A 71,706-nucleotide genomic window follows, 5' to 3' on the forward strand; every position below is an offset into this window, starting at 1 on the left:
ACTTTTGTACTCAGCCCTGCATATATTTCTAAATGTGCAGGTTGAGCGGTGACGAGCACGGTGGGTGTTGAGCATGAAAGTAAAGAAGATAGTAAAGAAAACTTTCTGAATATATTATGTCTTCATACATAATAATATTCTACTCTCGAATGTTTCCGCTGAATATTGTTTCTTTCAACAAATATTGTTTGAATAATATTTGTTTTGAGTTGCTGATTGTTGAGATACTCTGATTTTATTCGAGTGTGCACTCTGTGTATCGTACACTCAGATATATATTAATCTTTTAAGCTAATTGAGCCGTTCTTATGAACTGTTATCCTTAAATGCTATTCTTAATGTTTGTCCCTTGGTCACGATCGCCTCGTTTGCAACACCCCTGGGGTGGGCGGGCGTGACAGAATGGTATCAGAGCAATTTTTCTTTCCGCTCTGGATCGAGAGTCTCTTATTCAATCTAGTCTAGACTCGTTTCGCTAGACTAAAAGTGTATTCATTGAAGGCTCAACATTCCGTCTCGTCGCGCTCAACAAGAGAGAAGGTAAAATGTTTTGAAATGAGAAAGTTTTCGAGAAAGCAAGGTGATAAAGTTTCTGAGAAAGAAAGATAGAAAAGTTTTTGAGAAAGAAAGATGAGAATATTTTGAGAAAGAAAGATGATGAAGTATGTTGCGAACATAGAGTGCTTATGTTGTAGGCTAGATTGAATACGCGCGAACCGTAGTTTTAAGTTGAGATAATTTATCGCTTTTCCGAGCGATGAAAACGAACGAGAATCTGAAAGTTTGGGGTGAACCCCTAATGTCAAGTAACGATGAGGCAAGGAGATCGAGAGTGCGAATGGAGGCCGATGGACCATGAACTTTTTTCTTGGAATTGCGCGAAACTTTGAAGCAAGCTAAGTGCGAACTATTCGAAGGACGTAAGCAAATTTCGGGACGAAATTTCTGTTAAGGTGGGTAGAATGTAACGACCCGTTAAATCGTTACCTACACGAAAGAATAAACCACGTATCAAATACACTTTCGACAACAAATCGAGACGAAAAGTTGGATAAGAATCGCGTCACATCAGGCACGTTTTCCAATTGGATAAGAACCGCGTCACATCAGGCACGTTTTCCAAGTGGATAAGAATTGCGTCACATCAGGCACGTTTTTCAACGTTGCATTAATTACTCGTCGCATCAAAATGAAAAGACGTGAAATTTTGTCTTTTATGAAAAAAATTTCTATATATACAACCTCCCTTCATTTCATTTCTTTGATTTCGAAATCGAGAGAAATCCGAGAGAGAGAAGAGAGGGGATGGAAGAACGAATTTCCGACCACCTACCTGTCGGGAACGGCGTCGGCGGCTGGGGGAGATCCTCGGCGACGGTGGCTGGGGCGGACCGCGACGGCGAGCCGCCGCGCATACAGCAGCGGTGGCGGCAGCGTGGTGGCGGCGTGAGCGTAGCCGAGAGAAAGAGAGGAGTACGGCGTGAAGGCTTTAAAACGAACGAGGTGGGCTTTCTAGTTACCGTACAGTTTTTACGAGAAGTTTTTACGTGGGCTTTCGAACTAAAGTGTTTCCAAGAACATTCATATATCGGTTTGAGCATCATGTTATATGTGATCAAAGTGAAAGTGTTGTTGCGCATGTTATGTTGTGATATATGTGTTGATTTATCGAGTGATTTGTGATTTGCTCGACTTGTTGATGTGATATGAGATGATGCTCGATCTTGACGGAGAAAAAATGATTTATGTTTCAAAAACGTTTTGAGGAAAATAAAGTTGAAAAGATTATGTCAAGCCATATTTTGTTTTGGAACTATGCCTATCTGACTGCAACGATGAATGGAATGGATTGATGGGAGACCGTGGGAGGTAACCACTTCCCCGGTACTTGAATGTTAAGATATGATGAATGATGAAAGGAATGATGAATGATGAATGGACTGATGAATGAACAAGAGATAGTGAAATCGGGTTTGTCAGATACGGCATATGTTCTAAGAAAATAGATCGAGGAAAAGAAAAATGTTTAGTGTTCTCGGACTTTTCCTAAAATCCCGAGTTCACTCAAAGAGTGGCTTGACAAAATCTGTTTTTATAAATATATTTTCGGCACGTGTCCACTGAGTACACTAAGTACTCAGCCCTGCATATGTTTTCTCTATGTGCAGGTTAAGCGGTGACGAGCGCGGTGGGTGTTGAGTATGAAAGTGAAGAAGATTGTAAATAAAACTTTCTGAATATATTATGTCTTCATACATAATAGTATTCTACTCTCGAATGCTTCCGCCAAGTGTTGTTGAGATAATTTTATCTCGAGTTGCTGATTGTTGAAAAGACACTCTGATTTTATTCGAGCTTTTCCCATTTGTTTGGAGCTAAAGTCGAGTTTGCACTATGTGTATCATACACTCTTATATATATTATTCTTTTAAGCTAATTGAGCCTTTCTTATGAACTGTTATCCTTAAATGCTACTGTTAATGTTTGTCCCTTGGTCACGATCGCCTCGTTTGTAACACCCCTAGTATGGGCGGGCGTGACATATATATATATATATATATATATATATATATATATAATACTAAAATAATGAAGTAAAGGAAGATAAAAGAAAGAAGAGGAAATAGAAACCAAGAAGAAAAGGGAAAGAAGAAAGGGGAAAAATCACATTTTTGGTACTCCTTTCGTCACATTTTCCTTTTTAGTTTGTCTCACAAAAGATGTCATATTTCATTTTTTGGAAAAAGTTCTATCTCACATTAATATAAATATACTACTTATTTTCTCTCTCCACCTAACACACAAAACAACACTCCTAAAATCTCGTGTCATTCTCCAACTATGTCATCTATTATGGGACAGAGAGAGTACTATTTAATTGAAATTTCCATATATACCATATATGACTCAAAAATCACATGTTTGGTACCTAAAGTTATTTTTTGTCACGAGATATAAAAAAGGATATAAAACAAAGATATGTATCATTTTTGTGCGAAAGTGAAAGATCATGTACTATTTATGTAATTCACTCTTTTTTTAATATATAAAACAAAACATTCAATTACTATTACTTTAATCTATTATTATTGTTACTCTCTCCTTATCTCTCATACTCTATTTTATTTTTCAACACAATTTCTTGATCTCTGTGCCCAAAAGTTTTGTCCCAATAAGTACAATATTCTTTACATTTTTAATCTTTATGCCCAAAAATTCCGTCCCAGAAAGTACAATTTTCTTTACATTTTTTCACACTCATATTGAAAAAATAGACTTGGCCGAAGTATTATACAGTACAACATTACATTTATAATTTATCTAATTCAGAACAAAATTACTCAATATAAATTAATGAACTTCATCAGCATTACATGTATTGTAGTAGTATTATATTTTGGATTGTCTGGTAGCGGTATTACTCATGCAATTTCTATTTATAGGAGTAATAACAATTATTATTTCATTCACTTTATTCTCTTATCTACTTTATTCTTTCTTTAACTTTATTCTTTTTCCACTTAATTTACTAAATAGTATTTTCTTAAATATTTATTTAGAGCCATTTTTTCAAATATTTTACTTTATTTTTCATTTTTTCCCTTACTTAATGATTTTGGTAAAATAATTAACTTTGCCAAAAATATGCTATTTCTCATAAACTATAAAAGTGGTATGAAAAATCACAAACTTTGGCGGAGCATGTTTTTTTTCAACGGGTCCATTTTAAAATTTTCTGAGAAAATACGATCTATGTAGAAAATTATAAAATATGTGGCACACCATAAATTTTAAATCTTACGACGTCGTTTCCTTTCCTAAATACTTAAACTAATTTCAATCCTAATTAAGAGCTATGGTGAACCATGTACGACGCAAGCATTTCTGCAAGAAAACCACGATGCAACCAAATGTACAACAGTCGAATCCTGTTGAAACCGATGAAACAACAACGGTACAACCTTTTGACACATCATACACCACTTGAAGAGAAGTAGCAACATCTAGGATTAAATGTCACTTAATCTAGTCGGATCCACCTTCTAACCCGTCGGGGAAAAAACAACCGAAGGCGAAGTTTGTGATTTTTCGTACTAATTTTATAGTTCATGGGGAATAGCAACTTTTTGGCAAAGTTAATTGTTTTATTGACCAAAACCCCTTACATTTATACTCCATTCGTCCACGAATTAATGTCCACATTTGTCATTTAAGGTCATCCACGATAGATGTAAAGTGTCATTTATTTGTTTTGTTTTTTTTCCTCATTTATGGGTAAGTATAATTCGACACTCTACTAAATCATTACACTCACATTTTACTATAAAACTAATACTCACTTTATAGATATGAGACCTATACCACACACTTTACTTCACATTTCTTAAAGAGTGAACTTGAAAAATGGTACCTGATGTTTCAGCTTCACACAAAAATAATCCCTGATATTTTTATAGCATTTTTGGTACCTTGTAACGAAAATAACCCTAGGTACCAAACATGTGATTTTTGAGCCATAGAGGGTATTTTTGGAAATTTCAAACTAAACATGTGATTTCTTTTTTCTTTTTTCGTTTTTCTTCTTCTGTATCTATTTTCTCTTCTTTCATTTTTCTTTCTTTTCTTCTTTCTTTTTAGTATTTTGTCTCTATATTAGCGGTACTTTTTACCAATTTTTGCAGCAAGATTTTAGGTCATTTTTCGTATAGTACTTTTCAATTAATAATTTAATTAAAAAATCATCCTTAATTATTATACATTTGAAATCCTAACGATACAATATAAATGATTTATTTACAATTATAATTCAAAAAAAATATTTATTCTCAAAAATCATACTTCCAACAACCACAAATATCACCCAATTTGGCATTGCATAAAAAACACATTCACTAAAAGGCATCTGATCATAAACTTGTAGGTAAAGAAAGTGGGAAAAAGGCAATGTCTGTTCAAGACTTCGATATCTGGACGAGGGTTAAGGCTCTTCAAAGTGATCCAACAACCTAGTGATACGACCAAGGAACCGGACCCGAGGAGCACACCTCATTGAAGGTGCATGGGAGATCCGTTATGGGAGCCATGGTGAGACGTTTGCAAGAGGGGCTCTCCATCTTTATCCGAGGGGTGTTGCAAAGAGAGTCGTCGAAGCCAGAAGTCTCCAATCTCAAGCGTAGAACGATCTTTGATAATTGAGTTTAGTGAAAGTTTCCTAAGGTTGCTTCCATCTTTTTGGTTGAGATCTTAAGGTCCTACATCTAATTGTTCATCACATCCACTTCTTTTCCTTTCTAATCTCCCATCAATTTTATTTTGATCTAGTTTTTTTGGCCAAATTCTACCTATTTTTTGTGTTTTTGTGTTATTTTGAGGATCAATCACTTTGGGCATTATCTTGAGTTGTTCTTATTCATATTGGCTCAGCAATACATGGATCTTTATCATTGATTTACTGTAAAATCTCTATATGTAATTAAAAGTTTGAGAATGATTTCATTATGTTTATAATTTAAGATTAACTTTTATTTATAAAATCTTTATATGTGATTAAAAGTTTGAGAATGATTTCATTATGTTTATAATTTAAGATTAACTTTTATTTAAACAATGACAAATAAGCACACAAATATTAAATTTAAATTATTTGTACTAGTACACCTTAATCTTATGGGTGATACCATAAGTAAGGATATAAGTAATTAGTATAACTATTGATTATATTGAGTTTAACCTATCAAATAATGAATGTGAATAAAAGGTGATCATGAACTAACTGTGCGAGCTAGAAATATCTTATTACGTTATAACGCACAAATTGATTATAACTAGAAATATCTTATTACGTTATAACGCGCAAATTGATTATAAATTATAAAAACTGACACATACTCAAAGCATCGGCTAGCCGGTAGTTCTTATATTAATGTATACACAAAACTTATGACGAATTCTTATCAAATTAAAATTCAGTTTCTATAAATGATTTGAATGTTCAATAAAATATTTTCATGACATTCATCAATTTCAATTACTTTACTATTTTCTTTATCCGACGAAAAATGTCACATTTCTTGGTGACATGCGATTTTTAGATTGTTATTTTATGTGTTTAGAAAGGTACTTGGATGTAATAATGATGATTTACTTTTTCTAAAAATAAAAATTGACATATATTTTATGACAAGTGAAAAAGAAAGTGACTTCTATTATGCTAGATTCTCACATTTATGGGAAATTACGATTTTTGGATCTAATAATGATGCCAATGTCATAAACTATTGATATGTCATAAACAAATTATGCATTGGCAGGGCAAAAATCATCTGGTGCACGCTCAAATGCCTATCTATAGCATGAACTGCTCCATCCGTTTCATAATAGGAGTCACTTTTATTGAGGCATAAATTTTAAGAAAAGTAAAAAATAGTGGGTTTAAAAAGTTAGTAGAATATGAAACCCATATTTTTATATTAGTTTTATAATAAAATGTGAGTGAAGTGAATTAGTTGAATGTGTGACCTACTTACTATTTATGGTAAAAAGTTAAATGTGACTCTTATTGTGAGATTGACCGAAATGACAAAATGTGACTCTTATTCTAGCCAATGAATGGTAAAAAGTTAAATGTGACTCCTATTGTGAAACTGACCGAAATGACAAAATGTGACTCTTATTTTGAGACGTAGTGAGTACTATCTAGCCAATGAAATATATGCAAAGTGGCGAATATCTGTAAAATCAATTACGTGCCTGAGTGACCCAAAAAGAACATTATTTGCGCAAGACCAGATTCAGTGAAAGGGCGTTGAGTGTGCTTTTGTTACACTCCAATCATGTTAGTCGATCGTGAAGCGTTCAATGCGTATTTGGTAAAAATCATGCATTCCCGAAGTCATATAGACATGTATCATTGCACATTAACATGATAATCAATGTGAAAAACAACTAATTTTGCCGATGATGAGATCACATCTACCTCGACAACTCATCTTAAGGTGCACCGCCTCAATATTAGTATTTTTTAAAGTCGACATTCTTCTTTAAGTGAAGAAATAATTCACGTCCAACTCAAACAACATATCATAAAACATGAAGATGACGACATCAACAACAAACACAAAAAATAAATTCGAATTGTTTGTAAGAGTGTCAATAGTGGGGGAGCCGCGGATGGTGGCTCGGGTGCGCGGCCCCCACTGCAGAGAGTCACGAAGTGTGGCTGAGAGCTGAGGGCCGAGAGAGAGCCGCGGCCGCGGCCTTCACGCGGCTCAGCCTTGTGAGCCGCGGCCCACCACTGCAGAGAGCTGCGATTTGGTGGCTCGGCCACCGAATTTTATTTTATTTTTTTTCCGAAAATTCTTTTATAAATATTACACTTCCATTTTCATTTCTTCCCACTCCATTTTATACCCTTCAAAACCCTAATTTTAATCCTATCAAAAATGGAATGTGGAGATGGTGATTTCCCGGGATATGGAGACTCGGGATACGACCTCATTAAACTTGGGGATAACTTGTCCTTGTACGAGAAGTCGACGAACCCTCTCACCAAGAAGATGTGCTACGACCTCATTATTAGATTGAGGTCGAAGTTGGGGTGGGCCGAAGGGTCGGAGCCGGGCGAAGCTAGCTGAAGTGGGGGCGGTGGCGGCGGCGACGAAGGTGGTGAAGAAGATGTGCCGGATTCCGATGACGCCACCGAGTAGGAAGCGGTGGCGTCTTTTTTGTAGAGTTTTTTAAAAAATTTCGTTGTATAATTTTCCTCTATCTATAATACGACGAAAATTTATCTTTAATTTGTTTTTTTATTAAATTATGTTTATTTTCCAAATTATTAGTCTAATTAAATTTATTGTAGTTAAATTAAAAAATATCATTAAACAAAATAAACAAATTAATTTTTATTTTGGAGAGAGCCACATTTCGTGGCCCTTGTTGTTTTTGGGTTTTAACCATTGTGGAGGGCCATGGAGAGCCACATTTGGTGGCCGGGCCAACTTTGGTGGCCCTCAAGGGCCACTACTGTGGACACTCTAATATTCAATCTTCATCTTATTGGTGATACCATGATTAGGCATGGACACTGATTATATTGTAGCCTACCAAAACGTGATTATATTGTAGCCTGCCAAAATGAGTGACAATAAACTAGCTATACGAGCTAGAAAATATCAGATATAATCTTTAAAAACAGACAAGTGCTCGAACCATACAACCATACGTTGGCCGGTAGTTCTTAATATCAATATATACAAAAACTTATAACCAATTTTTATGAAATTAAAGTTCACTTTCTATATAATCTCTAAGTCATTTAATTCATATTAGCACCTCTCTTTATTTCTAGGGTATTCCTTGCTCAAGTGGTAGTAATATCTAATCCCATGAAGAAGAAGGGATGGTAAAGGCCTAAAGCATATAGAAGAAGAGTGAAATGCAAACACGACATATACAAATACATATAATATCTGAATGTAAATCGTATTGATGAAAGATATTGCTCTGGATTCGCCAATTGCGGCTGCGCATGCGCTGTTGCTTACACATCGCATAATTACTCTCGTCGGATTCTGCTCTACTTTCCATCTCAATTCTCAATTCTAGGGTTTGCGAATTTCAAATTCTCAACGGGACACAACTTGTTCCTAAATCGTAGCAAGAAACAATTCTATTTCTGGGCCTAGGGTTTCCTGGGCATTTTGTTCATGCTTTTCGATTTGAGTGGAGAGATCTGATTACAAGTGTGAGGATGCCTTCGCTGTCCGACAAACAACTGGAAGAGCGGCTTACCACAGCTGGGAAAACTCTTGCTCACCCTCCTTCCTCGCTCGATCAACTCCTCCCTCTTCTCGATGTAAGCTCTCTACGCCCTCCCATGCTGATTGCCTTGCAAATCTTTGCATTTTCTATTTCTTCTTCTGCGCTTACTAGTCACGGTAATCACTACTTTCATTCACTGCTCTGCAAATTATTTTGTTATTGATTTATTACTCTGTTGATTTTCTCGGAATTCTCTCTCTCCTTCAGTCCTTTGTTAGTATACATAGGTAGATATCAGGCCTAACTGAATGATTCAAGCGCTTCTAGTTCTACAGGTGACCTATAACAAAAGGAGAGAATTTTTCTGGGTCTTGATTTGTCTTGACACCCAAAATTATAGTATTAGGATTTATGTGGAGGCAAGCATGTTTTCTACCCTGCCATACTTTAATGGCCTTTTTTGCTCTCAAGAATGTAAATTTGGTTATCAATTTTTGCTGACCTTGCCTTTCCGGTAACTTCTCCTTGTTAATACTGTTAACATAAAAAAACACCTCTTGCCAAAACCTAAAGACGCACTCCATTTGCATTTATTCGTGTTGCATTATAATTTGAAAATGCTGCCTTGCTCTCTAATATTCTGGTATGTACTTGTTTACTCTAGTTTTTTATGCCACATTATCAACAACACATTTGCTGAAACTTCAAATGAAGATTCTTTTATCATTTCTTAGTTCTTTCTGTTGGCGGCTAAGGCTGCAGTAGCTGTAGAGAACATGTTACAGTGAGTGTTATATGGCTTTCTATTCTACTTTCCATATATTTTGGAATTTCAGTCTTTTGATTCAGTTTAATCTTCTGTAAGTGATAAGCGTTCTTTCTGATTCACGTGCATATTTCATATGGTATGCTTATTCTTACCGTTTTTATATTAATAAAGAGTACTTCCTTTAATCTTGTTTTTTTTATCTGATTTAAGGGAGTTGAGGAACTTCTATCAAAAGTGGAGCAGTCTCCTCCCAAAACAATGCAAACTGCCCTTTCTCCACTAACGAAGGCTCTTGCCATGGAGTCACTCTTAGAGCATTCTGATATTGACGTAAAAGTAGGTGTAGCTTCTTGTATCAGTGAGATAACCAGGATCACTGCTCCGGATGCTCCATATGATGATGAGAAGATGAAGGTTGATATCTTTGATATTCTATCTCTCTCACACCCACATCCACACCCACACACGCATGTACACACACTCACCCTCTCTCCATCTGTCTTGGTTTTGGTTGTTGATACTTGATTTGGCTGCAGGATGTCTTTCAATTGATTGTATCATCCTTTGAGAATTTGTCAGACGTTTCCAGCAGATCCCATGAAAAGAGGGCCACTATACTAGAAACTGTGGCCAAAGTAAGGTCCTGTGTAATCATGTTGGATTTAGAATGTGATCAGATGATTGTTGACATGTTCCAACACTTCCTGAAAGCTATTAGGTAATTTTTGTGTCATGTGCTGATCAACTGTTACTATCACCTCTATTTCACTTCATTTGCCTGGAACAAGGCAAGTGGCAGATCTTGAATTCACTTTGTTGAAAGTTTTTATGCAGCCTAATTAGTCGTATTCCCACAGTCTTTATGCCTTGAGAATTAAGATACATGGAAACAGATAGCAACCGAATTATCTGGTTATAAGTTTTAGGATGCGAAATTAAAGTAATTTCTTAAGTTATCCATATAAGTTTTCTGTTCCAGGTTTCTAGTTTCTAATGATTTATGGTTGAGATGGTAACTCATTCCTTCCCAAACTGCTTATTTGCTGCTATTTTACTGCTCCCAGTGATCATCTTGATGAACCCATTATTGCAAACATGGAAACTATTATGACTCTTGTCATAGAAGAAAGTGAAGATATCTCCCCGGATCTACTTGCTCCAATTTTGGCTACCTTGAAAAAAAATAATCAGGTCAATTTCCTGGGCATTCTTTACAAACTATTCAACTCCATGTATTACGAGGTGCTGACAGAAATACACTGACAGGATGTTACACCAAAAGCAAGGAAATTGGCTGAGAGAGTAATAAAGAACTCAGCTGACAAGCTTAGACCTTATTTAAGACCAGCAGTAACATCTTTAAATACTTCATTTGATGAATATAGTGAAGTTGTAGCTTCTGTGTGTGAAAAGAACACTGGTACTGTCGGGCATAGTAATGAGAGCATCACCGTTAAAGACCTGCCGGTAAGATACCGTTCGTTTATTGATTAAGTTTGTCTTTATGAAATTTTGAGATCTTTGTCTGCTGCTTGTAGCCACTATATTATTACTGTAGTTGGCCTTGTTCTTCTTTAGTTGTTGATTATGACACGGGCTACTCAATTAATCATTTAAGCTGCGTTAGTAATATTATTGTTTATCCATTTTGCAAAAATGGGGTGCATACTTCCAATCTCTTTTGGGTCCTCTTTTGCTTTATTTTACAATAGTAGATATGCTTCATTCATCCTATAATTTTGGTCCATTATGTGGCTGTGTTTATCCACGAAGTTTTGATGTTTGTGTGGCGGTATGTCTCTGAATTTGTTTCACCGGACTTGGTAAAAGTAGAAGACCTGTGACTTTTTTGTTAAAATTTGTTATTTGATGCCCCTGGCAAATGTTGATACTATATTATGCTCTCTGTTATAGGTAGTCGAGGAAAAGTGTACCAGTGCTTCTCCTGCTAAGGATCCAGGAACTTCAGTATGTATATTTATTAGTAGTATATTGTTTAAACATTTACTTGTTTAGTTAATATAATAACTGAGCTCCTTCTCTTGTTTAAATTTGATGCATTGGTTAGCTCCCCCTTCCCAAAAAGCACAACAATAATATGAAGACTAGTTGCTACATCAAAACTCTCAATTTATGCTTTCATAATCATGTCTGCATTGTTCTCCATGCTTGAGTAATATTCCATGGATTGTTAAACTAACTTCTTGTTGTGGTTTCTGTGCTTTTTTCCATACTTGAGCATTTTATCCATAGTTTCTGTGTTATTATCTCATACTTTCTGATTAAGTTAACCTTTCATTTGTGTACTGATGGAAACTATAGAAATGAGTTGGATTGAAAAGGTCTTTGAGGAGACAGTGGTTGTTATATCATTTGTGCAATTGAACTTTTAAAAATATTGCACAATTCATGTTACTAAATTGGGCACTGGTAATTTATCAAATAAGACAGATAGCTGTAAACCCATGCCTGCTTTACTTGCTGTACTTCAGATTGGGTTCTTTGTAAACATGGGAGTTTTTTGCTATTCAGTTCATAATATTTCATGCCTGTTGTGAGCAGGTGGCTCAGGATGATGGGGAAGGGACAAACTATCAGGATAAAGGTTCCACTGCTATCAGATCACCAAAGTCAGTTGTGAGTAATGACAATGAGAATGGGACCAATGAAATTACAACTGAGGCAGATACTTCAAATAAGGTTGATTCAGAAGGACAACATGATGCAAATTCAACATTCAGAACTGAATCTGGTGACTGCAACGCACATAAACCTGAGAAAATGGAAGCTGAAGCTGAAGTTGAACAAGTGGAAGAGGAAGCAGAAAACCATGATACTCCAGATAGAGATGTACATACTTCTCCGATTGAGGTTAAACCTGTTGAAGATCCTAAATCTTTGGACAAAGCAGAGGACGAAAGTGTTGATGCTATCACTGAAGCATCTAAACTTGTTGAGGCTCACATTGAAGAGTCTAAACCCGTCGAAGCTGTCACTGAAGCATCCCCGGCACAAAGTGGCAGCCACCCTGATGAGAGCCTATCTGAAACAGATATTAAGGAAACTAGGGAAGAAACGTTTGACGATGAAGAGACAGTATCTGTTGATACTGCTCCAAAGAAAGCATCTGAAGAAGAGTCCATGTCAGAAGTAAAGAAGCAACGACATTCAGGAAAGAAGCTAACTGATGACTCGTCTGACAAGGATCGAGCATTGACTGAAATAGTTGCATCAAAGAATGATGATGGCTATGCAAGTGATTCAGAAGATAGATCACTGGACCAGGCAGAAAAGCCAAAGGATGCTAGTAATAAAACAGATCATGGATCCACATTGAAGAAGGGAGATGTAAAAAAGAGTGGACGTGGCAAACCTACGTCTGATAAAAAGACTCCAAAATCTTCAGCAAAGGCATCCCATGGGAAAGTAAGTTGGGGTCCTCCAGAATTATTTATTAGTTCTACTTACTTTGATTGAACATTCTTTCATCTATATTGCGTTTCTTACTGTAGGACACAATTACTCAGAGGAAATCCCAATTGAAATCCACTAAACCTGGAGGAGTTCAGGAAGAAACTCCAAGAACAAGCACTAAGAGAAAAAATAATCCTGGTAAAGAGAAGGTATGACCTTATATACTTCTAGTGCTGTCCTACTTTTGATGCTACATTTGCATCCCAAAATATTGCATCTAATGTAAGTCAGACCTTTTTACTAACACTGATGCATTATTTCTTGGCCAGGCATCTGAGACTCGTGAGTTAGGGGAGAATTTGGTTGGTTCAAAGGTTGAAGTGTGGTGGCCAGAAGATCAGCTGTGAGTGATTCTCTTACATTTCATATAGTGCTTAATTGGTACTGGTAACACAATTTAGAACATCTTTTGCTTTTGGTTCATTATTGCCAGTTATTATGAGGGTGTGATCGATTCATTTGATTCTGCCAAGAAGAAGCATAGGGTCAGTGCAAAAGTTATGAGTTTCATTCTTTTTTTGTTGTTTTGATTTAAAAACCCTAATTTGTATTCATGCTTACATCCCAAGTAGGTCTTATATAATGATGGAGATGAAGAGATATTGAACCTCAAAAAGGAAGAGTGGCGTTTTCTTAATGAGGATGCGGTTTCAAATGGGGTAAGTGACTTTCTATTTTCTTGACAAGGGGAGAACTTCCTAAATTTGTCTATAGTTGTATTATCTACTTCTTGTGCTTATTCTTCATATTTTCTGTGAACAGGATGAGGATGTTGAGCATTCAAGTCATGATACTTCCTCTGACGTGTAAGTTTCTATCCTCACAAATGCTTCAACCTTGAGTATATTCAGTGATCGCGTTGGTAATCCCAAATTTATAGCTTTCTATAGTGGGTACGGTTTGAGAAACTAGGGTGTGATGAGATTTGATAGCTTGTAAAATTGTATGCTTTACTCTAGTTACCGGTTTTGCTGAGAGTATGATTTCCCTGAACCAGACGAGTAAAGAGGAAAGGTAATATGAGCTCTGGAACAAGAAGCAAACGCCAAAAGGTGGAGGGTTCAGCTAAAAGGTCTGTTCCCCTTGCTCCCAATCTCTTTATGAAGCATTTACAACGGTTATTTTAAGAATAACGAAAGGTGTTTTTTTGCTTTTCCAGCAAACAAAAAGATACTGCAACAAAAACCGGTGGCAAATCTAAGGATGATGGGAAAGCAGAGTCAGGGTCCAAAGAAAACAACCTGAAGGGCACTAAAAAATCTAAAGATCAATCTCAGAAAGCTGGGGGCAAAGGTCAAGTTGATTCTGCCAAAGCATCTGGGAGATCTAAAGAGGATGTCAGCAAAAACTCTAGTAACTTGAAACAAGACAACCTACGGACTCCAAGGTCAAAAGGTGGCAAAACCCTCAGTTCTGGTGGCGCGAGAACAAAATCTAACGCATCAAAGGTGAAAGAAAGTGATAAGATGAAGGAGAAAACACCCGATACTGCAAAATCATCAGAAACCGCCAAAGGGAAAGCTATCGATAGTGCCAAATCACGGGAAAGTGAGAGTAAGGCTGGAAAGAAGCGAAGAAAGTGAATTATATGTTGGCATGGTTAACCTATTGGGTTGTGTTTTTCACATGTCCAGTTATTTTATAGACTTTGTAGGCTATATTAGGCTTGATTATTGTTAACGGTGGTCTTAGCTTTAACATTTGTCATTGTAGTTGGTAGTGGTTATGTTGGAGGTAGTACTGTGTTTTATCCTTGGATGGATGGAGTCTTAGTCTTAGTTTAATTTTTGAAGCCAATACTCTTATGGTAATAGAGAAAAGTTCAGCAGCACTGTCCGCCTACATGAATCTTATATTTTGAGGCTATAATTTGTGATCTGTCTTTTTATCATTCCAAAACTATAAATATTTTTACATATCCAACGAAAAATCTACTTGATGTGAATCAATTTATTCCATCTTTTCCTATTTGTTTCACGCATTTTTATCATGTTTGTGGACTTATAAATGTGTGTATTCCCTTCTTAGGTCAAAATTGCAGTAGAATAAAGTGTAAAAGAAGAGTTTGATGTATAGAGACTCACACGATCGATTGATTTTTACTGTTCTTGAGACACGGAGTATTTGTTAGGTAAAAAAAGATGTTAGATTTTGGTTGGAAACCCCATGCAAGAAACAACGTGAGTTGTTTTGAATTTCTCATTTTCTTTTTTAATATTATTTGTTTTGTATTTTAAATGATAACTTATTAAAATAATTAAGGATATGATTAGGGAGTTAGTAATCATATTTAACAGCTTAATTTGGTCAAAATCAGGATTAAAAACAATAACTGTTAAAATTTGATGGAAAAGTTAACTTTGGACCGATCGTGGTCCGAGTTGAAATGTTTGAGATCCAAAATTCAAAAGATAATGTCTAGGACAAAAATCGTAAAATGAACATATATTTAAGACAAGTTTTGGCTTTTACCCTATAATAAAACACAAATGAAATAGTTTGACCAATTTGAAATAAAGATAAAAATATTTTTGAAGTAAATATCCCATGAAAATAAGGTACAATCGAGGAAAAAAAAGTAAATTAAAGGAAAAGATGGTAGAAATGGAAGATGGGGGATAGGGGGAAAAGGTAGGAAGCGTAGTGACAATATTATTACAAGAGTAAAAAGCTGGTTCAGTCTGATGAGTTGGCTGCCATTCAATCTCTCCTTATTGGCCTCTTTGCAACGAGATTCATATACCAGTACGATTATGCTGTAATGCCTTTGCTTTGTCGTATAACTCAATGCAACGTCCCCATCAGTAATTAAATTTGGAGAGATTTCATCTGAGAATATTACTGAGATTTGAAGCAACCATGCTTCCATCCTTGAACCAAAATCTGATGATGAGGAATTCATATCAGTTCATATATGGACACGAAAACAAACTTCCATCCTTGATCCACGCTATTATTAGGTGATACTGACAAAATAAGTCATTCCCAACCACAGTAATATTTTGAGACAAAGCAGGGCGTTACTCTCATTTATCAGTACCTACAGAGTTCTCCGTTAGCAAGCATCATGTACATAGATAACACCCCTTCTGCCGATGCCACAACATTTCTGTCAAACCTCTGACTTCTCCTCATTTTTTCGCTGTCAAATATGATGTGTGATTACATCTTTATATTCTTGGATGTGTCCTGTAAAAATTGAGAAACCAAACACACATACTACGAGATTGAGCTACACACACAAAGCTCACTCGAGCAATATGAAGATATACCAACTGACATGAACATAAAATGATAAAACCATGAACATAGAATGATAGAGCCAATGAGAGAAAAAAACAGAGAAATTTTATTTGAATATACTCAATAAAAAATGATTACATTCGGTTACAACACGCTTTTATAGCTGATCAAACAAGAAGGGAAAGAAACTAGAAAGTGTCAGCTCATCCATAACTAATTATTTAACTAACTAACTGGAAAATATCTTCCAACGGTCACCAACGGCTTCCGACGGTAACTTGTTCTCGGCTTCTCACTTCGAGCTTTGTTTGATGTATTTCAACACCCCCCTTCAAGATGGAGTGTATAAGCTTTAGAAACTCATCTTGCTCAAGATCTTCTCAAAAGCAGCAGCACCAAGAGCCTTTGTAAATATATCTGCCAGTTGCAAGTCATTCTTGATGTGCATTGGTTTGATGATTCCTTCCAAATACTTTTCCCTCACTGTATGACAATCTATCTCTATATGTTTAGTACGTTCATGAAAAACCGGATTCACACTAATGTACACCGCAGCTTGATTATCACAAAAGAGAGGGACTGTCTTCTCTACTTTTATTCCAAAGTCTTTTAATAGTGCAATAGCCCAAGTCACTTCACAAGTTGCTTGAGCCATTTCTCGGTACAGCTTCGGCAGAGGATCTAGATATGGTTTGTTGCTTCTTGGATTTCCATGACACCAGTGAAGATCCAAGAAAAAGACAGTATCCAGTCATAGAGCGTCGAGTATCTGGGCAAGATGCCCAATCAGCATCTGAAAAAATGCTAAGCGTTGGTGTTGCTTTGCTAGAATAGAACAGCCCATGACCTGGTGTAGCTTTCAAGTATCTCAATATCCTCTCACTTGCTTCCCAATGATCAACACATGGATTTAATACGTACTGACTTAGTTTATGCACAACAAAAGTGATGTCGGGTCTAGTAATGCATAAGTATAGCAGTCTCCCTATTTTCCTTCTATACTTAGAAGAGTCTTCCATCGCATCACCCGCTTGCTGTTGTAATTGTTTTGAAGGATCCATTGGCACAGAATATGGTTTGCAACCAAGCAAACCTGCATCTCTCACTAAATCCATTGCATATTTTCTTTGGGAGACCATGATGCCTTTTTCACTTCTTGCTATCTCCAAACCAAGAAAATATTTGGGAGTTCCTAAGTCTTTAAACTTGAAGAACTGACTCAGAAACTCTTTGAAATCCTTCATGACCTCAGGCTTGTTAGTGGCTGCCATTAAGTCATCCACATACACTACCACTGCAAAGAATAATGAACCCTCATTCTTGAAGAAGAAAGAATGGTCGGAGGCTGATTGTTGCAATCCGAATTTGGCTAGTACTTCAGTGAGCTTCAAGTACCATTGTCTTGATGCTTGCTTCAATCCATATAAGGATTTATTGAGCTTGCAGACCATTCTAGAGCCACTGTGATTGCCCTCCTCAACAAGAAGCCCCGGAGGAATATTCATATAGATCTCTTCTTTGAGATCACCATAAAGGAAAGCATTATTTATATCCAGATGATAGAGAGACCAGCCATGTATAGCAGCTAGAGCAAGGATGAATTTGATAGTAGTCAATTTTGCCACGGGTGAGAATGTGTCTAGAAAGTCAATGCCTTCTAGTTGAGTAAACCCCTTAGCCACCAAACGAGCCTTGTACCTTTCAACAGTGGCATCTGGTTTAAATTTCACTTTGAATACCCATTTACAATCTATAGGTATTTTCCCAATAGGTAGAGGAAGAATTGTCCATGTGTTGTTCTGTATGAGAGCAGATAATTATTCTTGGATGACTTGCTGCCACTCAGGGTATGGAGATGCTTGTTTGTAGGATTTAGGTTCAAACATAACAGTCATGAGAATGATATATTTGAGGTGAGGAGGAGATAGTTTAGAGAGTGAGAAGTAGGCTGAAATGGGATAGGAAGATGAGGATGAGACAGAATTGCAAAGGTAGTCAGTAAGGTGGGCTGGAGATTTAGTTTGTCTACTAGCTCGTGTGATTTGAGTTTGAGGAGGTAGAGTGACATCTGTGGGAGGGGAAGTTGAAGAATTTTGTAGCATATCAGAAGTGGAAGCTGGAGATTTTTGTGTCATATCAGTAGGAATGGGAAAAACAGAAGGTGCGAGGTGATCAAAGGGAAAGGTATCTTCATGAAACACCACATTTCTGGTAATGATTTCTTGCATTGAATCAATCTCAAGAAGTTTATAGCCCTTATACCCTTAGGGATAGCCCAAAAAAATGCATTTAGAAGCTCTTGGTGAGAATTTGTCTCTATGGCGATTGAGAGTAGATGCATAGCATAAGCATCCAAAAACCTTGAGATGAGAGTAGGATGGAGGTTTTTGGAAAAGAGCTTGAAAAGGGGATATATTGTTGGGCAACACAGAAGATGGGGTTCTGTTTATGAGGTAAGATGATGCAAGAATGCAGTCACCCCAAAAGGTATTAGGCAAATGAGATTGAAAAAGCAAACTTCTTCCCACATTTAAAAGATGTTGGTGTTTCCTTTCCACACGAGCATTTTATTGTGGAGTTTCCACACAAGAATGTTGTATGACTGTACCAAAGGAAGAATACAGATCTGGAAGATGAAACTCAGGTCCATTATCACACCTAATGGCTTTTATTTTTCTGGAAAACTGAGTATGTATAGTGTTGAAGAACTGTGTGAGGACATTCTTAACATCCGATTTATGTTGCATAAAAAAGGTCCATATAAATCTGGACTTATCATCAACAATGGTAAGAAAGTATGAGAAACCTTGTGAGGTACAAGGAGAGAAAGGTTCCCATATGTCACAGTGTATAAGAGTAAAAATGTCATCAGCAATAGAATCTGATGCATGGAAAGGCAGATGCTTTTGTTTAGCTAAATGACAAATCTCACATAGTGAGTGAGTTTTATTTGAGAAAGGAAGAAAAGATGACATAGACTTGAGCTTATTAAAGGATAAATAGCCAATTCTTCTATGCCATAGATCAACAGAAACAACAAAGTTTATAAAAGGAAGAGAAGGAGTAGAAGAACCCGAGGAAGGATTAGGCTCAACATCAAGTGTGTATAGGTTCCCCATTCTTTTACCCTTCCCAATCACAGTCCCCGGAGAAGTTTCCTGGATAGTGATGGAGTCATGAGTGAAATTAACAAAGCATGATAAAAATGAGGTAAGTGAACTGACAGAGATGAGGTTAAAAGTGAAGGTGGGAACACAGAGAACTGAATGAAGAATGATGGTGGGAGTGAGATAAACAGAACCTATGTGTGTGACAGTAGCTGTAGCACCATTTGGTAAGTTTACAGATGCATTATCAATTGGAGATGAAGATGTAAACATAGTAATGTCACAGCACACATGATGAGTGGCACCGGTATCAAGTAGCCACAATGAAGTATGAGAAGAAATTGAAGCAATGAAATGAGAGAAAAGAGTAGTACCAGTGAAAGGAATTTGTTCGGCTGAATTGATAACTGGAGAATTGTTTTGTGCGGCTAAGGAGGAGGTGGAGATGATGTTGATGGAGTTAAGATGGCAGCAAGCTGTGACTGCAACAAAGATATTAGCTGCTGACACTGATCATAAGATGGCAAAGAAGGTGATGAAGGTGTAGAGATAGCCTTATCAGTGTTTTCAGGTAAGTAATCATCCACATAGTTTACTGATTTTGTAGGCAAAAACTTTCCTCGACCTCTTCCATAACTCCGAGGAAAACCGTGCAAAGAAAAACATCTATCCACAGTATGATTATTTCTTCTACAGTGAGAACATTGCAGCCTGCCTCGGCCATAGTTCATAGAAGCTGCATTGGCATATGGTTGCTCACTTGCTATAATTGAAGTAGATGATGGTAGACAACCTTCAATACTCTTTTATCTTTCATCTTGAACAACCATGGAAAAAATCTTGGAGAGTGAGGGTAATGGAACAGTAGAGAGAATGCTGGATCTGAGAGAACGATGGATTCAGACCTATGAGGAACTGCATTGTGCAGTCATCCTCCTGATACTTGTGCCATTTCAGAGCACTGTCACAACGACAGGCAGTGCAAGTGCACCAAGCAAGAGGCTGAGAGTGTTTAAACTCATCCCAAACAATTCTGAGATTTGTGAAGTAAGAATTCACATCTGAGTTACCTTGAGTGAGAAACATAAGCTGTTGTTTCAGCTGATAGGATCTGGCAGAGTCGATTTGAGAGAATCGATCACGAAGATCTAACCAAAGCTCATGAGCATCTTCAATATACATTATACTCGAACAGATCTGAGGAGAAACCGAATTTCGCAGCCATGAAATCACCATGCTGTTGCATCTAATCCATGAAGGAGATAGGAGATCATCAATTGGTGGTCGTGGAAGCGATCCATTGACAAACACAAGCTTGTTCTTAGCGATCAAGGCTGTGACGACGGATCTACTCTAATTGATGTAGTTAGAACCGATTAACAAGTGAGGAACAAGCTGGAGACTTGGATTATCACTAGCATGAAGATAGTAAGGACTTGAGTTATCTTCAACCGGAATAATTACATCACCACTGCGATTTCCTCGAATAGGACGAGCCATCGAGTGAAAAGAGAGATAAGCGAAGCGGAATTATGGAATAACTGCTGATACCATGTAGAAATTGAGAAACCAAACACACATACTACGAGATTGAGCTACACACACAAAGCTCACTCGAGCAATATGAAGATATACCAACTGACATGAACATAAAATGATAAAACCAGGAACATAGAATGATAGAGCCAACGAAAGAAAAAAACAGAGAAATTTTATTTGAATATGCTCAATCAAAAATGATTACATTTGGTTACAGCACGCTTTTATAGCTGATCAAACAAGAAGGGAAAGAAACTAGAAAGTGCCAGCTCATCCATAACTAATTATTTAACTAACTAACTAACTGGAAAATATCTTCCAACGGTCACCAACGGTAACTTGTTCTCGGCTTCTCACTTCGAGCTTTGTTTGATGTATTTCAACATGTCCTAAAATTTACCAATACAACAACGTGCCTAGCAACATAGTACATCTTGTCATCTGGCAAACAATTAATGTCCCTCAAAGAAAAGTATACAGACTCTATGACTCATGAGGCCGACATCATTTCACGTATAACAAAGCATGGACTAGGTTACACATTACCTGGCTGGAATTTCTATGAAAAGAAGCGCGCTCCTTGAGAAGAGCTTGATCATAAGAACCGCCACCGTCTTCAAGCTCTAATCTTGTACGCTCAAACTCCCTGAAATCCTCAACAAGTGATGCATGCTCTTTCTTAGCTCGAATGAAGTCGCTTGAACTCCTATGGAACCAACAGTTAAGGCACATTAACCAAACATGAAACTATATACTCAACCATATGACTATAAAGAAAAGCGAATGAAATTATAGAGGTAAGGTATTAGAGCATCTCCAACTGTGCTCTTAGCTAAGACCACGGTTGTGGGCGCAGTCCCACTTTTATTCATAGTTTTATTTCATGCTCTTAGCTAAGACACAATACCCCTAACGCGCTCTTAGCTAAGGCATGCAAAAACTCCCAATTCATGGGTCCCACTATTCTATTATTTAATTTAAATACATCAATTACTAAACCTCAAATACAATTATCAATTCCTAAAAATAAAAAAAAAGTGCATAATTAAAATCATAATTTAAGATTGTATAATTAAAATCCTAAATTAACAAAACCCACTACTCGTGGCTGAATTTCGTCCAAAGGTGTTCGACTAGATCTTGTTATAGTTGGATGTTGGCTTTGGTGCCGCGCATTGTTATTCTTTTGTCTATCCTCTCGCGCACTGTTTTATGCTTACTTTGGCGTGAGGGTTTTATAGATGATTTGGATGAATTGAGGATAAAAAATTATCAAAAAAAATCAAACTTTTTTGAAAAAACATTCATAAAACAGCTCTATTTTTGGGAAGGGGGATTTTTTTATTTTATTTTATATTATATCTTTAACAGATTTCTTCTGATTTTTTACGATTTAAAAAAAACATTTTAACAAATTAAAATGACGTCCGATCGCGATCGCGCGGGGGCGATTGGGCATCACCAACTACACAGCCACCCGACGTCACAGCCGTTGCGAATGCTCTTAGGTTATTATATGCACCTTCCTTAGTCACCATTTCTACAAATATGAAACATCTTCAAAAATTCAACAGCAAGTCATACACACATAATGTATGGGATGAGCTAACCTAACCTGAGTAAGATCCTGAAGGATTTCCTGATGTCGTGTCAATGTATGAGAAATATAATTAAAATAGTATTAAGAAAGTTGATGAATGAAGTTTCAAAGCTACGGCATTGGATGATATGGTTTGACGGAGTTGGTTTGCATGGTTGCTTCTAACTCCTCTTCTTCTTCTTCTTCTTCTTCTCTTCAACTGCAGATCTAATCTTTGAATTTGTATTTCTTTATGTAGATGAGGAGGGATGAGTGTTTTGGCATCTCAAATGCATTTGGAGACAATTTTATTTGTTAAACCTCATACACTTTTGGCATGGATCATATGCTACTTGATTAAAAAACAAAACATAATATCTTGATCAAACATAATACCTTCATTTGAGATGATCCTTTGAACAAAAGAGAAGGCAACACCGAGGTTGCTTAATTAGTGTTCCAAGAAAGGTGGTTTCAGTAGAATTCTTAGAGGCTTCATATTTCAGGTATGAACAGCAATCTCCTCAATTCTTTGCACCGAATCCAATAATTAATGATCATCAAGATGATTGGCGGCCTCATTTGCAAGATTATCTTTTTAAATACTATTTCCAATTAGTGTGTTTTCAAATCAAATGCCACTCCTTTTCGGTCCATCTCCTTTTTGCTTCCAAATACGAATGTAAACTGTTTGCCTCTGCTGGAGCTTTTGGGATGGGAGCTGCAAGACAATGCTTCAAATATATACTATATTTCTTTTTTTTCCAATTGATTTTCGTCTTGTTTACGACAAATCACAATCAGATGGCAGCTTGTTGGCTTCCTTGATTTAAGTGATTCAAGTGTTGACGATATTGGTAGCATTGATATTGTTGGCGTGTGATGCAGGATATGATTCTTGGGCAGTTCGGTTTCACACAAATACTGTAGTTAGGAGATGAATGATGAAATTTTGACTTTGATGCTATATGTATTGATGTGGAATTTCTTCCATCTTGTATTCTACATGCTTCAAATATAAACTCCAAACTATTATCTTGACCGTTAGAAAATGTCAATAGATGATCAAATAATAGTAACAAAATATGTCAACACAGTGTCAACAGTTGATATTATTTGTATACATTTTTTTATTCATATTTAATGGTTTTGTAAAAATCTATAGATCAACCATGTTAAGTTCAAAATTAGTCTCTTGTGTTTGCACTAAAAACTTATTTAGTCTTATACGTTAAGTGCTCCTGTATAATACTCCCTCCGTCCCAGTTTAAGAGTCACTTTTTGCCATAAAAGTCCGTCCCAGTTTAAGAGTCACTTTTAGAATTTTCCATATTTGGACATACAATTTTACCCCACTCTTCATCAAAATTACATCAAAATGTCATTATCAACACTAAAATAATTCAAAACAAAAACCCCACATTTAATTAATCCCTACCCCACCCAACCCACCCAACCCTTACATTACTCTCCTTTCCCCACTCTCTCTCCACCCTCCCCCTTCCCGATTCACTCTCGCTCGAACCCTAATCGGCGCCTCAGTTTTGTCGCCGCTCTAAACCCGCCGTGACTCCATCACCGTTGCCTTATCATGGCTGATGATCGGGTTGCAACGCCGGAGGCGCAGCCAGAAACCCTAATCGTCCCTGACACTCCACCGGAAGTCCTTGACCGGTGGGAAAGCGAACGAGCGGTCGATTGGTACCACCGATCGGGAAATCGACCACCGTTTGGTGGCGTTGATGGGTCTGAAACACCTCATTCATATGAGGTTGTCCGAGAATCTGAATTTCCAGCTTCGGTTGGGGTCTTCGACGGATCTGAAACCCAACCACCGTCCCACCCCTGTGCGGAATCCGAAGCTCAACCACCGTCTTCTCCAAAGGTGTACACCGAGAATGAGAAAGCTATGTTGTTGATCTTGTTGCCTAGCATGAAAGATTTCCTCTAATCTTTGTTTCTTCGGTTGAGGTAAGCCACCCCCTATATAGGGTTTGGAGGCTGTTTGTATGGATTTGATTGAGGAATGTTGGAGGTTCTGACTTGTTGTGTCGGTTTGGAGACTCTGATTGAGTGTGATTTGCCCTATGTGATGAAATTTTCTGAGTTATGCATGCTATTATGTGTATACATTGTGTTGGTTGGATAATTATGATTAGAGCCACCCCTTTATGGGTTGGAGGCTCTGATTTGGTGCCTTTTGGCCTCTGTGATGAAAATTCTGTGAGATATGCATGCTATGATGTCTATACTCTGCCTTGGTTGGATAATTATGCTTAGAGCCACCCCTTTATGGTTTGGAGGCTCTGATTGTGTGTGATTTGGCCTCTGTGATGAAAATTTTCTGAGAGTTGCATGCTATGATGTCTATACTCTGCCTTGGTTGGATAATTATGCTTAGAGCCACCCCTTTATGGTTTGGAGGCTCTGATTGTGTGTGATTTGGCCTCTGTGATGAAAATTTTCTGAGAGTTGCATGCTATGATGTCTATACTCTGCCTTGGTTGGATAATTATGCTTAGAGCCACCCCTTTATGGTTTGGAGGCTCTGATTGTGTGTGATTTGGCCTCTGTGATGAAAATTTTATGAGAGTTGCATGCTATGATGTCTATACTCTGCCTTGGTTGGATAATTATGCTTAGAGCCACCCCTTTATGGGTTGGAGGCTCTGATTGTGTGTCATTTGGCCCTTGTGCTGGTTTTTGAACAAAAAACACACACTTAAACCAATTACAGCTTCAATTTATACATACTACAGCTTGTAATGCAGCCTATATACCCTTAACACCCAAAATAAAGGCCACATACCCAAAAAAAGAAGTTTACATCCTAAACACCAACCTAGTTTGATGCTTATACTGTAAACCCCTTCACCAATTGCCCTAGCTACTATCCCAACACACTGATTAGATGTTCTATTTCATATGATCCACCCACATCATTCTGAGAAAGTTGAAGATACTCCAAGCTGTCCCTAATCAGAATCTCTTCAACCTCAAGTGAGGTAGGCAGCCCCACTGTCCTACTCAACCTATCTTTGTTCAAGTGGGGTATTTTGTAGTTGTTGCCCCCATGGACTTCTAGGATCTTGGTTAAGCAGCTTTGCAATGTTAGGAAAACCTTGTTTAGAGTCTGGGGTGTGAGTTCCTGAAAAGAACTCCAAACATTTGCTAACAATTCATCTATATTGGTGGCTAGTTTGTCATCTTGCAGAGACTGAATGGCCCTAAAAAAGCCAAGGTCTAGCACATTTGTATCTGGGGAGTTGGCTGGTTGGCTGACTAGATGGAATTTAAAACCATCTGTACTTGCAATAGCCTCAAATTGTAAGTCAGAGGATTTCAAGTGGGGTTTGGCATTATCTTGTTGGATGTATATCTCCTTGTTTGCATTGGCTGGCCACTTTGCCTTGATTGTTGGTATAATCTGAGCATGAAATGTTAATGCAAGCTTAGTTACCTAAATGATGACCTTAATAATGTCTATACTGTAATGAGAAACACTTAAATGTACAAACCTGATTAAGAAGGCATTCTCTCATGGCTTCTTTGTTAACTGATGGGATAGGCTTTGTCTCTAGTGTCCCTCTTGGCCTATTCTTTGACTTCCTCATGGCTGGCACTTGTTGTGTGAATGGAAATATGCCTATTTTACCATCAAAGATGGGCTGCCCATCACTGCCAAACATTGGCCTACTGACAGCACACATGAACATCACTTTAGTGATGAATCTTTTTGACTTACAAGACCTGTAAGGCTCATCCTCCTCCGGCAATAGGTAATATCTGTCTGAAGTCTTTGTCATGTAGAACCATTTCTCATCAATGTGAACAATGTTGTGCATTGCATGATATGTTAGCTTTCCTTCAGATATGTTTGGCTGAATATGACTAAGACTCCATCTCATTCTTGCTATTTTGTTCACATCAGTAAGTGCATGCTTGATGGGCTCTGATTTTGTTTCCATTCACCCATCTGACAGCTGTGGACTTGCTAACATCCATCTTAATAGCAAGTTTTCTGATGGAGGATCTCTCAAGCATTGACAAGTGTCTAAACTTGTCTTCATCAAGATTTACTTTACCTTTTTTCTTAGTATAACCTGATGCTTTGCCTTTCATGACAACAGGTTGGCCTTGTTCAATTTGATGAGTGGCTATCTTCCACAAGCGGCTGACTGTCCTTGGATGCACTCTGAATTTTGTTGCAGCTGCTATGAGTGAACCATGTGGAAGTGCTCCAGCTCTGCATTGCTGTTGAAGGAACTGCACAATATGGTTTTTCTCTTGGCTGCTCAAACTTAGAGAGGCCCTCGGCCCTTGGCCAAACTCTGCCTCTTGTGGAGGCTCTGGCTCTGGAAACTGATCCTCTGGCTCTTGAAACTGATCTTGTTCGAACAGCTCCTGCTCCATCTCTTCATCCATCTCTTGCTCCATCTCCATTGCCCAATGATGAAAATTTTCTGAGGGCAACTTAGCTATAAATAGGTTTGCTTTCTTTTTTGGTAGGTGGAATAGATGAGTTTGATAGGAATGGAGTGAATGTATTTATAGGTTTAGCTTAAGCATAGACAAGTTTCCCTCCATTTATTGTACAGCATTCCCTCCAAATTTTGGAGTTTGAAATAAAGAAAGCACTATTAATCCTTGTTTGAATCAAGTATGGGCCGGATGCCCTTTTTTGTGTTTCAACCTTCATTATTTTTTGTTATTAGTAAATGATTAATCGTAATGAACATTTATTTACCTTAAGTTTATTTAATTTAATGAATTTGTCTTACAAGTCAACAATAAACATCTTTTAAATCTAAAAAGTCAAAAGGGACCCACATTCCACCATCTCACCTCATTTATTACACATTCTACCATCTCACTTCATTTATTACACCAACCAACTCTTCCTTAAAACCCGAGCCATAACTAAAACTGACTCTAAATGTGGGACGGAGGGAGTATGTTTTAGCCTATATTTAACTTATAAGTCAGGTCAAACATAGTTACCATTTATTTTGTAAGGGGTTAAATATATTAATTAGGACTAATTAGGACCAAAAGCTATTATTTAATGTGTAGGATTAAAAACATTTTTTAAAACAAATATACCTGATAATTTTGGATTTTAGTCAATTACTTTATTCTAGTTTTGAAGGGACCACCAACCACATTTAAACTTGGAATATAGTCAATTAATTTATTCTTGTATTTTAAGAGCATCAGCAATGGCGCTCGTCCCGACGGACGTCCGACCGGCGTGCCGGACGTCTGCCATTGTGCAAGGCCGCGACGGATACGGACGTCCGCTGTGGACACCGGAGTTCCGCGGCGTTCCACGGACGTCCGCTATTGCGGAGACACGACGGACGTCCGTGCGGACGTCCCGATTTTTTAATTTTTTTTAAAAGTCTATATATACGGCTCGTTGAACTTCATTTCATTCACACCACTTGTTATAATAAGTTTCTCTCTCTCTAAATTTCTTTTATATATCCGTAATGGCTGGTAGTGGTAGTGGTAGTGGTAGTGGTGGGCATTATGAACACATGATGCAGTTGATTCATGCACGTGTGAGGGAGGCAGCGGATAGAGAGGAACAAGTGGCCTTGGAGCCGGCGGTACCTGGACCCATCCATCGTCGATCTATAGTACCCCGGGACCACCTCGCTGAAGGGGTTGGCAGCGGAAGCGTGCATACTCTCGATCACATGAATTTGATCTATTTAGCAGATTATTTAGATAAATTATATTCGCGTAATTATCACACGTATCATGCTCACAACTTGAATCATAATCATGCTTTAGAACAAACAATCCCTAAAACATGCATACTACGGAGTTAGCCAATTTACCTCGTTGATTCACTAAAGAATCGAAGATGGCTTGCGTCTTCTCCACGTGAAGATCTTCAGAACTCGACCTCGGATCTTCTGACTGGTGTACCGGACTGTAGGCTGATATTTGTGTGGGCAAATCTCACCAGAGTACTAGGACTTAAATAACGAAGACAGAAACCTACTCACGGAAGGAGATAATTTCTATCATCTCTCAATAATGAGGTGGACGAAAATTATGCAATTGAAAAGTGTATTTTGTGTCTCCTTTATTCTCCTATTTATATTAAGTCACATATTGGGCCCAGTCAGGAATCTAAGGAAGAATTTGGACATGGCCTCACCCAATTAGCTTTATACTAATTAAATTGAACCCACAATTTAATACAAGCTTATATTGGAATATTACAAGCAGCCACTACAGAAGCAATATTGCACTGCCTTTCTAAATCCGAAATTACAAGTATTCCGGGTTTCCTTTTATTTGTTCAATTCATTTCCCGCGCTTAAAATAGAAACATCCATTAATTAATCAATGTCTGCTATGGACTTAATTAATTAACATATTTTAATTTCCAAGAGTGGACTTAGCAAGAAACTCTTATTTATTATTCATAGAGTAATCAAACTCCAACTAGCTAGGTTCCGAATAATAAAACCTTGTTTCGAGCTCCTCTTATGGATGTTATCAAACGAGACTCTCCTCGCGCACGATTCAATATAATACCAATCCTAGCACCGCCAGATAATGATCACCACTACCCAATATACCTGGATCGTTGGGTGACGAAAAACCCGCACCTTTGGTAAGTCAAAGTAGTAGATACTCAATATCGCTTGCTCAATGCTAACGTACATTGATTAAGAAATTAATTATCAAGACCTCGTCTTTCAGTAGATAGCATAAAGACTTGTCTTGCTGTTAGATCCATTCAGTGCTATACTACACCAACGTCATCATATTTCAATAAGGCTTAGAAATAATCGGACTGACATTGCAACCATTCACGATAGGTAGTCTAGGTCTATCTAGGTTCTGAAATTCTTATTTTTCTTTGTTCAGGACTGACCGCGTACCTTAACCGGTCTACTAAAACAAAGACTTAGACTTTGTTATGTTCACTTATACATTTAAATATGCAATAATCATCCATTAAATGTAAAACATAACAACATTACGACAAAAATAATCTGTTACATTTATTGGAAAATAATAATTAGAGTTTTACAGTATTCAATCACTCGAAAGGTGATTTCTAGTATACAAACCCTAACACTCGCTGCACACCGTTGGTTCTACAAGGATTACTTCACCCCGGAGCCACGATATGGGGAGAACATGTTCCGGTGACGTTTTAGGATGCACCGTCCACTCTTTCTGCGTATCGTTGGCGCTTTAGAACGTCAATACGGGTATTTCATGGTGCGGGAGGATGCGGCTGGTAAACCCGGCCACACGCCGATTCAGAAGTACACTGCCGCAATCAAACAGTTGGCATACGGAGGTACGGCCGACATGTTCGACGAGACGACTGCCCGCGAGTGCTTGAAGTATTTTTGTCAGGGCGTAAGGGAGATATTCAGGGATAGGTATATTCAGAAGCCTATCCCCTGAAGACTGTCAGGCTCTGCTGGATATGCACGGGAATCAGCATGGGTTTCCGGGAATGTTAGGCAGCATAGATTGTATGCACAGGGAGTGGAAGAACTGCCCCGCTGCCTGGAAAGGGATGTACACTACTGGTTTCAAGGGCAAGAATCCCACGATGATCCTTGAAGCGGTAGCTGACTACCGGCTATGGATTTGACATGCCTATTTTGGAGTAGCCGGGTCTAACAACGACATCAACGTCCTTCAGTCGTAGCCCCTTTTCAATGACTAGTGCATGGGTGTAGGTCCAGCCGTCAATTTCGTCGCCAACGGCACCCAGCACAATATGAGCTATTATTTGGTGGATAGGATATACCCTATATGGCTCGTCTTTGTGAAGACAATCAGATGCCCCACAGAAGAAAAGAAGGTCTGTTTTACGGGTTGTCAGGAGGCAGCACGCATGGATGTGGAGCGGGCATTTGGTGTGCTCCAGGATCGATGGACGGCAGTGAAGGGTCCAACACGGCTGTGGTATGTTGACAGCATTACCGACATCATGTACGCATGTATTATCATGCACAACATGATTGTCGAAGATGAAGGTCCAGCAATGCCTGATTGGACCAATGATGATGCTGATGCTGCGGTTCCAAACCACGGCGTGGCCACTAGCAATGTACGCATGGGGATACTCCACGACGAAGTCGATCGAGTCCGTGCATTTGCGGACATGCGTAAAAAACAAGCCCATGTTCGACTCCAGAATGATATTATTGAAGAAGTATGGTTGCGGAGGGGTCGTCATTGATGTAGTTTTTTATTATTGAAATGTATTTTTTTAAATTTGGTGAAATGTACTTTTCTTTTCTTTTTATTTAATGGAATTTTTTCCCCTATTTGTGTCGAAATTTTAATTCCGTAAATTGTTTAATTTCGAAAATTGTTTAATTTGTGAATTTATGAATTTTTATTATTGTGGGAAGTCCGTCGGGATGTCCTTGGGGATGTCCGCCATTGTGCAGTGGGATGTCCGTATGAGGTGGCATCCGCAGTGGGATGTCCGTATGACGTGGCAGGAGGTGTTTTTGGGATGTCCGCGGAGATGTCCGCCGGGACATCCGCACCACTGCTAATGCTCTAAGGGACCAGCGACATTTAAACTTGCTATATTATCCCATACTTTATTTTTTACCTAGACAAAAAATAGTGACACAACAACTACAAAATTTCAACTGTTGCATAATCAATCGTTAAAGACTTAACAGCTTTAAGACTTTTAACATTGAACAACAAATGCCATGTCAGTCAGTGACTTAGAGCATCCATAGTGGGACGGATGTCCCGGCGGACTTCCCAAAAACACCTCCTGCCATGTCATAAGGACATCTCACTGCACTGCCACGTTATAAGGACATCCCACTGTACAATGACGGACATCCCGACGGACATCCACAATAATAAAAATTCACAAATTCACCAAATTAAACAATTTACGGAATTAAAGTTTCGACACGAATACGAAGAAAATGCAACCACTTTATTTAAAATAAAAAAACATACATAATTATTATTAAAAAATACATAGTTAAAAAAAACAACCTCAAGCTTCGACAAATGCAGCCCCGTCTCACTCCTCGTTGTCCCCCCGCAAGTCCCGTCGTGCCCGTGGCCGGTCCCGACGTCACTCACGGGCAGGGATGGCATCCCCAAATCGCGCTGCATACTGTCGATGACATCCTTCAACATCAACTTGTATAAGGAGCTGTCGATTGGACCTCGGGGGACCCACTGGCGCTTCCCCTAGCAATCCGCATCGCGGTCTTTTGCCCAATCGGGCGACGACGGCGGGAAGACGATTGAGGGGTCGGGAACTCTGCCTCGGCGTCAGAGAGTTTGTGGGAACCGGCACTGCTGTTGTACTCCCCGGAGGCATTGATCTTCATCCACTTAGGCCAGCCAGCTTCAACACCCGAACTAAATTTGGCGGAAGTCTGCACCATAAGATAGACCTCCCAATATTTGAATTCCCCGAAACCCAATTCACTGTCGGGGAACTACTGGTGAAACAGAAGCTTCACATCATCTGCGGACATGCCGCTGGTTTCCGTACGGAGGTTGTTTTGATAGATGCCGGCAAATTAGCTGAACTGTCTCCTCAGCCGCTTCCACTGTTTCCGGCATTGCTCTCCATCGTGAGGCTTCCCACCTGGCAGTTTGAATTGGAGGTAGCTTTGGCTAATGCGCTACCACATTCTGTCGATATGATGGTTAGCCCTGACGTAGGGATCCTCGACTACACTGATCCAGGCCTTCGCCAGCGCTACGCACTCCCCTATGCTCCAGATGGTCCTCTTTCTCCCGCCGGCTTCATCCCCTCCTCCGCCCCACCCTCCTTCCCCGTACGCGAGGACGAGGTAGTGCCCTTGCCCTTCCCTCTCCCTTGCTTCCACGTCCCCCCTGCCGCCGGTGGCATCTCAGTGGGAGACTCTCTGATCGGAGATAGCCCCAACTCCTCAAAAGAGAAAATCTCAATGTCAGTGAACTGAGTCTCCAGAGTACTCTGGGGGGAATCACTAGACAATAAATCCATGTAGGGGCGATAAACATTGTCTCCAGGTGATTGGGGGACCCCCTGACTGCTTCCCCCGCAGCGGCAGGCATGCCCTGCACACCAAGGGTGGTACATATTGTAGTACCCGGGCAACATCCCCGCCATTTGGGGTTGGGGCATAATCGGCGCCATTCCAGGCATCATCCCGGACATCGATGCACTTCCGCCGGCATTTTCCCCAACTCTAACGGGAAAAGTCGGCGTTTGTGACTCGCTCGTGGCGGGGGAATCACTATCGTGGTGCTCCATTTATCTTCAAAAGAAATGAAAGTAGAGAGAAACTCGTTAAAACAAGTGGTGCGAACGAAATGAAGTTCAACGAGCCGTATATATAGAGTTTTTTTAAAAAAAAATTAAAATTAAAAATTGGGACGTCCGCCGTGACACCGCAATGGCGGACGTCACGACGGACGTCCCGGCCGACGTCGTCCGAAAGCCGCAGAACTCCGATGTCTACAAGCGATGTCCACGTCCGCAGGGTTTACGCCTAATGGCAGACGTCCGGCACGCTGGTCCGACTTCACCGGGACGCCCGCCGCTGCGGATTCTCTTAATCACAAATACTATTTGAATTAAATAACTTAGACCGCTAGAAAGAAGAAAAAAAATGCACTCCTATTGATTTGACATTGCAAAAAAGAATCAATTTTCAACTAATCCGATTTAGTCAACTGAAAACAGATGGTGAAATGGGGATTGATTGATTGATTCATGGTGCTAACCAATTACCAAAATCATCTCCGAGAATAGAAATGGGCGGCAGGAATTTGTTCTTCGCCGCAGTGATCAGCTTCTCCGCAGCTCTGATCACCTACAACATCATCATCTCCGCAAATGCCTCTCTCAAGCAAGAATTCCCCGGCCAATCTGCCACCAAATCCTCCGTTGACCCCATCATCAGAATGCCGACGGACTCCTCCAAGAAGAAGACGAGGCGCCTCTTCCACACCGCCGTCACTGCCTCCGACTCCATCTACAACACGTGGCAGAGCAGAGTCATGTACTACTGGTTCAAGCAGCAGAAATTGCGCCACCCCAATTCCGACATGGGCGGATTCACCAGAATCCTCCACACCGGCAAGCCCGATCGATTCATGGACGAGATTCCCACCTTCGTCGCCAATCCCCTCCCCGATGGAATCGACCAGGTTTAATTCTTTCTCCTACTTTTAATTCTTATATAAGCCCTTCAATTTGGGGGTTTTACTCAATTAGGTCACTTTTGATTCAAGCAAGTCCACGCCTTTCAGCTGCTCTTTTAATTTTTTATTAGTTTTTCAATTTGATTCACAAAGTTTGCTTCTTTTAATAATGGATCTCTCTTATGGCAGGGCTACATTGTCCTAAACAGGCCTTGGGCATTTGTGCAGTGGCTCCAACAAGTAAATATTGAAGAAGAGTAAGACATTGAAACACAACCACTTGCTATTTCTGGTTCTTGTAATGCATGCTTTACTTAATAAGTTTATATTGCACATGTGTTTTTTGATATAGCTACATACTTATGTCGGAGCCGGATCACATTCTGGTCAAGCCAATCCCAAACTTGTCCAGAGATGGCCTTGGGGCTGCCTTCCCTTTCTTCTACATCGAGCCTAAGAAATACGAGAAGGTCCTGCGCAAGTTCTTCCCTGAAGAAAGAGGACCGATTACTAACATCGATCCGATTGGGAATTCCCCAGTCATTGTAGGGAAGGTATCTTAAGCTGCCTCTGTTTCTTGCATTGCTACAAGGCCCTTTGGGAATTTATGATTTATCGAGTTGATTTTGTCGTAGGATGCTCTGAAAAAGATAGCTCCGACTTGGATGAATGTCTCCTTGGCTATGAAGAAAGATCCTGAAGTAGATAAAGCTTTCGGATGGGTCCTTGAGATGTAAGCTTCTTCCCGGCTGACTGAGATTAACAGACATATTTTGAACTAAGTTGTCTATTTATGAATTTAGGTATGCATATGCTGTTGCATCTGCTTTTCATGGTGTGGGCAACATTTTGTACAAGGAGTTCATGATTCAGGTGAGTTCTTCTCTATTTCCGTATAGTGGGTTATAATCAATGTAGAACTAATTTCCAGTGCCGAATTGTCGAACCCGTCATTCTTACTTTGTTTTAGGTCATTTTAGAACAGTTTTAGTTTGTTTTAGGTCATTTTATAAAATCCGAATTTGAAAAATACGGATGTCATTGTTAGATCATTTTAGGTCATGCTTATTATGATGACCTAAAAACAGATCAAAATGACATTCGTATTGTCTAAAAATGACCTTCATAGTGTGGTTATGAATATGATTGAGTTTTGCATATATCACAACTCGGGCTTACATTGTCTTGATTATGCTATTTAGTAATGAATGACCTATAAAGTTGACTATCTTGCTTAATTCACGACAGCCTCCTTGGGATACAACAATTGGAAAGTCTTACATAATTCACTACACTTACGGATGCGATTATGATTTACAGGTATATCTTCTTAATTTCCTTTGTTACATTTTGGTTTTCTATTCTATATACATTTAGTCGTCGTTCTTTTTCGCTTGGAATTTATGTATAGATACATATTGTCAGGGTAAGATGACTTACGGAAAGATTGGAGAGTGGAGATTCGACAAGAGGTCATATGACAATGTGTGGCCTCCGAGAAACCTTTCCCTGCCACCACCTGGTGTCCCGGAAAGTGTGGTATGAGCTCTAATAATACATACGCCTATGCATTTTTGTTCGAGAAATATATAGTACTGCATAAGTGAATGCAAGTTTGTTGTTGCAGGTGACATTGGTGAAGATGGTGAATGAAGCCACTGCAAATATTCCGAATTGGGGCTCCTAAGTGTTGCGTGTATTTTGTTGTATTCAATATTCATCATCATCATCATCATCAGGTAACAAACATGTAGATTCTCTGTTTTCATACATCAACCCTTTTCAACAGGGAATTATGCTCCCGCGGCTTGTAAATCGTTGATGAGGATTAATATTTTTCTGCTTTACACACAAATGAACAATGAAAGCCTTTCATATGATCAAAAGTTTTTATTATTGGCAATATCTTTATTGTATGTGTATGCTACACAACTGAATTTGGAGGTGAGCTCCATAGACATTCTCTTCATAAACTTTGGCATGATCATGATTGAATTGGGAATATCAAAACGACGTTGTTTTAATGGATTCACCCTACTACCGTTATGGTCGTAATAAAACATACATTTCTTATTACCACTAGTATCGAAATTGGTGTGGCAAAACAAAGCTTATCCTTCGACAATTCACCCCACCACCATTATGTAATCCCCTTGCAAGTTCCACTCCATCAAATAAGCCTCCATAAGGGTATCCACTATGGATAGCCGCTGCTATAGCCGCGGGTTGGGGCGGTCGCGGGGCGAACCATAGTGTAGGCGACGTCCGTCCCGGGTCTTTTTTAAATTGTTGGTATATTTTAATTCAATTAGAATAAAAATTATCGGACTATAATAATTAGAAGAAAAAAACCGCATGATTTAATAAAAAAAAATTAAAAATCACAATCCCCCCCGGACCCACAAATATTCCCCTTTAGGTATCAAACATACTCTCTCCGTCCCTGAAATTTTGTCACATTCTTCTATTTCCGTCCATACCACAAAATTTGTCATATTTCACTTTTTTACTATTTTTAATAATAGACCCAACAATCTAATAACTAATTGGGAAGGGAAGTTTTTTTTTAATTGGGAAGGGAAGTTGGATTTTATATTATTCATTTTTTTCCAAATAAATATCAAAAGGATGTTTAGATGGATTTAAATAACATACTATTAGCTTTATATTATTCATGATTGATCAAAATGTGTGAGAAATCAACATCAAAGTTTATAATTTCTGCAAACAAACTTTAAGTTCATCAAAAAATTAAGAGAATTAAAACAGTCTGTATATGGATTATATGGAGTATAGAGGATTATATTATGAGTAGAAAACATCAATATTATGTAATCAGAACTAAAACTCAATCGGAGAACTATCACAAAAATGTCATAAAATGTCGAGATTTTGCTGTCTAACAGGTACTGATAACAGCACCAACTTAAATTTAAAAAAAAAATCAAAACGCATCCTTTCAAAAAGTTTTAACAACCACCATCAAACTTCATATCACTGAACTCACATCGCTGTGAAGGCCTTCTTCCCAAGACCAGAAGAACCAGCTGGAATCACCTTAAGAACATTGAACCTCACAGTTTTGGACAATGGCCTGCACGAAATAACAAAGTTCAATAACTTTAAATTCCAGATTGAGTAATAGCATAAGAGACTGATAATGCATATGTGGGCACTGGTACTAACCTGCATTGACCAATGGTGACATGGTCGCCTTCCTTAACGCGAAAGCATGGGGAAATGTGAGCTGGTATGTTGGAGTGCCTCTTCTCATATCTAAAATTCAATGTATTAGAGCAGTCAGATACACAACCAAGAGAATAGAAGCCAGTAACATATAAAACAGAGCACGAGCATCATACCGTTGGTACTTCTTCACCCAGTGGAGGTAGTTACGTCTAACGATGATAGTCCTCATCATCTTTGCGCTGTGGCAAGTTCCAGCAAGGATACGCCCTCTGATGGATACATTACCAGTGAAAGGGCACTTCTTGTCAATGTATGTTCCTGCAAAAAGACATTGAGTTTCAGTAAAAATAAATAATTAGAAGCAACAAAACAAAGAAAAGAAGAGGATTTGATTACATTATCATAATTATGTGAATAACAGCAGGGTGCATTCAATTCAGTAACAATGAGCTAGGTTATATGCGCAGTCATTCAACAGCAAGATAATAATTTACAAAAAAATGCACAATTTGTGGTAGACTAGCACTTGAAAGCACAATTCACATATATCAAACACTAAAGAAACGGAGTATCACTTTTACCAGAGAAACCTAACATCACACATGCACACTTAGTCAAAAAAACAAATAAACACAGATTTCATCCAAGCTTCAATTCTCAAAATAAAACAGAGAATTAATGAAAATGAAATGCACAAACCAGTTGGATTGACAAGGGCAAAATATGATAAATAAAACAGCAAAAAAACGATATTCATGCAAAAACAAATAAGAATATTGCACCTTCAGAAGCCTCGCGTGGGGTTTTGAATCCGAGTCCAATGCTCTTAAAGTAGCGGTTACCTCCCTTTCCTGGGGCCTTACCCTTCCCTGACTTCTTAGAGCTACATTCAAACAAATACGAAATCAGATGAGTTATCGAAATCAGGATTCTATCCTCTACAATTCATCACACAAAACAACATATGGAAAAAATTAAAAGAGGAATTCGAATAGAGCTTCAACACAAGCAGCGTAGCGTATTCACATGAAATCTAAGATTACGCAAACATGAACTCACCATAGAAACACCTTGGGCTGCTTCAAAAAAGCCTTCTCGGTCTGCAAATCGGTAGAAAGCACAATCAAAATAAGCAGTGGCGATGAAGAAAACAAAGAGGCGAGATGTGGATAGAAGAAGGATGTACCTGTTCCGCCATGGCTGCGCGCGTGTGTGAGATTGTGTGTGGAGCAAAAACCCTAGTTGGCTGCAGCTGAGGAGTATGAAGCTGCGCAACTGGATTTGGTTATTTAAACATTTCAACATCATACCTCCATTTCTATTTGGGCCTACTTTCTGTATAAGGCTTATTAAAAGCCCAATAAAACTTCTTACTAAGGAGATCTATAGTTAATCATTTACTCCCTCCGTCCCGCACTACTCGCACGTATTTCCTTTTTGGGCGTCCCAAGTTACTTGCACTCTTTCCATTTTTAGTAAAAAATTTTACCTACAACCGTCATTTTTGACTTTCCTATACACTCATTCCTTAATCTCCGTGCCGAAAAGGAAATGAGCGAGTAGCTCGGGACGGAGGGAGTATTATATAGTGGGCCGAATTAAAAGATAAATCTGCAATTCGATTTAGTTTTTATATCTGACGAAAATTGTTATTTAAATTACAAATCAAGTCACGAAATTACTTGTTTCTCAATAATATTTAACGAACAAAAGTGTTTGTGAATCCACCGCTTTGGAATATTGAATACTCCAATAATACTCCCTCCGTCCCATAATAGACGTCATACTTGGGAGATGGCAGGAGATTTTAGGAGATGTTATTTTATGTGTTAAGTGGTGAAAGAAAATATAATTTTATAATTAATGTGAGAAGGAACATTTTTCTAAAAGAGAAAATGTGACATCTTTTGTGGGAGGGATAAACTAAAAAGAAAAGTGTGATATATACTATGGGATGGAGGGAGTATATTATTTGGATCCTTCCCACCAATACCCGAATATTTTAGTGCAAACATCCTACTACTTCATTTGAAGCAGAGAAAAATAGAAAAAGAAAATAGGTGAGTGGAGTGAAGGGATGATGAGATGAGATGAGATGAGATGAGATGTGAAGTAAGATATTTATAGATTAAAAATTATAAATAAAAGTAACTGAAATAATATTATATTTGGGAGCGGGAGCGGGAGCGGCCGGCACAGTTATCAGTGACCACCTACAAAACTACCGCACACGTCCAACCGGTTCTAGGCCCTGCTGTGAATGCATTAACGCTTTCCATTTTAAGAGCATCTCCAGTGGGCGGATGTCCCACTCGGACATCCACTAGGACATCCCAAAAACACCTCCTGCCACGTCACTAGGACTTCCCATCCCACTGCCACGTCACTAGGACATCCCCTGCACAATCCGCCCTTCCCATCGCCCTTCCCACTAGGACTTCCCGCAATAAAAAAAATCACAATAATGTAATTACGTAAAAACGGAATTATAATTTTGACAAGGAATACGGGAAAGCAAAATATGGGCAAAAATACATAGTCATAAAACATAAAAAAACATAGTTAGAAAAAAAAACAAAATACATAGTCATTCAAAAAAAGAAAAATACATAGTCCAATATCCCCGGCTCACTCCGCGCTTCCCTAGTCGCCCGTGCCGCCCCCGTCGCCCGTGCCAGCCCCGTGGCCCGTGTCGGCCCCGTCGTCCCCGCCGCTAATCTCGGCGCCATCATCTCCAATGGGTGGCATCCCCAAATCGCGCCGACATCCATCGATGACATCCTTCAAAGGCACGGTTCCGGACATCCTCCTCGGACATACCGCTGCTTGCCTGGCGGAGATTGTTTTGGTAGAGGCCCGCAAATCGACTAAGCTTAGGCCTCAACCGCTCCCACTGTTTCCGGCACTGTTCGGGAACGCGACGCTTCGCCCCAGCCGGTTTGTGTGTGTGGTAGGCTTCAGCGATGCGATACCACAGTCTGTCAATATGTTGGTTGGCACCGACATAGGGATCCTCGACTACTGAAACCCAAGCCTTCGCAAGCGCGACATTTTCCCACGGGCTCCATACCGTCCTCTTTCCCGTCTCATCCTCATCCTCCTCCTCTGCAACCGTTCGCGAGGAAGAGCCCGGGGCTTTCCCCTTGCCCTTGCCACGTCCCTTCCCCCTGCCTGGAGTCTCCCTGACTGGAGATAGCCCCAACTCCTCTAAAGAGAAAGTTTCCAAGTTGGTGAACTGAGTCTCCGGAACATAAGTGGAGGGGGTATCAGTAGACAGCATATCAATAACTGGCCGATAGACATCGTCCGCTTGTGGGCCCCTGCCACCCCCTCCCCCCGGCATCATCCCCGCCATCATCCCCGGCATCATCCCACCCATCCCCATCATATTTGGGGTCATGCCCCCCATCCCCATCCCCGGCCCCGGCATCATCATATTTGGGGTCATGCCCCCCATCCCCATCCCCATCCCCGCCATCATCCCTGGCATCATCATATTTGGGGTCATGTCCCCCATCCCCGTAGCCCTGGGCATCATACCACCCATCCCACTCATCCAATTGTACATGTAAGGGGACATCATCCCACCCATTCCACCCATCCCTGACATTGTCGGAACTGTTGTCGCATTTCCGCTAACGTTTCCCTCCAGGTCGATGGGAAACGCCGGAGTCTGCGACTCGCTCGTGGCAGGGGAGTTCCTATCGTTCTCCATTAAGTAGAAATGAAATTTGTAGTAAAAGAAGAGAGAAACTTGTTAACACAAGTGGTGCGAATGAAATGAAGTTCAACGAGCCGTATATATAGATTTTAAAAAAAAATTAATTACCGGACGTCCGACCCACTCCACAATGGCGGACGTCCGCCCGCCCGTCGCTCGCACGTCCGAGGACACCCGACGTCCTCACGGGATGTCCGTATCCGACCTTCGACGCCACAATGGCGGACGTCCCGGTCGCCCGTCGCGGACGTCCGATCGGACGTCCGCCATTGGAGATGCTCTAAGGGGATTGAAACAATAATTTGACGGGCAAATAAATTCACAGTTTTAAATCAATAAATTATTCAACCATTTTTAGGAATTTTTTATTATTCTGGTTTTCGTCTAATAGTAAGGACATTCACAACAAGGGACAGAAAATCAGCCCTGAAATCCGCTAATTTCAGACTCAATTTATTTCGTTATTTTTAATATTTTGATTATATTTTTTTTCATTTTCGATTAAGAACACAAATAACATAAATTAAAATGTGAATAATACAGTAGAACAAGAATGAAGGCTCCACCATTTTCCCACGTACAGTAGAGCCACAATGCCAAATGCTCTAATAGATAGATAGATCATTAGCAGTCAATTACGATTTTCCAAACAATTTGAAATAGCGACAATTCTAAAACTAATACCAAAACTAAAATTGAAATATAAACCACCGTGGTGAGTGGAGTAGGGTTACATTTAAGGTGCCAAAGACTATGACTATGACTATGACTATGACTATGACTATGGTAAACATAAAGGATGACAAAGATGTTATGCATATGTTGTCGTATCTTGAATTAAGAATGTGACTACATGTGTATATTGTTGGTGGAACACATGAGCTTAAAGAGGCTGAGGGTGGTGTGGGAGGGAGGCAGGCAGGCTCCATGAGGTTGATGGTGGTGTGGGAGGCAAACCTGATGGATGCGGTAAGGATGAGACTGAGGGAGATATGCAGAAGATGAGTGAGGATGTAGGGAAACTGTGGGGCGGCATTAGCCTTTATTTTTATTTTTATTTTCATTACACGAGAGGGTAGAGCCCTTAAGAAAATACTACTGTATCCAACTCGTACCAACTTTAACTGAAAATATAAGTTGATTAGAAAGGATTTCTAGGCTATTGGCATTAATCATAAATTATTAATTGAAATTTTAGTTAATCTGATTAATCAAACTTAAATGTACATGACTATTTTTATCTTTGAGAAAGATAAAAATATATGGTTGTATATTCCAAATTTTATTAATTTTTTTATTTTTTCATGGTATGACTACTTAACACTCTAACCGCTGGAAAATAAAATATTATCATTTGAGTAATAAAAACAATTTATTGTACGTATATTTCAATTTTCTTTTATCTTTTAAAAGAAAAAAACTAAATTAGACTGGTGGGCTACTGCCTACTCTCCATTGGATTTTAGATAGAATAGGCCCAAATGGCTAATAAAAAGGTCTATTGAATACTAATAAAGCCCATATGATTGTCAATCAACCAACTTTTTTTAGCTTCTCTACCCTTGCCATTGTTCAACTTTATGCAAACTCTAAGTGTAATACTCCCTTCGTTCCTTGTTAATAGAATATTTTTTTTTCAGCACGTAGTTTATAAATAGTGTGTTAAAATGGATGGTGGAAAAAGTAAGAAAGAATAAAGTAAGAAAGATGAAGAGAGAATAAAGTAAAGGGGAAAATTACTTTTTACCAAAAATAGAAATGACATAAATAACTTAGAACTTCTCAAAAAAAAATAACTCTATTAATATGGAACAGGGAGAAATACTCTATTAATATACCACTTATAATTGTTTCTCACACTTAATCTCCCTCTATTAATATACCACACTTAATTGTTTCTCACACTTAATTGTTTCTCTTTTCAATTCCTTCATAAATTGGGATTTTAAATTACAATTATTTCAATCATAAATTGGGATTTTAAATTACAATTATTTCAATAATAGGTAGTTATAGATTTCCATGGCGCGCGTATTCACACTAGACTTCACTTTATCAATTTATGCTTGTAAAAATTACTATATTCGTCCTAATTCGTTTGATGTTTTGCTAAAATACGACAATCAATTTAATTATAATCTCTTTACAGAAAATAAAAAAAGGTAAATAGCCATTTAAATCACCAAGTTTAAGTTAATATATGGTATCTCACAAAAATTGAAGACAACTAATTAAATCACGAAGTTTCAATTTTTCTAGGTTATCCATGGATCGAGTCAAATTTTTAGGCGAAATCTTTGATGACGTGGCAGTCGAAATATCCTACCTGGACATACCGGCAAGCAGTCTAAACGACGTGTTTCCTAATTTCTAAAGTTGCAGGTAAGTGTTTAGAGCATCCACAATGGTTTTCGCCCAGCCATAGCCCAGCCACAAACTCCTCCTGGCACATCATCAACACTAAAAATCCTCCTGCCACATCATCAGAACAAACAAATAGCCCAGCAATAGCCTAGCCACATCACTCAAAATTATATAAAACAAATAATTGACAATCACAAAAAATACGGAATTAAATTTACGACACAGATACGGGAAAATCCAATAATTTTATTTAAATAAAAACAGTACATTTTAAAAAATTACATAATTAAAAAAAACTAACGACGTGCATTCTTCCGCGCCCACAACTCTTCAATTAAATCCTTTTGGAGTCGAATATGAGCATCCGTTTGGCGCATGTCGGCATGTGCTTGGAGGAGGCCGGCTTCATCGTACGGGACCCCCCTTCGCACGTTGGGGGCGGCCATGTCGTGGCTTGGACCGGCTTCATTATCGTCGTTGGCCCAACTAGTCAGTTGAACACCTTCATCTTCGACAATCATGTTGTGCATGATAATACAGGCGTACATTATATCAGCAATGTAGTCGATATGCCACAAACGCATTGGACCCCTAATTGCCGCCCATCGAGACTGGAGCACACCAAATGCGCACTCCACGTCCTTGCGCGCCGACTCCTGCCGTTCCGCAAAGTAGGCCTTCCTCTCATCTGATGCGCATCTGATCGTCTTCCCAAAGACGGGCCACCTAGGGTATATCCCATCTGCCAAGTAGTAGCCCATATCATGCCAGTTGCCGTTGACGATCAATCTCACGGTTCGTATAGGCCTCTAACGCTTCGTTCATTCGACGTTCGTACTCCTCAGCATCCCCACCACTACCACCACTACTACCACCAACGTTGCTCATTTCCCGTTGTTGATCTTGTACAGAAATTAAGATAGAGAGAGTACTCGTTAAAACAAGTGGTGCGAATGAAAATGACGTGCAAAGCGCGTATATATAGTATTTAGAAAATTAAAAAAAATCGCTCGCCGGTCCGGAGCCTGCAATGGCGGCGAGTAGACCGGCGAGCGCATCGGCCAACGCTCACCGATTTTTTCACCGAAATGGCGCTCGCCAGTTACAATGGTTTGGCGAGCGAACCGGCGAGCGCCGGAGATCGGCTAGCCGGTCCGCTCACCGCCATTATGGATGCTCTTATGGCTTTCAGAATTAGAACGACTCCGTTTTTATTTCTTTATAGTATTAAATATATATATGTAATTACATGTCATCTAAATAACACACATAGGGGTCACATATTTAAATATATCCATGTCATCGCCGGAAAATTTGACCCATGGGATAAGCTAGAACAATTAAAAGTTGTGATTAATTAGTTGTTCAAACTTTGAGTGATACACCAGATTTTGACAAAAGTTGTGATTTAAAATCCTAAATGAAAATATTGTTAGAATATGTTAGAATATACGAGCAAATCAAATTAAGAGGATATCATGGGATTTATTTCCATATAGAGTGTGTATATTTTTAGGTGTATATTATGTATTTCTTGTTCCCTACTTCATCCCCCTCTATAAAGGGTGATCATTGTGAACGTTATAATTCATTCAATACAATTGATACATTCTCCCCAATACAATTAAACACGGTATCACGAGCCATACGATCCTAACCCTAAACACAAGCCGTTTTTTTCCAAAGCACAAGAACTCATAATCTTGTTCATCACACGACTCATATCAGCCACGAACCTGCACCAATTAGCAAAATCAAGTGAAAGCAACCGATGGCCACAAAAACAATTGAATCAGTTTCAATAGGAATCAAACTAGATGGGAATAACTTTCCTGTCTGGTCTCGTCTAATGCGAATAGCAGTTGGAGGTCGTGAATTGCTCGACCATCTTGAAGGCGATACAGATCCACCCAAGAAAGACGACCCGAAATTCAAATCATGGCAGGCGGAAGATTACGTCGTTTTTTCTTGGTTGATCCAAAACATGGAGCAACGCTTGATGTTACAGTTTGCTCAACACCAAACTGCGGCCGCAATATGGCATAGCCTCGCTACCATGTTTGGCACTCGCAAGGATCCTGTCCAGATATATGATCTGGAGGATCGAACCAACAAGCTGGTTCAAGGAACTGATACACTCGAAGCCTACTGGGCGGTGCTGCAGAACTTATGGGTCGGGATGGATAACCGGAAGCCCTGCCCATACACATGTTGCGACAAAGGTGTCAAGATCTATCAGACGGAGACAAAAATCAAGAGACTCCATCAATTCCTCTCCGGCGTGAACAGCAAATACGATGGACTCCGGAGGGAGTTGTTAAAGGAAGACCCTGCACCCGACACCGAGACCGCGCTCGGGATTTTGAAGCAAGAGGAAGAACGCAACGGGATCTGGAGGCAGCCCCTACTTCCAGATTCTGGTATCGGCGCCGGATTCGGAATCCGTCCTTCTAACCCTCCTCATCCGCATCAACAGAATCGACAGCCACCTCGTGGCCAGCAACCGCAACCGCCACGCCGAGGCCAACCTCCGACCGGATCTGCCTCAAATCGGAATAGAGAAAAGGAAGATAAATCCAAACTTTATTACACCCATTGTCAGATGCCTCGACATACTAAGGAAACATGTTTCCAGTTAATAGGATACCCGGAATGGTGGGAGGTCCATTCCGGAATCAGACGGCCAGAGGGAGGTCCGCCGTCAGTTTTCCTACCAACGAACAAGACATTCAGTCCGGAGGCGATTCAAATGGGACTTCTTACAGAACACCTGGACGTGGTCCGACGGAGACGGCAACCGGCGGGTGGTGGGCGGCGAACCCAGTGGTCAACGACAGGGAGGCGCAGCCGACGGGAGCAACAGCTAATCTCGCGGCGCAGACAAGCTTTGGAGGTAACGGGTTTAGGTTTTTCAATCTAAACCCACAATCCACCTTATATTTAGATAAATAACCCCATTACATGCATGATTTAGGAATTGCACCCCAGAATTGTGATACATTGCGAATCGACCCCAGAATTATGTGTAGTAATCGTTTTGCAATCCTTGATAATGGTTCTGAAAATTCCAAGGCGTGTTATGTTAAAAAATCAGTTACAGAATATGATAGGGGATGGATATTTGATTGTGGAGCGACAGACACTATGACATATGATAAGTCTGATTTTGATGAATTGTTTCAAGCTAAACGTACTTATGTGGAAACCGCTGGTGGTGATTTGGCTCCTGTGGAAGGGGCAGAAACTGTGAAAATTTCTCCTACTTTGACAATATCAAATTGTCTCTATGTTCCATCTCTATCACAAAAATTAATGTCTATTAGTCATGTAACTAGGGAACTCAATTGCACTCTGTTGATGCATCCAAAATTTTGTTTACTACAGGATATCCGGACGGGGAAGATCATTGGGCGTGGCACTGAGCGCCGAGGGTTGTACTATATAGACGAGATAGCTCAAACTGGCAGGGCAATGCTGCCTTACGGATCTTCGGAACGGGACTTATGGTTATGGCATAGGCGGTTAGGGCACCCGTCTTCTAGTTATTTGAATATTTTATTTCCGCACCTTTTTAAGAATTCAGTTTTTTAGTGTGAGACTTGTATTTTGGCCAAGAACAAACGACAGACTTTTAAACCCAGTAATACTAGAGTCGGTTCTGTTTTCTCGCTTGTTCATTCCGATGTGTAGGGTCCGGCTCCAGTACTTTTTTTTTCATACATAGGAGTTTGAGATACATTCGGCAAGCGAACTAGCCCGCCACAGCCCCTCGTGGCTCGAATACTTTAGCTTCCCTCCGACGGGTTCAGGCGTGAACTAGCCAATGTTGGCTCGTAGACTGCACTCCCTCTGACGAGTTCAGCCCCGGTAGACTACCGGTCACCCTCAGACGCGTCCAGGCTCGAAAGCTTGCCAAGCCCCAAGGAAACAACCTTGAACAGGCCCACAGGGAAATTAATCCCAAAGTCGCGCCATCCAGAAGTTGAACTCAAGACCTCCAGGATGGTGCCATATCCTTGCCACCCTTCTCAACCACTTGAGCTAGGGGGCTTGGATCGGCTCCAGTACTTGGGGGATGAGGATTTCGGTATTTTGTTACTTTTATTGATGATTGCACCCTCATGACTTGGGTGTATTTTCTAAAAAATAAATCTGACGTCTTTGAAAAGTTTACATTTTTTTATAATTTGATCCTTACTCAGTTCAATACAAAAATCAAAACCCTTAGGTCTGATAATGGGGGAGAATTTGTTAACACAAAAATGAGAGACTTTTGTGCCCAAACTTGTTTAGTACACCAAACTTCTTGTGCTTACACACCTGAGCAAAATGGGGTAGCTGAACGTAAAAATCGTATTATTCTTGAAATGACTAGGGCCCTCCTTTTTTACTCAAAAGTCCCAAAATCCTTCTGGCCAGAAGCCGTTGCCACATCTGCCTACCTTATTAACCGTTTGCCGACAAAAATACTTGACAAAAGAAACCCTCTCCAAGTCCTGTCCACACTAACCAATCGTCCTCCCGCATTATCTCTATATCCCCGTATATTTAGTTGCTTTGTCTATGTCCATATCCCAAAACATGAGCGTACAAAACTTTATCCCTGTGCCGTCAAATGTGTCTTTGTTGGGTATGGGTCTAATCAAAAGGGCTATAGATGCTACAATCCCAAAACTAGACAGATCACCACAACCATGAATTGCACCTTCCTAGAAACAGAATTCTTCTACAATACCCAACTTACCAGCCAGGGGGAGAGTGAAATAGACTTCAATGCTAGTGACATGTTAAGTTGGGCACCTACGACCATCAATCATAATCCTACTGGAGATCGACCCGAGTCAGATACATCTGTCGCCGAGCAAGTTTTGCCTACTGTACAACCCGAGGAGCCCATTGCTCACCCAACGTCGCCTCCCGCTTTGGTATCCAAGGTAAATAATGTCGTTGAGAATTCCCTTACTACTGACAATATGCATGATGAGATTATTGACAGGGATACCGGACAATACATCCTACCTCCAAGGAGCACGAGAGGAATTCTGCCAAAACGGTATTCTCCAGAGAAGATAGACAGACGGTCAAGATACGCGATAGGAAATATGGCCAAGGCAAACATGACAAAGATGGCAAGGGCGTTTGAAGCTGCTTTATATGAAGAAGAGGAAATTCCACAGACATGGATGGAGGCTATCAAAGTCAAACATTGGAGAGAAGCAATGTTGTTGGAGTTAAAAGCATTGGCAAGGAATCACACTTGGGTGAAGTGTCTTCTTCCTGAAGGGATGAAACCTGTAGGTTGCAGATGGGTATATACGATAAAGAGAAGACCAGATGGATCCATTGAAAGATACAAAGCCCGCTTAGTGGCAAAAGGATACACTCAGACATACGGCGTAGACTACTCAAAGACATTCTCCCTTGTGGCTAAAATGAACAATGTACGAGTACTACTATCTATTGCAGCCAATAAGGACTAGCCATTGCATCAGTTCGATGTAACAAATGCCTTCCTACACGGTGAGCTGAAGAAGGAAGTCTATATGGTGGCTCCTCCTGGTTTTGAAGTTGAGTTTGCAGCTGGAGAAGTCTGCTTATTAAAAAGGACTTTGTATGGGTTGAAACAGTCTCCAAGAGCTTGGTTTGGGAGGTTTACAGAGGTGATGAAAAAATATGATTACCAACAGAGTCATGCTGATCATACACTGTTCTTGAAGAAGAAAGGAGACAAGATCACGTGTTTAATAATCTATGTTGACGACATGATCATCACAGGAGACGACACAGAAGAGATAGAGCAGTTGAAAAAGAATCTTGCCAAGGAATTTGAGATGAAAGATTTAGGGGAACTCAAATACTTCCTAGGCGTTGAAGTCTTAAGATCAAGGGAAGGAATCTTCATTAGTCAAAAGAAGTACATTCTTGATCTATTAGCAGAACAGGGATGATGGAGTGCAAACCGGCAGAGACACCAATTGTTGTGAATCATGGACTTCAGATTGTAGAAGGAGCAAAACTAGCCGATAAAGAAAGGTATCAGAGACTAGTAGGTATGTTGATTTACCTATCTCACACCAGACCCGACATAGCTTATGCAGTTAGTGTGGTTAGTCAGTTTATGCATCGCACGCAAAACGATCACCTTGAAGCGACATTAAGAATAGTCAGATATTTGAAGAGGACTTTTGATCATGGAATAATGTTTAGGAAAAATGGACACTTTGAAGTTCATGGATACACAGACGCTGACTGGGCTGGGAACCCGATGGATAGAAGATCAACCTCAGGGTACTTTACCTTTGTAGGGGGAAACCTTGTCACGTGGAAAAGTAAGAAACAAAAGGTTGTGGCATTATCAAGTGCTGAAGCTGAGTTCAGGGGCATTAGGAACGGTTTAATGGAAGTATTTTGGCGTAGAGGGTTGATGAGTGAATTAGGACTTGTGTCACAATACACTTGTCAATTATTCTGTGATAACAAGGCAGCAATCAATATTGCAGAAAATCCAGTCCAACATGATCGAACAAAGCACGTTGAAGTGGACAGACATTTCATCAAGGAAAATATTGAATCTGGTATTGTTGAATTTCCTTTTGTTCGCTCTGAAGATCAGTTAGCTGATATTCTGACTAAAGCAGTGGGAGTAAAGGATTTCTATGAAGTGCTTGGCAAGTTAAGTATCGGAAATCTCGTGACTTAACTTGAGGGGGAGTGTTAGAATATGTTAGAATATACGAGCAAATCAAATTAAGAGGATATCATGGGATTTATTACCATATAAAGTGTGTATATTTTTAGGTGTATATTATGTATTTCTTACTCCCTACTTCATCCCCCTCTATAAAGGGTGATAATTGTAAACGTTATAATTCATTCAATACAATTGATATATTCTCCCCAATACAATTAAACAAATATGAGCACTATCTATCTAAGAATATGCCACCTATGCAAAAGTGTGGGTCCCATAAATGATTTGTTATTGCATTGTAATGTCCATTTCATTCTCCGCCTAAATAGGAAATTCTGACATTGGATGTATTTCATGTTCAAACCACATTCCTCTACAATCTTTATTGAATAATGTAGTTTGCTTGTAATTGCAGAGCTATTGACACCAAATGAGAGAGAGAGAGAGAGAGAGAGAGAGGCGCATGGCAAGACCACCAAGTGGAAATTTGAAATTAGAGACAAACATCCCTTTCTTTTGCCTTCCCCAGATATTCCTCTCAGTTTCTTTGTTTTGTTTTCAGGCATAAATTTTGCCTTTCCCCATTGTCTCACATCCCTTTATCTCAATTTTCAACATTTTCAATCAATAAACTCTTGATTTTTTGGAAGCTCCCCTTTATCCCAGGTATACGCTTGATGTTATTCCATTTTTGGATTTTGTTTCGTGCGCTTCTATTTTAATTTCTCTGCAAGCAACCTTTTTCATATTTGGAGATTGGATTTTCTATTTATTGAAGGAGAGATTGGTTTTGGAAACATTCCCTCATTTGTTTCATGCGTTTAATTAATGCAATTGATTTGATTTGATTTGATTTGTTGTGTTTTAAGGTAGGTTTGATTGAGCATTTGATTGATTTTTGGGGTTGAGAGATATGGGAAAGCCTACCACCGCTAGGAGGAGATACCAAATAGGGTCGAAATCCGACGCGAAGGGCGGCAAACGCGATGAAGACACCGCCATTTTCATCTACATGTCTAAGGAATTGAAGCAAGAAGGGAAGCGGTTGTACCAGAAACACGACCATGAGGGCGCCATGTTGAAGTATGTGAAGGCCCTCAAATTGCTTCCACCCAATCACATCGATGTTGCATCGCTGCGGACTAACATGGCAGCTTGCTACATGCAAGTGGGGATCGGTGAGTACCCGAGAGCTGTAAACGAGTGCAATATGGCGCTTCAAGTAGCTCCCAAGTATAGCAAGGCTCTGCTTAAGAGGGCGAGGTGCTATGAGGCTTTGAATAGGCTTGACTTGGCTCTAACAGATGTGAGTATTGTGTTGAGTATGGAGCCTAATAACACCACTGCGTTGGAGGTTGCGGAGAATGTGAGAATGGGGATTGAGAAAGGCGGCCTTCCGACTGGAGATAAGGAGGTTATTTTGCCCCATGAGAATGTTCATCCGCCTGTACCCCCACCCCTGCCTGTGCCTGGGAAGATGGCCAAAGAGAAGGGGAAAAGGAAGAAAAATACCAAGCTGAAGAATGTCAGTGAAGTTGTGGAAAAGAAGACAGAGCATAGGGTGGTTGTAGAGGAGAAAATGGTTATGAAGACGGTGAAATTGGTTCATGGTGAGGATATACGAGGGGCGCAGTTACCTCCCAATTGCGGGGCTCGTCTGTTGAGGGATATAGTTGTTGACAGGTTCCCAAGTTTGAATGGTGTGCTGATCAAGTATAAGGATCAAGAAGGTGACTTGGTTACCATCACTACCACGGATGAGCTGAAGGTAGCTGAAGGACTGGCTCATCGTCAAGGATTTTTAAGACTGTATATTGCTGAAGTTAGTCCCGACAAAGAACCTATTTATGAAGGAACGGGCATTGAAGAAGCATTAAGCAAAGGCCATCAGAAACCATTGGTGGTAACAAAGAACATTCATGTAGATGACAAAGGGACTTGTATTGAGGATTGGATCGTCCAGTTTGCAAGTCTGTTCAAGAGTCACGTCGGGTTCGACTGTGATTCTTACATGGATATTCATCAAATGGGAATGAAATTATATTCAGAAGCACTGGAAGATACTGTTACAAGTGTAGAAGCCCAAGAGTTATTTGACATAGCTGCAGTCAAGTTCCGGGAGTTAACTGCTTTAGCCTTGTTTAACTGGGGAAACGTTCACTTGTCTAAAGCAAGGAAAAGGATGGTTTCTGCTGAACATAGTTTATCTGAAGCCGCTGAATCTTCGGTGAATCGAGTTAAAGATGCTTATGATTGGGCAAAAAAACAATACACAAAGGCGGGCATGAAGTATGAGGAAGCTCTTAAAGTCAAGCCAGACTTTTATGAAGGGTATCTTGCTCTTGGCCTGCAGCAATTTGAACAAGCAAAGCTTTCTTGGTATTATGTACTTGGGAGCAAGTCTGACTTGGAGTTAGACTCGTGTTCACATATATTGGAACTATATAACAAGGCTGAAGATAGCATGGAGAAAGGGATGCAAATCTGGGAAGAGATGGAAGAACAACGCCTTAATGGAATCTCGAAATATGAAACAGATAAAGCTTTGTTTCAAAAATTTGGCTTGGGTGGTTTATTTAAAGATATCTCGGTTGATGAAGCTTCTGAGCAAGCAAAAAATATGAGTTCCCAGATCAATCTCTTATGGGGCACAATGTTGTATGAGCGTTCAGTTGTGGAATATAAGTTGAGTCTCCACACTTGGGAAGAATGCCTTGAGGTTGCAGTTGAAAAGTTTGAACTCGCTGGAGCATCAGAAACAGATATTACTGTAATGATAAAAAATCATTGTTCGAACGAAACTGCTTTAGAAGGTATACAATTTGGTTTATTATTGCTTGTTTGACGTTTTCCATAAATGGTTCCTTCACTTGCTCATCCTTCCCCTCTAATGTGTCTAATGTAGGATTCAAGGTCGATGATCTAGTACAGGCATGGAATGAGATTGATTCCGATAGGTGGCGATCTAATGTGACATCTTCCCACATGGAACCACTTTTCAGAAGACGCTCTTCCAACCTTCATTCAGCTATGGAGAATTTTGAGTGACCTCTTTTGATGATTAAATAGAAGGCCATAACATTAGAGTTATTTGTAAGTGCTTGTTTACCCCTGGATTCTTTAGGTATGGAACTTATTTATTTCTTTTACTCCCAACATTTATCTTATCTGTCTATTTCTTCTAACCAAAGATGTAGCATATAATGTCTGGCACAGTTTTTCTAAAATGTGATCTGATTGCTAAGGTAGAACGAATAATTGATTCCTAATAAAAGCTAGATGTGTGAAAGAGACAGTTCTATTGTTCCATGCATTGTTTAGCAACTCTGTGGCACCTAAAAGTGTTTAATAAATGCATTGTTGAGGAAAACTTACTTCCCTAACTGATGGAAATTTACACTTCATTTTGCAGGTCACATATAGTTGTTTTGGGACTTTTCTTTCTGGTTGAAGTGAAAGAAAAACTCAATTCAGAGTCTCAATTACATGTTGGTTCGTGGCAATATCGTTTCTTTTTTTGTTGTTGTTTTAGTTGCAAAGTTGTTTGATTTGTTATTCGGCTCTTTGGATGATTAGGGATGGCCTGATCTATCTAAAGTGTTTGGTCCATTCTCAGTATTTTTATTTTTTATTTTTAATTTTTAATTTTTTATTTTTTGGGAAAGAGATAGAGAGAGCATACATACAGAAAAAAGAGTATTGAATGGATGCATGTGGGTAACTATAATAGTTTGCCTTTGATTGGGATCCTAGATTTTCATCCTGGCATCTTCATCTCATTACATAGGGTGAATCTCTATGTATAGTCTTTGTTCACCCTTTGGCTTTCTTCTTGTGATGAATTAAATTAAGTTAATTTATGTAATTTTTTTTTAAAAGTATAGGAGCAAATGTTGATTGTTTACTTTTGTTTTAATTATTATACTTGGCATTGGTATGAGTAGCATATAACATGAAAAAAAAGAGGTGAATTTCACATATATTTTTGTGCTTCTGTTTGTGTTTTTGAAACCTATGTTATTTTATATGTGTCATTCCCTTCATCCCATAATAGGAGAAATATTTGGTTTGGACATGGATTTTAAAAAATGTAAAGAAAAGTGAGTTGAATAAATTAATAGAATATGGGTTCCACTTAAATACTTAGTTTTATAATAAAATCTAAAGTCTACTTACCATTTCTGATAAAAATGAAATAGGATTCTTATTTTGGGACAGATGAAGTACATATTTGTAAGATTTCCTGAAATGAGGATATATGGAGTATCTTTGAAAGAATGAGTTTGTATGAGATGTCTCACGAATCAAGATTCAAAGTGAGTATCCAACTCTAAATGCACACAATACTGAATAAAAAATATTATTGGTGTTTTATAGAATTATGAAAGAAGAATAATGTAAGAGAGAAAAAAATTTATTAGATATTTAAAAGTAAAGAAGAAATAAATAAGAAATAAAAAATAATTAATTATTTTAATTACTTTCTAAATTAGTAAAAGGTTATTGGGATGGATATAATTGGTGAAACGGAGTGATAAGTCGTATTCTAGACCTTTGTTACGGGTCAGTATGATGTGCAAAATTGATTATATCTGCAAAACAGTTGCTCAAAGTGTGCAGGTTAAGTGTTCTAGCCAGTAGGGAAGTTTCGGAATGTTCAGGTGAAAAAGGGCGCCAGCATGATCTCATACTGATCAGTATTCGTGCTGAAATGGCTTGAGATGGAGAAGACGGATAGCTGGGACGGATTACCCACAATTATGGGCAAAGAAGTCAACTTGCAATGAGGATTTACCCTAAAATCAAGGGTAAGCCTCCCTATAAAAGGAAGCCAAGAAGGAGAGAGAGAAAAAAAATTCACATTCACTCATTCACCACCATCTTTAGGTAGAGAGTTCTCTCGGTAATACCAGTCTTTCAGCCGTGTCCCGCTTCTTGCCTCGCCGCAGCCATGATCACCTGACGCCCAGATGTTCCCAGAGTTCCAGTCATCGTCCGTTCCAGCCAGCAAGACCGTAGCTTAGAGATTCCATCGCCCGGAGTGGCAAAGACACTTTTATTTGCCTTCGCAGTTTAATTTTCCTTGCTTTCCTTACGTTGGATCTTTGTTGCTTTTGGATATTTTCTGCTTTTGAAGTACTTGTTGAAGATCCGAACGTGTTTATGCTATGAAGTTGATTTCCGTTTCGTTTATTGTGTTGTTTTCTTTTCCTTCCTTGCCTAGTTAGCTTAGATCTAAAGTTTCTTGGTGTTTTAAGTGCTGAATCTCTCATTTCTATTTTACGTAACAAGTTTCTCTAGGATAGTATAAGCTGGTACTGTTTGATTGGGAAGTGGATCGTTGCATGCAAAGCTTAGTTTTAATTTCTGAATCGTTCTTCCATGTTGACCAGTATGCAGAAGTCCAGTTCCAGTGTTTGATTTCAGATTTGATTTCAGATTTGATTTCGTAGTTTTAGATCTGTGTTCGCGAGTTGATAATCTGTGTTTTCCGTGTTGAATCTGGAATTGTTATCTGAATCTTGGATGTGTTTGTTGAAGAAGATGGTGTCTATTTCAATTGGAGGGGACCACTTACTTTTTAGATGCTTTTTGCTTTTGTCCTTCACTTTTAGTTAAGCCCTGTCGGCCTAGTCACCAAACTTCCACTACCCTCTGAATATTCCGTTTAGCCCAAAATAGAAACCCGTACCTTCTAAATATTTTCTGTTACAAAAATGTCTCCCCATTTCACGTACACAGTTACATTCCAGATGTCTTTCATACCGTCTGACCAGTAAAACACCACCTTTATGTTCTTGCCTAGGTAGAGACTCAACCCAAGCGTGGTAGCTAACCAACCTTTCCAAATATCACCGCGGTAGTTTAAACGCACCATCTCTGTGGGATTCGAACCTTATCACCACTATACTGATCAGTAGGAGTGGGTTGAGGAATCTTTGAAACCAGGGTCTAGGCTTAGTTAGGATCTCTATCCTGACTAGTAGGATATATCCTTGCTTGAACGACACTTACGCACCCCTGGTCCTTTCAAATGGCGCCGTTGCCGGGGATGGATGGCGTTTTTGAGTTGCTATTGTGTGTGACACTTTGGTGTATATATTGTGTATAATTTTCCTTTTTCTTTTCATTTCAGTTTATGAGCAGTAGCTCGTCTCCTGATCAGTGGAAGCCGAAAATACTCAAACGAGGAACTATACTCGTAACCACTCGTTCTGGCCTGTCGACCACCTCGTCTGACCTAGGCACGAGTAGTGACGAAGAGAAGGGCACCATAGAGGGACCAATACCAGAAGAGAAACCACTGTTGGAAGGCAACCCAAGGGAAATGGCCAACCAGGGAGATGAAGACCCGGAGATCGGGACGCTGAACGCACACACTGAAGGAGAGCCCCCGCAAGCCATAGTCGTTACTCCAGGGCAAACCGCCTGCGATGTGAAGCCTCATGTGATCGCGATCCTGCCTACATACTATGGGAAGAGTTATGAAGGGCCGTATGAGTTTCTTCATGAGTTTTGTAAAATTTGTAGGGCGCAGAGGAGACCAGCAGGAGCGACTGAGGATGATTATAGGCTGAAGGCTTTGCCATTTGTGCTCAAGGGGGAAGCTAACACCTGGTTCATGCGCCTGCCCCCCAACTCTATTGAGACTTGGGCCGATTTCAAGTCAGCATTCCTGGGCGAGTTTTTTCGGTCATCCAAGACAAGCGCGCTGAAGAGGGAAATAACTAATGTGAAGCAAGGGTATGATGAACCCTTGAGTGATTATTGGGCAAGATACATGGGTCTTTTGGAATCATGTCCTAACCATCGCATGGCGGACATTGAAGTACATCATACTTTCTACGAAGGTATGAACACGGTAACCAAGGACCTGGCAAATTCATCTTCGGGAGGAAGCTTCACGCAATTACGGGTCAGCGAAGCAAAGAGAGTCCTAAGGAAGCTACTGAATGCAAAGAAAGAGTATGATCATTCAAGGGAAGGATACAACCGAGAGCGGGCTGCTGTTGCCTCGTCTACTGATCAGGAAAATAAGCTGGAGCAGAAAATGGATTTGAAAATGGATGAGCTGAAGAAGTCACTTCTGAGTGCGATCGAGAAGAGCACTCCACCACCTCCCCCAGCTGGGAATTACAAGGGTGCAGAGCAGGGAAATCAAGGACCGAACTATGATCAGCCTAATGACTTCGGGAATATGGAGCAAGTTAATGCTGCGGGGTACTTCAATTCTAGTGGGCATTGGATTCAAGGTAGACAACGGGATGCACCATGGAGGGATCATCCAAACTTCCGATGGGGTGACGGAAGCCAAAATCAGAACCAAGGTCAGAACCAGTATAACCCCCATCCGAACCAAAACCCTAACCGTGGACCAGCAAACCCAGACTACCAGCCCAACTGGTCAGGAAGAAACCAACAATCCCAAAACCAAAACCCACAAAACCATAACCCGAACCCTGTCTATGTGCCGCCCCACCAGAGAAACTTCCAAAATTTCCAAAATCAGCCGAACCCAGGACCCCAATACCATCAAAACCAAAATCAATTCCAAGGCCAGCACCAGAATCAATATCCTCAAGGTCAGTACACCCCTCCTGCCCAGTATAACCAATACCCGCCTAATCAAGGCCAGCAAAACTCCCAGAACTATCAACACCAAGAGCCGAGTCATTTTCAAAATTCGAACAGGCCAAGGAGATCCGTGGAGGACATGATGGGTGAAATGCTAGCGTCACAACAGAGCATCAAAGGAGAATTGCAATCCCATAATGAGGTCGTGCAGGGGATGCAAAATGCCCAGAAGGAACATAAGGCGAACATGGATATGATGAATAGGCAGTTAGCTCAACTGGCCAGTTCGGTGGGTGATTTGAAGGGAAATGTGGGGAAACTCCCATCTACAGTCCAAATTCCCGAAAAGGCAAATGTGAGTAAGGTTACGTTGAGGTCAGGAACTACTTATGATGCGCCTCAACCGAAACGACCTAGTGGAGGATCCAATGGAACGAAGATAGGAGGCGATACCATTTCAGCGGAAGAATTAGGGAGACCTATGCCTCGGATGCAGGATCCATTCTTCTTAGATGATACACCAAGTGTAAGAGGTGAACCCGACACCCTACTGACCAGGAAGGAACCTCCTCAAGAGGAAGAGCCCAGAATGGAGGCCCAGACCCAGGAACTACCCAAGAAAGACTCCAAGAAGGTTGCTGAGGGACCAGTAGAGGAGAAAAAAGGGGAGAAACCATTCCCATTCCGATTTGTTACAAAGAGGAAGAAAGAGAACCCGGTTGACTACTTGTCGATTTTTGGGAAGTTGGATGTCACCATACCATTCCTCCAAGCCGTGAAGCTACCCCCTCTCGGGAAATTCATAAAGGACTTCATAGCCGGGAGAGCCCAGAAGGATGGCAAGATTATGGTGGAAGGGATAGCGTCAGCAATAGTGCAAGAGAAGTTACCACCCAAGAGAGCCGACCCAGGTATGTTCACCCTACCCATAATTGTAGGAGATGTGAAGGTCGAACATGCAATGTGTGATTTAGGGGCATCTATAAATGTCATGCCATTGTCTATCTATAACCGGTTGAAAGGAGTGAGGCTGTCAAATACTAGGGTGTTGATCCAACTGGCTGATAGGTCGTGCATAAGTCCTGAGGGAGTTTTAGAAAATGTGTTAGTAAGAGTGCATGATTTTACATACCCTGCTGATTTTTATGTGATCAAAATGAGTGAGCATGAAGCGAGGGAGTCTAGTGGAGTCTTGTTAGGAAGACCTTTTCTGATAACGTCCAAGACAATAGTGGATATGGCTGAGGGGACTATTTGCATTGATTTTCATGGGGAGAAGTTTACCTTCGATATAAATGATGCCATGAAGAAACCCATCGATTCTGAAAATCTATGCTATGTTGATGTGATTGACCCCCTAGTCCAAGATTTTCTTGAGACCTAACTATTGCAGGAGAAACTCCAGGCTTTAGATGTTTATGAACAGGCTGACATAGAAGCTGCTGCATGGTGTGATCTGATCAGTAGCCAAGGGTTGACTGATGAAGAAATAGAAGTAGCAATCAAGGAATTCTGTCAGAAATCGGAGTTCATTGGAGCCGCAGGGGCTCAGCTACCACTCAGTATAGAAGAACCATCAGAGGGAGATTTAGAAAAAGAAGGAGAGAGAAAAAAAATCCACATTCACTCATTCACCACCATCTTTAGGTAGAGAGTTCTCTCGGTAATACCAGTCTTTCAGCCGTGTCCCGCTTCTTGCCTCGCCGCAGCCATGATCACCTGACGCCCAGATGTTCCCAGAGTTCCAGTCATCGTCCGTTCCAGCCAGCAAGACCGTAGCTTAGAGATTCCATCGCCCGGAGTGGCAAAGACACTTTTATTTGCCTTCACAGTTTAATTTTCCTTGCTTTCCTTACGTTGGATCTTTGTTGCTTTTGGATATTTTCTGCTTTTGAAGTACTTGTTGAAGATCCGAACGTGTTTATGCTATGAAGTTGATTTCCGTTTCGTTTATTGTGTTGTTTTCTTTTCCTTCCTTGCCTAGTTAGCTTAGATCTAAAGTTTCTTGGTGTTTTAAGTGCTGAATCTCTCATTTCTATTTTACGTAACAAGTTTCTCTAGGATAGTATAAGCTGGTACTGTTTGATTGGGAAGTGGATCGTTGCATGCAAAGCTTAGTTTTAATTTCTGAATCGTTCTTCCATGTTGACCAGTATGCAGAAGTCCAGTTCCAGTGTTTGATTTCAGATTTGATTTCGTAGTTTTAGATCTGTGTTCGCGAGTTGATAATCTGTGTTTTCCGTGTTGAATCTGGAATTGTTATCTGAATTTTGGATGTGTTTGTTGAAGAAGATGATGTCTATTTCAATTGGAGGGGACCACTTACTTTTTAGATGCTTTTTGCTTTTGTCCTTCACTTTTAGTTAAGCCCTGTCAGCCTAGTCACCAAACTTTCACTACCCTCTGAATATTTCGTTTAGCCCAAAATAGAAACCCGTACCTTCTAAATATTTTCTATTACAAAAATGTCTCCCCATTTCACGTACACAGTTACATTCCAGATGGCTTTCATACCGTCTGACCAGTAAAACACCACCTTTAAGTTCTTGCCTAGGTAGAGACTCAACCCAAGCGTGGTAGCTAACCAACCTTTCCAAATATCACCGCGGTAGTTTAAACGCACCATCTCTGTGGGATTCGACCCTTATCACCACTATACTGATCAGTAGGAGTGGGTTGAGGAATCTTTGAAACCAGGGTCTAGGCTTAGTTAGGATCTCTATCCTGACCAGTAGGATATATCCTTGCTTGAACGACACCTACGCACCCCTGGTCCTTTCAAATGGCGCCGTTGCCGGGGATGGATGGCGTTTTTGAGTTGCTATTGTGTGTGATACTTTGGTGTATATATTGTGTATAATTTTCCTTTTTCTTTTCATTTCAGTTTATGAGCAGTAGCTCGTCTCCTGATCAGTGGAGGCCGAAAATACTCAAGCGAGGAACTATACTCGTAACCACTCGTTCTGGCATGTCGACCACCTTGTCTGACCTAGGCACGAGTAGTGACAAAGAGAAGGGCACCATAGAGGGACCAATACCAGAAGAGAAACCACTGTTGGAAGGCAACCCAAGGGAAATGGCCAACCAGGGAGATGAAGACCCGGAGATAGGGACGCTGAAGACACACTTCCACCCCAAGTTGAGCTGAAGAAATTACCCTCGAATTGGAAGTATGCCTTCCTCGGAGGTGAGGAATCATATCCAGTGATCATCAGTAGCAGTCTTACAAGGGAACAGGAGGCTAGGCTGCTGACTGTGCTGAGTAAGAACAAGAAGGCGATTGGATGGAGTCTTACAGATTTAGTGGGGATAAGCCCCGACGTCTGCATGCACCATATTAGGCTGGAAGAAGGAGCGAAAGCACATAGAGATGCTCAAAAGAAGGTAAACCCGAACAGGCGAGAGGAAATATTGAAGGAAATCTTGAAGTTTTTGTCGCTAGGAATTATCTATTCAGTGCCGGACAGTGAGTGGGTCAGTCCGATCCACATGGTTCCAAAGAAGTCGGAATCCAAGTCGTCCAAAATGAGAGGAATGAGCTGATTCCAACGAGGCTAGTCACGGGTTGGCGAATGTGCATCGACTACCGAAAGCTAAACAATGCAACGAGGAAAGACCATTTTCCTTTGCCTTTCATCGACCAGATATTGGAGAGGCTAGCCGGTAAGAAGTATTTTTGCTTTTTGGATGGATACAGCGGATATTTCCAAATTTACGTGGATCCTGAGGACCAGGACAAGACGACCTTCACATGCCCATTCGGAACTTATGCATATAGACGCATGCCTTTCGGCCTATGCAACGCTCCAGGTACGTTTCAACGATGTATGATGAGCATATTCTCCGATCTGATTGAAGATTGTATAGAGATATTTATGGATGATTTTACGGTCTATGGCGATTCTTTTGACGCATGCCTTCATCACTTGGACATAGTTCTAGAAAGGTGTCAAGCCAAGAGCTTGGTTTTAAACTTTGAGAAGTGTCATTTTATGGTCACCGAGGGTATTGTTTTAGGACACGTGGTTTCAGAGAGAGGCATTCAGGTGGATCAAGCTATGGTGGATGTTATATCAAAATTGCCATTCCCTACTGATCAGAAGGGAATAAGGGGTTTTCTGGGGCACGCCGGATTCTATCGAAGATTTATTAAGGATTTCTCCAAAATCGCCCAACCCCTTACCAGGCTACTTCAAAATGTCGTGGAGTTCGTTTTTGATGAGCAATGCAAGGCTGCTTTCAATCTTCTCAAGGAAAAGCTGATATCCGCACCTATCATAAGGGCTCCTGACTGGAACCATCCTTTCGAAGTAATGTGCGTCGCCAGCGATTTTGCGGTAGGAGCCGTGCTGGGTCAGAAGATCGTTGGGAAGAGGTACGTAATTTTTTATGCGTCCAAGACTCTGAATCAAGCCCAGCGGAATTACGATACCACTGAAAAAGAGATGCTGGCAGTGGTGTATTCTTTCGAGAAGTTCCGGCCATATTTGCTGGGATCCAAAGTCATAGTGTTACTGACCATGCAGTGATTAAGTATCTGATTGCCAAGAAGGAATCCAAACCACGCTTGATCCGATGGGTACTCTTGTTACAAGAATTTGATTGGGAGGTGGAAGATAAGAGAGGAGTCGAGAACAGGTGGCAGACCATTTGAGCAGAATAATGCAAGATGGAAACGGTGACGAAGTGCATGATAAATTTCCAGAGGAACATTTGTGTGAGGTGATTTTTGCGCCCAGAAAAATTGATTGGGAAGAAGTGTTCAAACTTACTGGTCAGAATGATACAGCAAAAGGGAAAGAGAAGGTAGGGCAAGATCCATGGTATGCGGACCTGGCCAATTACCTAGTAACTGGAGAGCTTCCAGAAGTACCGAGTGTTACCAAAGCCCAAAGAATGAAGATCAAGAGTGAATCAAAATACTACTTTTGGGAAGACCCCTATCTGTTGAGAGTAGGGTCCGATCAAGTGATAAGGAGGTACATTCCTGACTGGGAGCAGCGGGATGTTTTAACCCACTGCCATTCGTTAGCATGTGGAGGGCACTTCGGGTTCAAGAAGACGGCAAGGAAGATTCTGGATAGCGGCTTTTACTGGCCAACTCTCAACAAAGATGCGTACGAGTTCTGCAGGAGCTGTGAGCGTTGCCAACTGACCGGTGGAATATCTGCCCGGGATGAAATGCCGCAGGTACCCATAATAGTTTGCGAGCTATTCGACATATGGGGAATGGACTTCATGGGTCCGTTTCCTTCATCTTATGGGAATCTGTATATCCTAGTTGCTGTAGACTACGTCTCCAAATGGGTAGAAGCCAAGGCCACAAGCACGTGTGAAGCCAAGGAGGTGGCCAAGTTCTTAAAGAGTCATATCTTCAGCCGATTCGGTGTGCCCAGGGCGATCATATCCGATCAAGGTACACACTTCTGTAACCGTACAATTGAATCCTTGATGAAAAAGTACGGTGTGCACCATAGACTATCCAGCCCTTACCATCCGCAAGCAAATGGTCAAGCGGAGATTTCTAACCGCGAGATAAAGAAAATTTTGGAGAAGACTGTGAACACTTCTAGGAAGGATTGGAGTGTAAGGTTAGAGGATGCTCTCTGGGCGTAACGAACAGCCTACAAAACCCCCATAGGCATGTCCCCTTACCGGATTGTTTTTGGGAAGATGTACCACTTACCGGTTGGGATCGAGCATCGAGCATACTGGGCAGTACAGAAATTGAATATGGATGCTACAGCCTGTGAAGAGGAAAGGAAGCTGCAACTGCAGGAGCTTGAGGAACTTAGATTGGAGTCATTCGACTCAGCCATGTGGTACAAAGAGCGAACTAAATTGTGGCATAGGTTGAAAATATTCAGGGATAATAGCGAGGTGGGTGTAGTGGATGAAATTCCACTACAACCACTTACATCGGTTTCATACTGATCAGTAAGATAGGAATTTGGAATTCCACGTGGCTAGTTCCTTTAGAGAATAATCTTTGCATATACTGGCCAAGTAGAATTCTAAATTGCCTATTGTAAATTTTGTAAATACGTAGTCTTTGCATGTCAGAGAATTTCTAAGAAAATCCAAAAATATTTTCGGGCCTTAAATTAAAATTGGAGCGCGAATGGACCAAGAGATTACCTATTTTGTGCTACTTCAATTTTTATCTAAATGCCCATTTGAATTATTTCCTTAATTAAGTATAGAGGGGAATTATGCTAAGGACGAAACTTTAATTGAGGCTTATGCAGCTTTTGCAGGGTGGCAACGGCTGGAATGGCGTGGAGCAGAGAGAGGAGACACGCTAGCCAATCAGGGGCCAGCATTCCTAACCATCTTTCATCCTAAGCGTTGCGACCGGCAACCGTTGATAGCCGGTTGAAACCACCTGCAACAGCTCCCTCTCATCCAAATTAAACCAACCGTCCCAACCCTTCTCCCTCACAAACCCTGATTTTCAAATTCCCTTTCAAGAGATACTCTCCCATACTCTCTCAGAAAGCGTAAATCACAAACCATCATTTCCATTCTCTTCCAGAAATCAAAACCCAAATCCCCTCTAACAATCACCACTGGAACCATGGGAAAGAAAAGAGTCGTGAGAAAAGCCGACAACCCTTCAACCCGCCGAGGAGAAAATCCCAACCCACAACCACCGCGGGAAGAACCACCGCCAAACCCGCAACCGTCAGAACCAAACCAGCAAGCCCCACCGATGATATCTCTAGACGCAATGGCGGAGTTTCTCCGATTGCAAGATCCGAACAAAAACTGGGCAGCGGAGTTAGCGTATTTTAGCCACGGCAGGAGGAAGAGTTGCATTGTTGGAAAGAACGGTTACTGAGATGGCAGAGGAGAACAGAAAGATGAGGGCAGAAATGATCCGTTTGGCGTCCGCAATGGAACGGATATTGAAGGAGTCTGCGGGACAGAGTATGCTGACTCAGAGGCAAGCTGCTATGGAGACGATAATGACTGATTTAGGGGAGGAGAACCAGCGATTGATAACGGAGATGGGCAGAATGGCATCCGTGATAGATGAGTTATTGGAGGAAGTGACCAACCAGAGGAAAGAACAAGCTACAGGAGCCAGGGGCCGTGAAGCCCAGCATGACGCACCGAGTAACCGTGGAGGCCAGGATGATGGATCGCAAGAGCCAGAGACAGAGGAAGCCGAGGTGCTGGCAGAGGCCGAGGAGCCGGCAAAGGATGATGCGGACCGAGCTGAGACGGAGAAGGACCAGTCGAAGGAACAACCTGCACCACCTGCACCGCGAAGGAGCAGAGGACACCGATAAGACCACCCCCACGACCAGTTAGTTTTCTTTTTAATTTTTCAGTTTTTTTTTAGCTTTCCGTATTTTTTTTTTGTGTCTTGGTTTTTTGTTTAGGTGGTATAATCTGTGTTTGTTCGCAAACCCCCATTCATAACACTTAGCCTATTTAATAGTCTAAGTGTGAGAAGTATAGGGTTTGTTTCTTTAGAGCATGATTTCTGTGTTCTCTTGTTTTTATTTTTCGTACGCATGTTGACTCACACTTAGTCCATTGTATGGCCTAAGTGTGAGGAGTTTTTATTCGTGTTTGTGTTTGTTGGTTTTTGTTTAGGTGTTTAGTTTGTTGTTTCTAGTTGCTATTTTGTTGTCTGTGTGCCCGCCTTACTGGCCATTACCTTTTCCACTTCACAGCCTTATCTGAGGGCAGACACTTGTGAAGTAGGAGGGGGGACGCAATGGCCAGTAGGATGTATGTATATATGTGTAGTCTTTGTGTTTGTGTTTTTGTTTTGTTAGGTCTAGTTTTTTATGTTGTGTGTTGATTGGGCTTAAAACTCAACCGTCTTGAGCTGACGGTGAGGGGAATTGAGGGAGATAGGACATGCTGGAAAACCGAAACCATCCCTATTAGTACCTCCTAGTCAGGTTAGATGATGTGAGTATGAGAGAAAAGCCCATACTTAGAGCCGAACACGTAAGCCCTCTAAAATGTGAGTTATAAGCCTTAAAGTGGAACCACTTTCAATATATATTGAAAAGAAAGAGAGGCTGCCACAATTTGCCTAGGGTGAAGTGACCATGGGTAGCAAATACTGAAGGCAGTAGAAAACCCCCCCTAAAAAAAAACCCACCTTTAGAACTTTTTTTTCTTAACCTTTTATACCCAGATAAACACCCCTAACCCCTGGGACTGTGTGAAGGGCAATGAAACAAATGGAGCTTACTGGCCAGGAAGAGGTGCGAAAAGCAGAGACCAGCTGGACTAGAAAGTTAGAAGAAAATCGACCAGGGAGTCATCCCCAGTCCAAAAAAAAAAGAAGAAGAAAGAATAAGAGTGGCAAAGCCACGAAAAAAAAAGGGAGAAAATGAAGAAAATGGTCAGAAAGATTTGACCACAAAAAAATGAATGAAGGAATAAGGGTGGCGAAGCCACAAAGATGCTACTGACCAGTTGGAGACCAAAGCCAGAAGCGCCAACTAAAGAAAGCAACTGATCAGAAGCCTAATATACACAGTCCCCCCCGCATAAATAAAAATAGAAATTTTGAACCTTAGAGCCTTAGGAACATCCACCGAAAACATTACAAGCCAAAAGCCCCGTTACAAGCCTATAAGTCCTTCAGTAGCTGCTCGTGAGATCTAAGTCCGAAGCAACTGTGGTTGAGCATAATGAGAGAATGCAGTCCTAACATTCCTGGTGAGGTACGAGTGACTGAGTGAACCTACAGTTGGGCCGAGAGTGTGGGCGATCTTGACAAACAGATATACTGATTGGGAGAGAGAGGGGGGGTGGCAGAAGTTCAAGGCTGTCTAAGGCCGGATTGCACCTGATCCAGAGGGGAGGGATAGTTGAAAATATAGCCCGCTCTTTGTGTTTTAAGTTTTTTAGTGTGTTTGTTTAAGTGTTTCTTTTGCATCATAGTTTAGAGTCTAGGTTAGGTAGAGTCAGTCAGGGGAGTAACCAGGCTAGAATTCGACTTATGTCTTTTGGTTGTTCTTCACGCTTGAGGACAAACATGTGGTAAGTGTGAGCAGTTTGATAAGTCGTATTCTAGGCCTTTGTTACGGGTCAGTATGATGTGCAAAATTGATTATATCTGCAAAACAGTTGCTCAAAGTGTGCAGGTTAAGTGTTCTAGCCAGTAGGGAAGTTTCGGAATGTTCAGGTGAAAAAGGGCGCCAGCATGATCTCATACTGATCAGTATTCGTGCTGAAACGACTTGAGATGGAGAAGACGGATAGCTGGGACGGATTACCCACAATTAAGGGCAAAGAAGTCAACTTGCAATGAGGATTTACCCTAAAATCAAGGGTAAGCCTCCCTATAAAAGGAAGCCAAGAAGGAGAGAGAAAAAGATCCACATTCACTCATTCACCACCATCTTTAGGTAGAGAGTTCTCTCGGTAATACCAGTCTTTCAGCCGTGTCCCGCTTCTTGCCTCGCCGCAGCCATGATCACCTGACGCCCAGATGTTCCCAGAGTTCCAGTCATCGTCCGTTCCAGCCAGCAAGACCGTAGCTTAGAGATTCCATCGCCCGGAGTGGCAAAGACCAGTATGCAGAAGTCCAGTTCCAGTGTTTGATTTCAGATTTGATTTCGTAGTTTTAGATCTGTGTTCGCGAGTTGATAATCTGTGTTTTCCGTGTTGAATCTGGAATTGTTATCTGAATTTTGGATGTGTTTGTTGAAGAAGATGGTGTCTATTTCAATTGGAGGGGACCACTTACTTTTTAGATACTTTTTGCTTTTGTCCTTCACTTTTAGTTAAGCCCTGTCAGCCTAGTCACCAAACTTCCACTACCCTCTGAATATTCCGTTTAGCCCAAAATAGAAACCCGTACCTTCTAAATATTTTCTGTTACAAAAATGTCTCCCCATTTCACGTACACAGTTACATTCCAGATGTCTTTCATACCGTCTGACCAGTAAAACACCACCTTTAAGTTCTTGCCTAGGTAGAGACTCAACCCAAGCGTGGTAGCTAACCAACCTTTCCAAATATCACCGCGGTAGTTTAAACGCACCATCTCTGTGGGATTCGACCCTTATCACCACTATACTGATCAGTAGGAGTGGGTTGAGGAATCTTTGAAACCAGGGTCTAGGCTTAGTTAGGATCTCTATCCTGACCAGTAGGATATATCCTTGCTTAAACGACACCTACGCACCCCTGGTCCTTTCACGGAGAGTACACTCAACTGAGCGGTAGACTTAACAATAACCTATTTAGAGCATCAGCAGTGGCACGGAGCTCCCGGCGGAATTTCCTGCGGAATTTCTAAAAACACCCCATGCCACGTCATGCGGACTTCTCATTGCACTGCCACGTCATACGGGCTTCCCACTGCACAGTGGCGGAATTCCCGACGGACTTCCCACAATAAAAAAATTCACAAATGCACAGATTAAACCATTTCCGGAATTAAACAATTTACGGAATTAAAATTTCGACGCGAATACGGAGAAAATGCAAACACACTTCATTATAAAAAATACATAATTACTAAAAAAAGTACATTATTATTAAAATAAAAATCGGCTTCTCACTCCTCGGATTCCCCATCGCCAGTCCCCTCGCCGTCGCTATCCGACATCTCGTCGAACCCCAAATCGCGCCGCATACTGTTGATGAGGGGTTTAAGCTTCTGTTTGTAATGGAGGTCGGCCGTTTGGCGCCATTCAACCATCGCACGTAACAAGATTTCATGTGCCGCGATGTGGGCAAATGAGGGGTTCTCGGGATCGTTTTGGGCGGTGCTGCCGATTGGTCCTCGGCAGATTCGCTGGTGCTTCCCCTCGACATCCGCGCAGCGGACTTTTGCCCAACCGGGCGACGGCGGCGGGCCGACGATGTGGGTGTAGGGAACTCTGCCTCGGCGGGGGGAGTTCCGCGGAACCAGCACTGCTACTGTACTCTCCGGATGCGCTGATCTTCGTCCGCTTCGGCCACCAGATTCAACACCCGCATTGAACTTGGGCGAGGACTGCACCAAAAGATACACCGACCAATATTTGAATTCCCCAAAGCCCTTGTCAGCGTCGGGGAACTGCTGATGAGACAACAATTTCACATACTCGGCAGACATGCCGCTGGTTGCCGAGCGGAGGTTGTTTGTGTAAATGCCGACAAATCGGCTGAGCTGCCTCTTCAACTGATCCCACTGTTTCTGGCATTGCTCTGCGTTGTGAGGCTTCCTCCTTGGTGGTTTGAACTGGAAGTAGCTTTGGCTAATGCGCCACCACATCCAGTTGATGTGCTAGTTCGCCTGGATCCTCCACTACACTAATCCACGCCTTTGACAGCGCGACGTACTCGTCCATGGTCCAGACGGTCCTCCTGTTCCCGCTGGATCCCTCCCCCACCTCAGCGGGCCCCACCTCACCACCGTACACTGGGACGCCCCGTCCCCTGTCCCTCCCTCGCCCGGTCCTCCCCCTCCTCACTGTCGTCGGTGATGCGTCGGTAGGAGAATCTCGGATCAGAGAAAGCCCCAACTCCTCGAGCGAGAACGTGTCATTGCCAGTGAACTGAGTCTCGAGAGGAGAACTCGTCGGGTTGTCCGTCGACAGTAGGTCCATATAGGGCCGATAGACGTTGTCCACCGGTGATTGGGGGACCCCCTGCCTACTCCTCTCCGCAGCGACAGGCGATCCCTGCATCATCCCGGGCATCATCATCCCCGGCATCTGGGGCATCATTCCCGGCATCTGGGGCATCATCCCCAGCATCTGGGGCATCATTCTGGTACTCGCTCCAGGCATCTAGGGCATCATCCCATACCACTGCGGGTACATGTTGTAGTACCCGGGCATCATTCCTGGTGGCATTTGAGATTGGGGCATCATCCCCGGCATTTGAGGCATTGCAGCGGACATCGGCGTACTCCCGCCGACGGGAAAATGCGGCACCAGTGACTCGCTCGAGGCGAGGGAATCACTATCGTAGTGCTCCATTGTTCTTCGAAAGAAATGTATTTTTAGAGAGAGATACTCGTTAATACAAGTGGTGCAAATGAAATGAAGTTCAACGGGACGTATTTATAGAAATTTTTAAAAAAAACATTTAATGCAATAAACGAGAATTCCGCGCAGACGTCCGTGGGAGTCAACGCAATGGCGGACGTCCGCACGGAATTCCCCACGGAATTCCGCGGAACGCCCCGGAACTGTGAATTCCTCGACGGAATTCTGTATCTGTGCATGCCACGCACAATGGCGGACGTCCGCCACGGAATTCCCGCACACCAGTGAGAATTCCACGGTGACGTCCGCCACTGTTGATGCTCTTACAATACAATAAGAAATTTTGCACACGTATAAAAACTCTTCTCAGTCTCCCATATTAAATTATACAAGTGGTCTTTAATTAAATATGGACCATTATTCCGCAAGTATATTTATACTTATGTTATATTCCTTCTGTCCAATAAGAATATTTTTTTTTTCATTTTGGATCATTGCATAAAAATGGCCATCTTCCATTTTTGGTAAGTTTTTCTCTCTTATAAGGTGGTCTCATTCTCCACTTACAATAATTCAATCACTTTTTTTCTACTTCTCTCTTACTATATCAATTTTGCATTAAAATCCGTGTTATCCCCAAAGTCCCTATTTTTATGGGATAGAGAAAGTAAAATCCAACAATTTGATTTGTACTATATGATTCATTATTAACAAGGGAAATAATTTTTTGACATTATGACAATGTTATAGTGAGGTTTAAGTAATAATTGTATATTTGTATTTTGCTTTTAATTAAATTTATATTTTATATCTATGTATTTTGTTGCCCTTATATTAAATTACTTATTCACTACACATATTTAAGGACATGGTCCCCTTATATGCACAACACCTCCTTAGTGTAGAACTAGAGATCAAATATTAGTCATTGGATCTAATTTTTGATGGATGAGATGAGATATTGTACAAATAATTTCCGTCATTCATCCTAAGAGCAATTTACTTCATACCATGGACTATTTAATCATAATACATTATTATAAGTTATTTTCATTTCTCGGGTCAAGTTATTTGATTATAAGATGAAGCAATGTAATTATAAGATGGAGAAATTATATCATAAGATGAAGTTATTTATTTTGGACTGTTCAAATTATGGCTCATTTTAACCGAAATGTTTCCATTTCTCGTGTGAAGTTATTTCATTATAAGATGAAGTACAATGATTATAAGATGAAGTGATTGAACGAAGGTAGTGTAGCAGCGGCGGTGGTGGCACACTACATCGGGGCCGAGTTGCAGGTGAAATTCAACCCGAGACTGACCTCGGGTCAGTGCCTGAACAACAACGCTGTACCGCGAGTAGGGAGAGCCGAGGTGCGGCGTTAGGAGCCGAGTTATGGCGGTTACCGACACCGGATGTCACGAATCAAGGGTGGCTATAAGTTGCTGAGAGGGGAGATTGATGAAGAGGATTTTTCGGATGGCTACGGTTCGAAATTGGAGATGGGGATGAAAGTGAACAAGTTTGAGCAAGAGCAGATAGTGAGTGAGAGGGGGAATGACGGGTGGCATGCCGCCACTCGTCAGCGAAGGCAGAGGCACTGGAGAGAGATGCAGTGAGCGAGATGTAGAAGATGGAGGAGGGAGGTTTTAACCGAAATGTTTCCGTTTCTCGGGTGAAGTTATTTCATTATAAGATGAAGTACAGTTATTATAAGATGAAGTGATTGAACGACGACAGTGTAGCAGCGGCAGCTGTGGCACACTACATTGGTTCATTTTGAGCGAGAGCAGATAGTGAGAGAGAGAGAGAGGGGCCAGACGTGAGTGAGAGGGGGAATGACCGGTGGCCTGCCGCCACTCGCCGGTGAAGGCACAGTGAGCGAGAGGTAGGAGATGGAGGAGGAAGGTAGAACAATTTTTGGGGTGAATCACGTATAGAAATAACCAATCTTGTATGTTGATTTCCATTAATACCCTTAAAAGCAATTATTTTGTGAATAAAATAATGAAATTATGGTAAATTATATTTGATCACAAGATTATATCAGTCAAGATCAGATTATAAAAATGGGTGTACAGGATTTGTTCTCTAGTTCGACATTTAAAATTGGTTCGACATTAAATACAATCATTTAAGGACATGTTTTACAATTATGCATGTATAGGAGTAATTTATTTGGCAATATGTGACACATGTTTATGATGGACATTTTATTTTATTTCTCCCTCCCTTTTATCGTATCTATTTAATGATATAACTTTAAAATTTTGTAATTTCATTAGCTTTATACATTTAGTGTATTGTCCACCTATTAAAATAATGATGTAACAAAAGAATAATGACGGATTTACATCAAACTAATCTTTATAAATTTGAGTTTATATAATTTAATAAATAATTAGCTATATGAAGTATTGAAAAATTGTCATATATAAATAAAATATAAACCATCAGATTTAGAACATATTGTCAAAAACAATTATTTTGTAATTAAATTGTAATTTCAATATTGATAAACTTGTTTTCTTAGCCACTTTTTATTTACGTGATTCT

The 71,706-nt window shown here is 40.5% G+C and overlaps 5 protein-coding genes across 6 annotated transcripts; 3 read left to right on the forward strand and 2 right to left on the reverse strand.

Moving 5' to 3' along the window:
• Positions 1-8,355: 8,355 nt before the first annotated feature.
• Positions 8,356-14,834, forward strand: LOC121755764 (protein starmaker-like). Of its 2 annotated transcripts, XM_042151141.1 has the most exons (14): positions 8,357-8,854; positions 9,740-9,943; positions 10,066-10,247; positions 10,594-10,720; positions 10,796-10,996; positions 11,444-11,497; positions 12,092-12,955; positions 13,042-13,152; positions 13,273-13,346; positions 13,437-13,488; positions 13,576-13,662; positions 13,766-13,809; positions 14,001-14,075; positions 14,163-14,834. In XM_042151141.1, the coding sequence occupies exons 1-14, from the start codon at positions 8,750-8,752 to the stop codon at positions 14,584-14,586; spliced, it is 2,604 nt and encodes an 867-aa protein (XP_042007075.1). In that variant the 5' UTR covers positions 8,357-8,749; the 3' UTR covers positions 14,587-14,834. The 2 variants fall into 2 exon arrangements, with proteins under 2 accessions (XP_042007076.1, XP_042007075.1); XM_042151142.1 differs by lacking the exon at positions 11,444-11,497 and having other exon boundaries at positions 8,356-8,854.
• A 10,527-nt stretch (positions 14,835-25,361) lies between these two features.
• On the reverse strand, positions 25,362-26,379 carry LOC121754448. The gene is made up of 2 exons (XM_042149809.1): positions 25,990-26,379; positions 25,362-25,898 (listed from the first exon to the last, which is right to left on the reverse strand). Exons 1-2 carry the CDS (start codon positions 26,377-26,379, stop codon positions 25,362-25,364), a joined length of 927 nt encoding a protein of 308 aa, XP_042005743.1.
• Positions 26,380-33,125: 6,746 nt separating this feature from the next.
• On the forward strand, positions 33,126-35,557 carry LOC121753616 (hydroxyproline O-arabinosyltransferase 1-like). The gene is made up of 8 exons (XM_042148835.1): positions 33,126-33,652; positions 33,836-33,903; positions 33,999-34,200; positions 34,282-34,379; positions 34,450-34,519; positions 34,895-34,966; positions 35,072-35,185; positions 35,274-35,557. The coding sequence occupies exons 1-8, from the start codon at positions 33,257-33,259 to the stop codon at positions 35,331-35,333; spliced, it is 1,080 nt and encodes a 359-aa protein (XP_042004769.1). The 5' UTR covers positions 33,126-33,256; the 3' UTR covers positions 35,334-35,557.
• Positions 35,558-36,397: 840 nt separating this feature from the next.
• Positions 36,398-38,105, reverse strand: LOC121753636 (40S ribosomal protein S11-like). The gene is made up of 6 exons (XM_042148863.1): positions 38,022-38,105; positions 37,895-37,935; positions 37,618-37,718; positions 37,009-37,153; positions 36,833-36,922; positions 36,398-36,740 (listed from the first exon to the last, which is right to left on the reverse strand). Exons 1-6 carry the CDS (start codon positions 38,031-38,033, stop codon positions 36,650-36,652), a joined length of 480 nt encoding a protein of 159 aa, XP_042004797.1. The 5' UTR covers positions 38,034-38,105; the 3' UTR covers positions 36,398-36,649.
• A 12,419-nt stretch (positions 38,106-50,524) lies between these two features.
• LOC121754449 (protein PHOX1-like) lies at positions 50,525-52,659 on the forward strand. The gene is made up of 2 exons (XM_042149810.1): positions 50,525-52,424; positions 52,517-52,659. The coding sequence occupies exons 1-2, from the start codon at positions 50,525-50,527 to the stop codon at positions 52,657-52,659; spliced, it is 2,043 nt and encodes a 680-aa protein (XP_042005744.1).
• Positions 52,660-71,706: the final 19,047 nt, after the last annotated feature.

This window comes from Salvia splendens, chromosome 11 (genome assembly GCF_004379255.2).
Source record: "Salvia splendens isolate huo1 chromosome 11, SspV2, whole genome shotgun sequence".
NCBI lineage: Eukaryota > Viridiplantae > Streptophyta > Magnoliopsida > Lamiales > Lamiaceae > Salvia > Salvia splendens.

Excerpts from the sequence above, each read along its gene's own strand:
- LOC121754449 (XM_042149810.1), top strand. The coding sequence starts at position 50,525 with ATGGGAAAGCCTACCACCGCTAGGAGGAGATACCAAATAGGGTCGAAA. Across the intron at positions 52,425-52,516 it reads GAACGAAACTGCTTTAGAAG|GATTCAAGGTCGATGATCTA; the intron begins GTATACAATTTG and ends TGTCTAATGTAG.
- LOC121753636 (XM_042148863.1), bottom strand. Across the intron at positions 37,719-37,894 it reads CAGCCCAAGGTGTTTCTATG|CTCTAAGAAGTCAGGGAAGG; the intron begins GTGAGTTCATGT and ends GTTTGAATGTAG. Across the intron at positions 36,923-37,008 it reads TGGGTGAAGAAGTACCAACG|ATATGAGAAGAGGCACTCCA; the intron begins GTATGATGCTCG and ends ATTGAATTTTAG.
- LOC121754448 (XM_042149809.1), bottom strand. The coding sequence starts at position 26,379 with ATGAGATGGAGTCTTAGTCATATTCAGCCAAACATATCTGAAGGAAAG. Across the intron at positions 25,899-25,989 it reads GAGAATGCCTTCTTAATCAG|ATTATACCAACAATCAAGGC; the intron begins GTTTGTACATTT and ends TTTCATGCTCAG.
- LOC121755764 (XM_042151141.1), top strand. The coding sequence starts at position 8,750 with ATGCCTTCGCTGTCCGACAAACAACTGGAAGAGCGGCTTACCACAGCT. Across the intron at positions 13,489-13,575 it reads CTGCCAAGAAGAAGCATAGG|GTCTTATATAATGATGGAGA; the intron begins GTCAGTGCAAAA and ends CATCCCAAGTAG. Across the intron at positions 14,076-14,162 it reads GTGGAGGGTTCAGCTAAAAG|CAAACAAAAAGATACTGCAA; the intron begins GTCTGTTCCCCT and ends TTGCTTTTCCAG.
- LOC121753616 (XM_042148835.1), top strand. The coding sequence starts at position 33,257 with ATGGGCGGCAGGAATTTGTTCTTCGCCGCAGTGATCAGCTTCTCCGCA. Across the intron at positions 34,201-34,281 it reads CCCCAGTCATTGTAGGGAAG|GATGCTCTGAAAAAGATAGC; the intron begins GTATCTTAAGCT and ends ATTTTGTCGTAG. Across the intron at positions 35,186-35,273 it reads CTGGTGTCCCGGAAAGTGTG|GTGACATTGGTGAAGATGGT; the intron begins GTATGAGCTCTA and ends TTGTTGTTGCAG.